This window comes from Perna viridis, chromosome 7 (genome assembly GCF_037379345.1).
Source record: "Perna viridis isolate PV_CMFRI_1.1 ecotype Kerala chromosome 7, ASM3737934v1, whole genome shotgun sequence".
In the NCBI taxonomy this organism is placed as follows: domain Eukaryota; kingdom Metazoa; phylum Mollusca; class Bivalvia; order Mytilida; family Mytilidae; genus Perna; species Perna viridis.
Window position 1 is genome coordinate 5,199,782 of NC_142451.1, and position 53,101 is coordinate 5,252,882.

Below are 53,101 nucleotides of genomic sequence, written 5' to 3' on the forward strand. Positions count from 1 at the left end.
AAACAAAACAAAACCTATCCTTCATTGAAACTGTAAAACCTGCATTAGGGTTAGATACGACGTATCTTTTTCAATTTAATTCACAAAAAAGTACACGTCCCATGCTCGTAAAGGACGACGAAAAATGAGACACCGTTCCGTGAAGGAGATAATAAAAATTGGTATCCAATTTACACATGTTCATGTGCTACCATAAATTTTGACCAGTCCTTTGGACTTCATTAAATATTTGCGTTTCCATTCGACTAATTTATGAAACTAATCATGATACAAATTAAACTAAGATGAAACTTTATTAACAAAACATGTTTATTAAAAAAAAATCAACAGATAAAACAATTTACGATAATGATTTATACATTACTTCTTTCAAACAATTGAGTATTATCACATTTTTGTTACGTACATGATAAAGACAGTTAGAGCAAGATCTCATTTATAGCCCACAGTAATAGGGCAACAGTTCTAGAATTTGAAAACTGTTTTGAATTTGAATCACAAAAATAGTGTGACTGAAATCCTCATCTTGTGGAAGAGTTTACAAAGGAACCAAGGTGGAACCGTATTTCTTTCAAAGTTAGATATACTTCTTGTTTTCACGGATATCATATACATCTGTATGATGTTCTCAACATAGGTTTAGTTACCAACTCATATCGCAATCTGTAAATAGAAGTACACATGAGGCTTCGAAACCACGACACGCTCTTTAGAGCTACTTATGTATATATTATTGTTAGTGAAAACTATGGTTCAAATTTATTTTTGAAGACAAAACGTTTAACATTACGTTGTCTAGAGTTCAAGCAAACGCATTGTGACAAAGATGGATATACCAATACAATGAAGTTCCAAGGATATTGATATGAATTATTTGGCATAGTTTAAATATGAAAAAAACACTAATAGAGTCTCATCTACGTTTTAATATAAATTTATACATACAGTTTAAAATCATTAATAAAACTATAGTAACCACTCCTTAAAGTGTTACGAGAGGCTATTTTGGACAACCATTAATTAAAAAATCTTTTCGTTTCAATACAATGACATTGCAGATTTTAGCAGTATAAAAGGACATACGTAATCAGTTATCACCAAATGGACCAAACGAAATGAATAGCTGTCAGATAACGTCACAAGAAGTTATCAGCCTTTTTTAATCATGTACTTTCTTTTCGAATCCAAAATAGTTAACTGTTTAATGATACATATTACAGTTATATTTCTTGTTTAAGCATTTTAAATTTAAGTATTTAATTTGGTGTTAGTCATAGAATGATTATCTTTCGATCAACCCAAACAAACACGTTTGAGTACCTGTATTTCGGAAGAAGACAAGCCTGTTAAAAAAATAATTAACTGAGACGGTTTATTTATGTAAGTATATATACAGCACCTTGTTTTTACACAAGTTTTCCATCGCCATGTTCCGCATTCTGTAGTATACTCCTCACGTACCAATGTTTTATACGTCTGATTGTAAGGCATGTCATATTTCTCATATTTACACGTCCTGAAAAAAACAGTACTGTCACAGCTAATTTCAGGACATTTTAAAAGATTTCTGTTTTTGTTTTAGTAACTAATTGAGAATCTTTTGACGGTAGATATGATTTTGGAGAAGCTTCTACCTATAGATACGCTAATAGCATTGAATAGGATGTGTTCACCTAATAGTTCATTTAAAGTCAGGAAGGAATTTATATGGTTTAATCCATATGTCAAAATAAATAAGAGCACAATTTTCTTCAAACTTTGGTACAATAAGGGTATTCGATTTATAAATGATATAATAAATAGTGATACTGAAGAATTCCCTTCACATACATCTCTTAATGAAAAATATCAAGAGAAAAAATTATAAATTGCCTTTCGAGTGCACGACCGAAAGTCGTCTTCAACCTTTTCAGTACAAGGTATTGCATAGAATAGCACAGAGTACCCGCACATAAGTATTTATTACTGAAGTGTCGACGATGATAAGTGTGAAAACTGTAACAAAGTAGAAACTATTGAGCACAAATACATTGAATGCGTAAAATTAAAACCTTTTTGGGACACTTTTGAAAAATGGCGGACACAATTTTTTTTTAAACATTGAAGCTATCTTGAGATAAAGTTATATTTGGTAATATTATGCAAAACATTGAGGAAGTTTTTTAAGTTATGTATTCTTCATCAATTGAATAATTCCTATCAGAACATTTGTTTTCCTTCCTTAAAAGTTTTCTAAAGAGAAAATTGATACGTATTGAATATGTATACCTTTCAAAAGATAAATTGAAAACCTTTTAAGAGAGAAATTTGGTCTATTAATGAATTATCTATCTTCAGAGCGATTAAAAGTGGTAATGAATTATTATAATAGCGTTCGTAAAGTTCTAAGACATGTTTTATTTGCATCTATATCAACGAAATGTTATGACATCATATTATTTCTAAACATTTGATAATAGCATGACTATATTTATGTAATCTGAATATTATTTCGTTAATACAATAATGCACTGTAGAAAAACAATAAAAAATGTGATAATAATAAAAAAAAGAGAATCTTGATTTGTTCGTTTTTAACCCGGTACTAAGTGCTTTTTGGCTTAAAAGAAAATTTTCATGTAATTGATATAGATTCAAACGATTTTTTACTTAGCTGTATTCATAACATTGTTATTTTTTTTAATTCGTTTTAAACGGTTAGTCATGTTCTCGGACTTTGAGTAATCAATCTATAAATGGATTAGTTTAAACGTGACTCTTGTGATAATTGGTTTCAGGTTTTATGTAGGCATATTGACCTTAAGACATGTGTTTACCTAATTTCACACATTTTCCCGCGAAATCCTTTCGGACACCGGCATCTATCTTTGCGACACTTTCCACCGTTCAAGCAGGGTTCTTCACATTTACCTGTGAGGAACGAATAATCACATGACCATGAATATGTAAAATGATGACAAATTGTTGATGATTAGGTCTTGATTTAACTTCTTATTACATCAAATTTGGAAATCAATTGGAAAAAACACATTATACACTACTCTAACTCGGGTGTGACGAAAAGGTTACTATCTTATCAAAATATTAAAAATTTATTTTATTTCCGTTTTTAAAATTGAGATTGTATTCCTTGTCCTTACCAATATGACACCACTTTCCGCTGTAACCATCTCTACATTTACATTTGTTAGGACCGATACAGGCTCCACCATTCTTACATGTTCGTTTACATTTAACTACAACAAAAAAACTTATTATGCATCCTTTTGTCGTTCCAATAACTTTTTACTGAGAGGTTAGACGTAGGTTACAAATATTTCGATTTTCAAATACTTCTTATTTTAATTTTGCTGTGATTTGTTTTGCACTGTTTGTATTTTTTTTCTTTGTTTGGTGTTTCAATGTCCTTATATAACAATAACCTTAGACTACCTTGATTTCTTACAATTCCATATATGATAAAATCTATTACAAGGATTAGAGTGCAGTTTTTAGCTCCACCAAACAAATAAATGAAAACTCGATCAAATTTTGAAGTTCAAACTTGAAAAGCGTCATTATGAACCCGTGGATCGTTACGGTATTTCCATCTGCACCATGAAAACTGATTTGTTCAACCAACGTGTCACGTTTCCTTTCCTCTTTTGTCTACTCCGGACTTGACTTTTTTATGAGAAACTCGGCGGATTTTTCCAGAAAAGGAGAGAAAGCTTACCCTAACGGTGCACCTGGTCCATGCTCCCGGTTTTTAGTAGAGTCCGAGTTGCTCATTCACTTCTGTTACTTTGTATGTATTATTTTATTTACTTTATGTTCTTTTTTGAGATCGTCTGTTTTCCATGTCTGGTCTTTGTCTCTCGATTACATTCTTTTGATTTCCGCTAGAATCTTGGTTCCCTTGATTGCTCTTTCAAGCGATCTGATTGGTTGTAATTTGGGTAAAGAAATGATTTATAAATTTATGAATCGGGCCCTGATGCATTCTGCTCTCACGATTGTAAAATAACAGGACCTTGTATATGCTTCAATAAAATATATTCAAATATATTCAAATATAACAATAATATCAAATAGAGTATACACCAACCACATACATTCATATAGTCATGTTCATGTTTTTATGACGCGCTTAAATTTAAGGAACATATCAGTTTACTGAAATTTAATCAATTAGCACCTCGTGTAAAGGTTACAATAATTCTCATCTAGAGGCAAAACCGTGAAACCCCAGGTTTCTGTTATAAAACAATTTATCCTTAATAACTTCATACATGGGTGATAATTAACCTGCCCTTTCAAAAGTACCTACCCATTTTAATATTTAATAAAGTGCATTGTGTATGTAAACCCCTCAAGCATGATCAGCTCTGTTGGACACAGTATTTATATTTCATAAAACATTTTACACGAAAAAGACTATGTTTTACACCTTTGTCAAGATGTCACCTTTAGATGCCTTACATCTTCTAAAACATTTATATTCGCTGACATATTTCTATAATGACATAAAAATGAAAACATGAAAAAAAAAATAAATGTTTCAATATTAGGTGGGATCTGACGTATTGGTTATTCTATCATAGTTGTCTGTATGATTTCTCCTCGGTGCTTAATATTGTTTCTGTCTCCATGTACCTGACATTATGATTGTCTGTTGTGTTTATATTGTGACTTTATGCTTGTTTGTTTTAATTCTTGTCGTTTGACATTGTGCTTGTCACTCAACAACTTATGACTGAGTAATAATCGTTACAGCCTAGTTAAAGATACTTACAGTTTTCACATTTCTGACCATAGTAGCCCTTCTTACATTTGCAGACATTTGGTTGTATACATGAACCATGCTTGCATTTCGGTTTGCATTTAGCTTTGAGGAAAAAAAGAAGATTGATACAGATCTTCCTCATTTACCAGTGAACGAAATGATAAAATGGAATTGATAATTGCCTTTGATCCATAACACATGGAATTTATTTTTTTAAATTGTTTATGTGGCGGTAAGTAACATAAACAAACGGCAGATTAAAATAACATCATATTAACCATGCCCATTTCTTACCTAATATCTTTACTAATAAGTTAGTTCATACAAACAAGACACAATAAAATCAGTTTTTGAATAGAATAGGCTTTTCAACTGTTTCAATGCTAGATAATGGGTGTAAAAGGTACATGAGTACAGGGGTGGCATTGTGAGAAGGATGATAGATACATACAAGATACAGGTTACAAACATTCAATAAACACGTTTCTTTCTGTCCAAGTTTAGTACTTTATCCTATTTTATAGATACCCGCACAGTTGTTTGTTTTTGGCGTTGTCACTTTAGATTTATTGTCTTTTATAAAGAAGTGAGGTTTTCGTATAATATGTAGTATTTTTCTTTGTATATATTGAACATGTGACTTTATGTATTATTCGAACATTTAATTGAAGATATTTTATGGAAGAATTATTCTGTTATAATTTTACTTTTAGAAGAACAACTTAAAGTAGTAATTATAACGCGTATGGAATACCCTTACGGACAAATACATAGAGTAGGATCGAATTCGATTTTCTGGCACTCGTCGTTTTATAAAGCATTGTCGAAAGATTCAAATATTGTCTCTAATCATATTCAATCAACAGTATTTATTATTTTGAAATAACTTTACAGACATTTTTAAGGAATGTTTTGTAGGCACTCAGTATTATTTTGTCTGACATACCTTTCTGACATCGCCGTCCACGAAATCCCTTAGGACACGAACACTTGTTTCGAGATACACATTTCCCGCCGTTTTTACAACTTCTCCGACAAACAGCTGAAATGATAAACATAACACAATGCAATACTTTACTGAAAAAATAATTATTATATTTTTAATCTGAAGAAGATTCATGTTAGTATTTTCATATAACAGTAACAATTTTAAGACAAATACTTCATAACTAGCATAATAAAACGTAAACTAGAAAAACTGTGAACAATGATCACCAATTTTATACACTCCAATTCCCCATTTGCTAACATGCACTTTTTGACCTCCACATTGATTCGGATCAAAATATAAAATAGGTGGTACACAATGGGAACATGTAATAAAGATTCTGTGAAAGTTTCATTCAATTCCATTCAGTGGTAGGAGGAGTAATGCCTATGAGATGTGTCTCTCCTGTGTAACGGAAGCAAGAAATGACGGAATGAAGGACGGACACTCCTATCACTATATACCCCAGTTGCATAAAAAATCTCAACATAGCATTATTCTTTGAAGAACCTACGTTTTGAGCAGTTTTTTCCACTGTAGCCTCGTTTACATTTGCATGTGTTATGTCGAACACATTTTCCACCATTGTGACACGCTATATCACACGATGCTAAAAGTGAAAAGAAAATCACATTTAAATATTAAACAGAAAACAAAAGGACTAAAACTTGAAAGAGAAAGGAGAAAACTGAGATCAAAACAACAAATAACAAACAACAAACAGAAACAATAAAAATACAGAAAACTTAAAAGTAAAGTACCAACCCAGACTCTAGTAAAAACAGGTGAACATGTTGGGTAAACGTCCTCAGCATTTCAACATCAGTCCATTTACTCATAAATAGGTTTTAAAAAAAAAAAAAAAAAAAGCAAGACACTAAAAAATATATATGATGAATTTATGCTCTTAGCAAGACTGACAAAAACTGTGGGTCGTCTGCACTTGAAGCAAATAATATATAAATCTTAACAAAATAAAGTATAATTTGTCAATTTCTGTAATAATTTGAAAATCGATCTTCGTTAAACTTAATTGTTTACTTATTAACTTGCGTTAGTTTTCAATCATTTGGAAAGCAAGTAATGATATCTTACGTGTGCAAAATGGTTCTGTGAATCCAAAAGGGCAACTGCAGACTCCTGGTTTGGTACACTGGCCTTTATTCAGACAAGGGGGGTCACATATAGCTAAACAACAGTGACATAACACAATAAACCATTATTCAGCTAACATTTTATTGTAAAATGTGCTCTATTACTTGAAGCAATCCACGTTATAATTATCAATACCTATAGAAGACATCTCTTGCAGTGATATTTTCTCCGTTGAAATGCTTTTATGTATCTTTTTTTTAAAAAGACTGTTTAAATTACATATGACAATATATGATCAGATAATTTAAATGCATGTCGTATGTTTTCCATAACACTTTAACCCCAATGTAAATTTATGATAGATAGTCGCGAAAAACATCCAGTTCTTGAAATTAAACTTTTAGCTAAGAAAATGTATCGAAATTTACAGGTATTGCACGCGAACAGTCCTGAAAACATGCATATATTAAATAAACTAAATACTTTGTTTCATCTCTGATTTGCAAATAACTAATGTTCAAACTTAATAAGAATCACCCAAGGAACTTGTTCCTGGAATTTGTCACATTATTAACTCTCACCGTATTCTTACCATTTTCGCAAAGGTCTCCAAAGTACCCAGACGGACAGAAACAAGTATTGGGTGATAGACATTTTCCACCATTTTCACACGACTTGTCACAGATTGCTGAGAACAGACAGAATAAATATTATCTATTTATTGTGACAACTTGTTTCTTGATAAAGAAATGAGCAGATGTTTTGTTTAATATTGTTTCAAACAAACATTCAGGGAAAATTATGAACTTGGAGTGTTATAATGACAAAAAATACTGAACAACTAACTTTTTCATTTATCATAACTGGGTAAAATTTTCTTGTAATATTTGTTCTTTTTCGTATTTTCTCCAAAATTATGTCGCCAGCACCAATATCTTTTAAGTACTAAACGTATTACTTTATTTGGTGTAACAATTGGAATTACTTCAATTAGTCAAGTCAAAGATAAGAAGAAAAACAAAAAAAAAAAAAAAAAAAAGATGAGAAACTCATTCCTAGGTTTAACTACTTCGATGCAACAGAATAAACAACACCTCAGTTTTACCTTTATCGCAAAATTCACCATCGTAACCTGGCAAGCAGACACATGACCCGTTTTGATTACAACTACCGCCATTCAAACAAGATGAAGAGCAGCCACCTGCAGATAATAAGGTTTTTTATATGGTCAAATAAACCAGTCAGTACAGTGCTTAACATTGCGAAATCTTTGATTGGTTATCCTGATTTTTGATACCTACAAACCAATTTCATGACATTTAAGATCATTATGCCTGCTTATTTCATGCCAACCCTTCCGACTATTGCTTGCATTTACTATCCGTTCGGTAATTTTGTTATTTCCCTTCAATTTTAACCTTAGGGTTTTGTGCCATGGTATATTGATTTATCGAAGAGTGGAAATAAATTCGTTTCCAAGCCATAAAAATCTTTCAAGAAACAATTCATATGATATCTGTCAAATAGTTTTAATTATTGGTCTCCATTTTTTCTTACTTATCTTATTAATATTACATAGAAGAGCAATATTATAAACAAAACATTAATACCAAACATCGGAGAATACCCTAAAGAGTAACCAAGGGAACCAGGATTCTAGCGGAAATAAAACGTATCCAGGGACAAAGACCAGAATGGAAAACAGACAAACACAACAAAGAACATAAAGTAACCAAAATAATACATACAAAGCAAAAAATGTAAATCAGCAAATCGGACTCCACTAAAATGCAGGAGCATGGACCAAGTGCATCGGTAAGGTAAGCGTCTTCTGCTTTTCTAGAAACACCCGCCGAGTTGCTCATAAAGACTACGATTGAATTTTGTTTGGTTACCAATAATAGAACAACAAATTGAATGAGCAGATATGATTAACAATCGTTGATTCCCATAAACAAGTTTTTATCCTACAAACCTAAACATTTGTCAACATAGCACATTCTATTCTGTATAACTTGTGAATGGTTTGGAACACATTCTTCCACTTCAATTTCATTATTTCTACAGTAACGTGACCTTGACTGAGAGCCTTTACCACATGAAACTGAGCATGCTGACCAGGACGACCATTCTGATGGAATACCTAGATATAAAAATGATTTTTACTCAATTAACAATTTCATATATATATTCTTAAAATGCGTAGATTTTTAATTGAACATGTAACCAATTAAGGAAGTGGTAGCGAACATGCTTTACTCTCCAAAGTACTGCTAACGCTATGAATAGTTAATCGATAAATACAACAACATAACCTAAACACCCCCCACTCCCCCCCCCCCAAAAAAAAAAATATTACCCTATAAAATTGATAACGTTATATTGCTGACATGAGAAATATTTTCTTTTTTTGTGTGTATAAACTGTATAATTTGTGCCCATGAACAAGTGCATCATATGTTTAGTATCTTTGGTTTCAAACATAATGCGTTCTGTGCTTTTCTTGTTCCTAATAATTTATTAGAAATAAAGTATGTAACAATGACTACCATTACCTTTATGCTTGTTCTTCTTTTTATCTTTCTTCTCTTTTTTCTTGTGTTTCCTTTTTGTTCTATTTGATACTGAACCATTCTCATCTGCTTGGTCTTTGATTGCTTTTTCCTGGAGTGAAATAAACGAAATAATGTCCAAAATTTTGCTTTTTTTTAAATCTGTAACGCCCTGTGACATTACAGATAGTTAAAAAACCGTTTCAATGGCAAAAGTTAAAAAAAATGTCACGAAATAACATATATTCTGTAGAAGTAAAACGCTTAAAAATATTTAAAAAGTGATAACTTATCTTGTTCTTTAAAGAAACGACCTTTATTTCTTTGGCTTAAATATTGATAAAGACAACATCACACATCATATGGACTATTAAAGGGAAATACTACCTTTGCATTAAGTTAGACTCATACCCACGTAAACAAAAATAAATAATATTTAATGCAAAATGCGCTTTTATAAAATGCTCAAGGCTATGCAAAGCTCGAAATCCTTGAAATATAAGTGGATAGCCATCTTGCAGAACTCTCCTATCTGAAGGAAGATCATAGTCAGATTTTATTGAGTTTTACCGATAGCTTCCGATTGGCTCGTGACGTCACTGAGTCGGTTTGGTACTGATACAAGTACTGCAGATAATATGTAAACAAAGAATATTCCGTAAATATTTCTACGATCATGTTTATCTAATCATCAAAACACGATGACTTGTCAAGCTTGCGATTGCACGAATGATAAAAAGAGAAATGTTCTAAAAGTTTTTTTTTACCAGCAACACGAACATTCTTCGGAAGTAGCCATAAGATTTTCCTTACAAATACTAGTCATCTGGCTGCAAACCCTGTTGTTCGTCAATGATGCCTGACATTTGCTTACATGTTGTGCCTCAATCTCTTCTATTTATTTTGGGTTGAAATTATAGGGGAAAATTCCCAAATTTGCGATTTCTTCGGACATCAATTACCTATTTACTTTCACTTTACAAAACGACTTCGTGATGTCACAGTTAAACTGATCATGGTGGCGCCCATAGGCGCGGGAAATTCAAATTTCCTAATTATAAATCTCGATTAATTAATTAAGAGTAATCAAGGGAACCAAGGTTATAGCGGTGATCACAAGAATGTAATCCAGGGACAAAGACCCGACATGGAAAACAGACATACACAACAAAGAACATAAAGTAACTAAAATCATACATACAAAGTAACAAAAGCAAATGAGCAACTCCGAATCCCCTAAAAACTGGGAGCATGAACCAGGTGCACCGGTAGGGTAAGCGTCCTCTGCTTTTCTAGAAACACCCGCCGAGTTGCTTATAAAAAGTCAAGTCCGGGGTAGACAAACGAGGAAAGAAAAACTATGACCCGTTGAATACATCAGTTTTCATGGTGCAGATGGATACACCATAACGATCCACGAGTTCATGATGACGACCATAAAACTTCCGTAAAAGAAAAGGAAATTATTTTGTTTCAATTTAATTATCATAAATATTTAACAGATTAGTTTCGATATTTATGACTTATATGACCAATAACATGGTTTTTCCCTTTAAAGATGATAAGTGACAGAACCACCATTCACCGACTACCTGAGATAAACTTTAACAGCATCACCTTTCATCGACCATCTGAGATAACAAAATATCACACTTCATTTACTACTTGAAAAAAAAAACATGTTACATAACCACCGTCATTGATTATTCAAGATAACCTGTTACATAATAATCATTCATTTACAACCCGAGATAACCTGTTACATAAAAATAAATCATTCACAACCTGAGATAACCTGTTACATAATCATCCTTCATTTACAACCCGAGATAAACTGTTACAGTATCATCCTTCATTTACAACCCGAGATAACCTGTTACATAATCATCATTCATTTACAACCAAAGATAACCTGTTACAGTATCATCCTTCATTTACAACCCGAGATAACCTGTTACATAATCATCCTTCATTTACTACCCGAGATAACCTGGTACAGTATCATCCTTCATTTATAACCAAAGATAACCTGTTACAGTATCATCCTTCATTTACAACCCGAGATAACCTGTTACATAATAATCATTCATTTACAACCCGAGATAACCTGTTACATAATCATCCTTCATTTACAACCCGAGATAACCTGTTACATAATCATCCTTCATTTACTACCCGAGATAACCTGTTACATAATCATCCTTCATTTACTACCCGAGATAACCTGTTAAATAATCATTCTTCATTTACAACCCGAGATAAATTGTTACAGTATCATCCTTCATTTATTACCCGAAATAATCTGTTACAGTATCAACATTCATTTACTACCCAAGATAACCTGTTACATAATCATCCTTCATTTACTACCCGAGATTAAGTGTTACATAATCATCCTTCATTTACAACCCGAGATAAATTGTTACAGTATCATCCTTCATTTATTACCCGAAATAATCTGTTACAGTATCATCCTTCATTTACTACCCGAGATAACCTGTTACATCATCATCCTTCATTTACAACCCGAGATAACCTGTTACCTAATCATCCTTCATTTACTATCCGAGATAACCTGTTACATAATCATCCTTCATTTACTATCGGAGATAACCTGTTACATAATCATCATGCATTTACTATCCGAGATAACTTGTTACAGTATCATCCTTCATTTACTACCCGAGATAACCTGTTACATAATCATCTTTCATTTACTACCCGAGATAACCTGTTACATAATCATCCTTCATTTACAACCCGAGATAACCTGTTACCTAATCATCCTTCATTTACTACCCGAGATAACCTGTTACCTAATCATCCTTCATTTACAACCCGAGATAACCTGTTACCTAATCATCCTTCATTTGCTACCCGAGATAACCTGTTACATAATCATCCTTCATTTGCTACCCGAGATAACCTGTTACATAATTATCCTTCATTTACAACCCGAGATAACATGTTACATGATCATTCTGCATTTACAACCCGAGATAACCTGTTACATAATCATCCTTCATTTACTACCCGAGATAACCTGTTACATAATCATCATTCATTTACTATCCGAGATAACCTGTTACATAATCATCCTTCATTTACTATCCGAGATAACCTGTTATATAATAATCCTTCATCTTCAACCCGAGATTAATTGTTACAGTATCATCCTTTATATATTACCCGAGATAACATGTTACAGTATCATCCTTCATTTACAACCCGAGATAACCTGTTACATAATAATAATTCATTTACAACCCGAGATAACCTGTTACCTAATCATCCTTCATTTACTACCCGAGATAACCTGTTACATAATCATCCTTCATTTACTACCCGAGATAACTTGTTACAGTATCATCCTTCATTTAGTATCCGGGATAACCTGTTACAGTATCATCCTTCATTAACTAATCGAGATAACCTGTTAAAGCATCAAACTTTATTGACTACCAGAGATAACCTGTTGCAGTATCATCATACATAAACTATTCGAGATAACCCGAGATAATAAAAAAACACTGAACTATGATTACAAGGCTAAGATGTTACGCTTTCATCCTCCATCAAGTACCTGAGAGAAAGAGTCATCCTGTTGCTGGTGACATTGTAATTTTCCCGCCTCTGGGTCTGGAATGATTATTGCTTGTTCTAAGGAACCCTGTTATAACAAAATGAAATATTTAACTGTCACCATGGCCATAGATCAAATGAATTTCTAAAACATTAATTTTTCATACCGACATTTTTTGTTTGTTCGAATTGTTTGAACTTACTGACTTTTAATTTCTTTTAGACAAACATGTTTTCTTCAAAGCATTAAGCACTAGTACATGAAAGGTAACATTGACTGGATTTCTTGGAATGAATCTATATTATGTCCTATAACAAACCACTATGAAATAAACAAACTGCAAATGTCATGTTCCATTCACAACATGTTTATTATGATAAACTATTGTATTGAATATCTATGGATTAAGAAAGTGATGTCTTTAAAAACGATTGAACCGTTTTGTTCCCAAATTTCCTCAGTAACAATACTTATGACATATATGGTTGCATTATAAGATAAGTTGTTGTATGCACTGACAGACTTCCTGCATAAAAAAAACTCTTAGGAATCACTTCTAATACTTAAAATAATCTTACCTCAAATGGGTTTCCATGTCTAGCAAAGTAGGGTCCAATAGCGAACATGAGGTTACTTCCAAATCTGGAATGTTTAGATCTACTCAGCTGATGTTCCTGAACATTATCACAGTCAAAATACATAGTCAAATGTTTTCTCTTTATACTGAAAGCAATTTGATGCCAATTTCCATCAGCTATTGGAATGTTAAAAGTAGGCGATTTTTCACCTGGAAGATCGTTTTGATCTGAATACTGAAACACAGTTATGTCCCCGTATTTAATGGCAAGTTTCTGATTACCCATGATGTCACTGAGCGTTAGCAAATACCCCGAGAGTCCTTTGTTTATTTTGAGGGTAAAAATGATAGAAAAGTCTCTAGGAAATCCTAGATCTTTTTGAAAGACAGAAGTAAGTGGTGAATATAAATTAGCAATATTGGTAATATTGTATGCGATATGTCGCTCGTTGTCCTTAGTAACACCGAGAGGTAGTTCGTAAATACCAAAAAAATCTAGGAAGTCTTTTATACCTGAAAAAAAAAGATGTTTATCATTAACACGTTAATCAAAGTTGCGGGTAGTGCTTTTTTATGTAGATATAAATCGGTTGTGACTAAGTTTAAGCACCTTTATAGAAATTATTTATGGCTTTAAAAATTAGAATTATTTCGAACAATGCTATTGTTCTAAGCTGTTTGATAAAAGTATTCGGTAGAAATTGATTTCAGATGAGCAAAATTTTAAAAAAATACATAAGAAGAATGATACAACCTCGACCTTCATGCATTCTTATAGAACTGTTTTTACTCTTTAATGATCCTAATTTTGATGCAGACTACATTCAAAAGAAGGACCAACAAAAGCTTAACTTTCTGATGGATGACATGAACATTCCTCAATTCGGTGATTATCTCTGATACATCTTTAGTGCACATAAGACACCACAGTTTGAGCTAAATATTAAAATCTACTTTGGACTACTTTCATGAATTATCAAAAGCGACAAGTCATGAAACCTTTAGGTGTTTTCTATGTTTTTTGTTTCTGTTTAAATTGCCTGTTGTCGCCATTTATTTCGCTTTCATAAAAACGATGACCTAATCATTGTTATTATTTCTCAATTGTTTGTATATTTGCAATATATATTGAACGAACATCCAAGTATTGATTGAACAGTTCTTACACCAAAGCAGATATTAGAAGTTTAAAAAAATTGTTATAATGCCAAAAAAAAAAAAACAAAAAAAAAAAAAAAACAAAACAAAACAAAAACAAAACAAAAAAAAAAACAAAAAAAAAAAAAAAGTAATGGCAGAAAACAAAAAATTTCCTTTTACTGTTATAAAAAAGCAGACTTCTGTCTTATATGAAAATTATACAATAATTCTCACTTGTATGAGCATTATACCAGAATTATATGTTCTTTGAAAATATACCAGAATTTTATCTTGTATGAACATTATACCAGAATTTTATCTTGTATGAACATTATACCAGAATTCTATGTTCCTTGAACATTATACCAGAATTTTATGTCCCTTGAACATTATACCAGAACTCTATCTTGTATGAACATTATACCAGAATTCTATGTTCTTTGACCATTATACCAGAATTCTATGTTCTTTGAACATTATACCAGAATTCTGTCTGGTATGAACATTATACCAGAAGTCTGCCTGGTATGAACACTATACCAGAATTCTATGTTGTATGAACAATAAACCAAAATTCTATGTTCTTTGAACATTATACCAGAATTCTGTCTGGTATGAACATTATACCAGAATTCTGCTTGGTTTGAACATTATACCAGAATTCTATGTTCTTTGAACATTATACCAGAATTCTGCCTGGTATGAACATTATACCAGAATTCTATGTCTTTGAACATTATACCAGAATTCTTCCTGGTATGAGCATTATACCAGAATTCTGTCTGGTATGAACATTATACCAGAATTCTATGTTCTTTGAACATTATACCCGAATTCTGTCTGGTATGAACATTATACCAGAATTCTATGTCTTTGAACATTATACCAGAATTCTGCCTGGTATGAACACTATACCAGAATTCTATGTTGTATGAACATTATACCAGAATTCTTTGTTGTATGAACATTATACCAGAAGTCTGCTTGGTATGAACATTATACCAGAATTCTATGTTCTTTTAACATTATACCAGAATTATATGTTCTTTGAACATTATACCATAATTTTATCTTGTATGAACATTATACCAGAATTCTGCCTGGTATGAACATTATACCAGAATTCTGTCTGGTATGAACAGTATACCTGAATTCTGCCTGGTATGAACATTATACTAGAATTCTATGTTGTATGAACATTATACCAGAATTCTATGTTGTATGAACATTATACCAGAATTATGCCTGGTATGAACACTATACCAGAATTCTATGTTGTATGAACAATATACCAGAATTCTATGTTCTTTGAACATTATACCAGAATTCTGTCTGGTATGAACATTATACCAGAATTCTGCTTGGTATGAACATTATACCAGAATTATATGTTCTTTGAACATTATACCAGAATTCTGTCTGGTATGAATATTATACCAGAATTCTATGTCCTTTGAACATTATACCAGAATTCTTCCTGGTATGAACATTATACCAGAATTCTATGTTCTTTGAACATTATACCAGAATTCTTCCTGGTATGAACATTATACCAGAATTCTGCCTGGTATGAACACTATACCAGAATTCTATGTTGTATGAACATTATACCAGAATTCTATGTTGTATGAACATTATACCAGAATTCTGCCTGGTATGAACATTATACCAGAATTCTTTGTTGTATGAACATTATACCAGAATTCTGCTTGGTATGAACATTATACCAGAATTCTATGTTCTTTTAACATTATACCAGAATTCTGCCTGGTATGAACATTATACCAGAATTCTATGTTCTTTGAACATTATACCAGAATTATATGTTCTTTGAACATTATACCATAATTTTATCTTGTATGAACATTATACCAGAATTCTGCCTGGTATGAACATTATACCAGAATTCTATGTTCTTTGAACATTATACCAGAATTATATGTTCTTTGAACATTATACCATAATTTTATCTTGTATGAACATTATACCAGAATTCTGCCTGGTATGAACATTATACCAGAAGTCTGACTGGTATGAACACTATACCTGAATTCTGCCTGGTATGAACATTATACTAGAATTCTATGTTGTATGAACATTATACCAGAATTCTGTGTTGTATGAACATTATACCAGAATTCTATGTTGTATGAACATTATACCAGAATTCTGTGTTGTATGAACATTATACCAGAATTCTATGTTCTTTGAACATTATACCAGAATTCTGTGTTGTATGAACATTATACCAGAATTCTATGTTGTATGAACATTATACCAGAACAAAATATAGAATCAAATAATATGTAATGGAAGACAATCTGTTATCAACACGTGGTAGATTACAGTCTTTGATGATTGTAGTATGTGCATGACAAATGGGATGAAAGGTTGGATGATGGTAAGGTCAAATATGTTTGCTAGGTATTATCATCTACAGGATAACCAGTACGTGAACAGTCACTGTATTGCCCTTTACTTTAATATTTTTGATGAAAGTTAAATATATTAAAGAACACTAGACAGTACAACACATTAGTAAAGTGTTTTTAGTTTATTAACAGAAAAAAACACATTCTGAGCACTCCATAGTAATAACTGTTTTAACGCTAATTTATTCACTTTCCATTTTAATTAGTAATGAATGTTAATTAGAAAGAGTGAATAACCAAACATTATCTCTATTTTAATCTTCTAGCGTGACAAGTAATCATATTTTGGTTATTTACATTATCCACTTGATTGTCCTATTTATTATTTATAATATTATTTTTTAATGATTTATTGCTATTTTCAATATTAAATTAAAAGTTTTGATATCTGTGTTGTGACATTTTGGCGGGAGGAAGTAAATAATTTATTTTTCATATGAACTATCGATTTTTTTTTTACACAGGGAACATTCGATAAAAAGATCATCACGAAACATGCAAACACAATAAATGCAGATATTCAATAAATATTAGTTTGCAACTTGCGTCATTGTTAATGCATATACTTTGATGAGATACAAACCTGTACAAGAAAATTTATTGCACTGTCTACTTTCTATATTTGTGCCGTCACATGCAGTATCTATTTTCGAACATGCTCTTTGTCTCTGCTGCTGTCCCCCATCACATGACCGACTACAAGACGACCATTCCGTCCAGTCATTCCAACCTGATAAATATATAACAGTATTTTATCAACATGAAAATATGGGTTACTTCTGCGCCAACAAAGAGAATAAATATCCCAGTTCAAATGTTTATTGTAAACCATTTAAGTTTTATTTATCTTCCTTTAGAGATCCCGGCAAAAATAATTTTACTTCATGTAAATCTTGTATGTGGTGTCCAACCTTACTATGAAATTTCATCATTCCGTTCATCAGTTAATGGAAGTTGTACATATAAGGAATGTAAACGGCCGAACGGATGGACCGATGGACAGACAGGTAGGGTGATTTCTATATACCCAAAGTCATTTTTAAGATGGGGTATAAAAACAGCCCCTATAACTGAAGACAGACTGCAGACCTTTATTTCATTTCATGAATATCCTTTTTTTCACTTCAATTTAAGAACCACAGTGATTAGAGAAAACTAATTATTTCATATCTCGTAATATTTCACTGAGATATTTCTGGAATAAGCAAACAATGTGCTCTATTATTAAATTGGATAATCATCTGACACAGTATTTGGACATGCAAAGATGATGAATTTTTGCAAAAAAAAAAAAAACAAAACAAAAAAAAAAAACAAAAACAAAAACAAACAAAAACAAACAAACAAACAAACACACATAAGTTTTTACAAATAAAGTAGCTTGAGATTAAGAAGTAGTACAAAGCCGTATGTAAATGATATGTATATAGTATAACTTCCATGGTTCTCGGGTCTAAACGTCAAGGTAAGAAACATCTTTTTTCTTGTTATACGATTTCTTGTAAACTAAGAATTCGATATTTTTCCGGGAAACGATATCCATCTTGAGAGCTGGGTTGTGAAAACACAATACATATTATTGTAAAATCTATTTACTTCCAGATTTTTTCGGCAGTTCTTTTTTTTTTGTCGTTAGTATAAGGATACAGTTTAGGAACCTTTTATAAGGTTTAAGTTACAGTTTTGCTAATTTACAGTTTTTATCGCGGTTAAAATTCAGCATTGTTCACTCGACATGAAGCGGTATATATAAGCTTTGTACTTTAAAGTTGTATTGACTACTGTGTAGAGGTTATCAGTTGAACTATACAAATCTTACATACAAAACCTCGCCTGCACATTTAATACAAGTGTCAGTCACTGAAAATTAGATACCATTTTGATCAGATAAATAATACTATATTTCATATCACACTGAGTCTAAGATACAGTTAAATATGCTTTATTCTCTTTAAATAATCTGACATCTAAAATGTGATCGCCATGTGAATTCTGATATTATTTTCATACAATCCATCAAATTCATTAAATATCTCTAAAATATATTCGTTGTGTAAACGTTTGGAAAAGTCAGTTTATTAAACAAACATCTATAATGGATTTCTGAACAGTTTCTTGTTGATGAGTGAGAAACCAACACTACAATTTGTTTTAAGATTTCTATGCGACAAAATTTATTTCTAGTATTGCATGTGCAAAAAGATAATAAAGCTATTTATCAATCTTTAAGTATAGTCTTAGTGGTGGCTCAGTCTGCCAGCTGGAACCCTGTACAGCGTCAAACTGATGTGAACGTATCATTCTTTTTCAATGCGGGGAATTCATTTAACTGCGCTGTAATTTTGAGACCACCGAGTTTTTACTGTCGTTCAAAAAAGTTTACTTTAAGATTAGCTTTTGTTTGTTCGTTTGTTTTTACATATTTTGACATTTGTAATCGAAACACAAACTTAGACTGGAACTCTTATGGCCAGTATGGAAACAGGAGGTTCTACTAGTAATTAAACCCAGTTAATCCCAACATATGTCTGCGCCATGTCAGGAACGTAGTGGATAATTTCTTTTGGTTTATCCTTGATTTTGTCTGCATACCCATTACATCCCTTGTTGATATATAAGTTCGGTTATTACCTTTATTTTCATCTCATACTTAAAATACTTGTCATTAGAAATGTCTGTGTAATATCAAATTAATCTTCAAAATATTCTATATTCTTTTTATAACTAGATCATTTTATTCCCGCAGTTACAATTCCTGTTAAGTGTCGAAAACTCTTGTTATCTTCTATAGCTTTCACGTCGACTCACTCTTTTAAGCCTGGTTTATTAAATACTTCACTGGGGCTTGCTGAGGTGAAAATCGGAAACTTCACAGGGAAAGCAAAACTGAATGATGCGTTGTGTCAATTTCTGAAATTTATGTACTATTTTGATCTGATAGAAATAGAGGATTTACATCTCCCCATGCTGTAAACTGGATTAATATCTAGTGTAGTATACATTTCCCCATTATCATACTCTTGTGATAAGTTAATTACATACAAAATCCGCTTTTTTTAGTGAAAGTTGTTTCACGGTGGCGTGTTTTTCTCGAAAATAGAAGATCGTGGGTTCGAACCCCGGCCAAGTCATACCAAAGACTTTAAAATTGGTAGTTACTGTTTCTCTACTAATCACGCGGTATATCGAAGATAGTAAGGGCAAACCATCTCGGTGTCAGAATAATGTGTCCGAGTGGGTTGGCTTGTCTACCTGTGGGCTGTTGCTTTTTTGAGCTGTAAAATAACAAAAAACTTGCTCAGAGCGTCGGACTAGTACAAAGTGGGATATGTTCGAAAAATGAAACGTTCTCGTCTTGAAATGCACAGACGATCTGTCATAGAACGTTAAACCACAACCTACTAATGGACCCTTCAGGGATGGGTAAATAAAAAATAGAATCTTAGTAAAGTAGAGATGATGTTAAATGAATGATTTCGAACTCATGACAATGGAGTAAGCAATTTTACGTATGACGGAATTCATTAATATATCGGAGGGCCAGAGCAAACAAAATTAACGAACGGACAAACAATCTATAAAGAAAGGAAGTAAATGAGCAAAGTTTGCACAAATACCAGGTGCATCGATAGGGTACATGTAATCTCTGCTTTTATAAGACACAAGTAGTTTATCGAGTGTCCATTAAATGAGAAAACAATGGAGAGAATAATAAAACTACTCTTTGTAGTGACAAATTAAAAGATTGTATCAAAATCTAGTATAACACATATTGTGGTCTGAAAATGAGTAAAGATTTAAACTTGATCAAACTTGATCAAACTTGAAAATGTCACACACAAACTTTTACATACAGTACTCGTATGATAGTCCCTCTATGTCATTCTAACATGTACACGTGTAGTGTCGTTTTTATAGCGGGTAAGCCTTTTACGCCAATAATGAGTTGCTTTAAAAGGGTTTGTTTTACATATTTAAATTAGAAATATAAAACCTCCGCACATTACAACGTTTTCCTATGATGTACTTAATTTTCGACCACTTTCAAAATTCAAATGCGTACGATGTTTCACTTTATATTCGAATAGCCTCAATAATAGCGAAATTATGCTTCGTTCCATATAATTTCTATCTCATAAAATTTCCTATCTGTTGAAATTATGTTTAAATAAATTCAATAATAGAACTCCTGAAGAGAAAAATGCACAACAAATTAATACTTTCAAAGAACTTTTCCTTTGAACTATTCATTTTACGATGCATATTACTGCCAGCCCACAAAGTGTGAAGATTTCTTGCAAGATAATACTTTTTGAGATTAGAAATTACAATGCAAAATTGTGGTTATCAAGTATCGAATTTTACATGTACTTTACCAAACATCAACTTTCCCATAATGGAAATGGCAGATTAATGTATGTTTTTCCAGTTCTACATTACAGTTTAATTTTATGTGAAGATACATGTATACGTATTATGAAAACTTACTGTGATGGTACACTTTTTTGATGAGATGGTATTTTATGGGCGAATTTTACTTTTCTGGTTTATCCTTAACTTGGGCAGTTTATGTACTTTTAATATTCCCTTTCGAATTTATTTGGGCAATTTTCTTATCACTTTTTTAATGAAAAAGCAACAGTTATTCATGATGATATTCACTTTTAACGCAAATTCTCTTAAGTATTTTTTTTATTGTAGACGTAGACTAATACAAGAATCCTTAGCGACCATGCGAGAAGCTCAAATAATCTAAACGGCTGTAAATCGCACCGTCGCTTAAAAAGCTCTACAGAGCTTATGTTAATTGGTGACTTGTACATGCACAATACCTATTTTACGATGCGACAATTTTTTGTAACTATCTGTACAAATCTTACGGCAAACGGTGCATTTGTTGCATTCCTCCAGGACGATTTATATAAGCCATTTTCAAGAGTATCATTATTTCACTCTGCAACTTTTTATCAAATCATAAAAAGATACAAGTGTCAAATTGTATCTCTGAACTCCGTTATAGATGATATTTTAAGCCATGTTACATGCTTATCTGTCCTTAGTTTCTATCAAACGATAAGCTTTGAAGAATGATGAATCAAATTTTCCAATAAAAAGAGATCTCAGATTTTATTACCATTGTTTAACTCTGAAACAACAAGATTGATTGAGTCGAAGCCAGATAAATAACAGAATAAAATCTTATTTTCGAACGAAATCACACTTAATACGACTGTCATAGGACACCCGACTGACGCCCCTTTTATTAATACGATAGTTTAATGACACAAAATAAAATTCCTTGTCACCGTACAATAAATAAACTAGTGACTTATAACAAGAGAGATGAACACCTTACCCGCCAGATGGGTAATCGGAGGTCCATTTGCTACCATGGTTAAGTTTCAGAGACCAGAATTGATACCCACACTGCATTGTTATTGTTCATTGACGTCTACCAAAGAAAGCTCATGACATCTTTATCGTGGGAAATCTACTCTATAAAACTAAATGATACCACAATTAGTTACTGTTTGTCATCTTCGTTTAAAAAGTACATTTTGAAACCAATAAATGTGGGTACATATTAATTAATTGTAGAGGCATTAGTACGAGAGTCACGCAATCATTGCACACATATCAATGGACATTATCGTGCATATGTTTTAGTTTTCAATAGCTTCATTCAGTTTGAAATTGAAACAAAGACTTTGGAAAGTTCGGGCACATTACAAAATGTTAGTAGTATGTGTTGTTAACTTGGTGACCACATGTACCCTTTGGAAACGTATATATCTTGACTTCGACTTTTCTTTATGTCCTAATAATAAGGTACAGATATGGTGAAACTTAACAAATGCACCATCGTACAATCTTTGTTTGTTTTTGTATTTTGTTTGTTTGGTTTTAACGTCCGAGCAGCAATATTTCAGCTATATTCAGACGATGAACATGAAATTGATGATAAAATGAACATGAAATGATGATGAAATGAAAAAGGGATGGGACACAAGGATAATGGGGGTCGATAAATTTTTGATTGCCACTTGAAATAGGGAGAGGTGGGTAGGGTCGGGCAATTTGGCCTCCTGTGGCGGAGCCCTATGGTTCCTACTCCGGGAGAATACCACAGTAGGGTTCTTTAACGTGCGAGGAACGTGGCATCTTTCCCAACAGGGTGCACCACTATGGTTTGCGGTCAGGTTTTCCGTATCAAAGCCTGACAACCCCAGCATGTTACACGCCAGGGAACCATTCCACCACCTGGGGCACACATCCCAGTTGCTCTGTGGGCAGTGCGCCCTCGCCCCCGACTAGGGTTCTGAGCACTATTTAGTCGCCTTTTACGACAAGCTTAGCGCTGCTGCAGGCCCATTCTTTTGACACCCGGACCTGCACGGGTCTACAATCTTTGTAAAAATGTAAGCACTATAATAATAGGGCTGTATACATGATTTATGTGTGGTTTTTGTCTTTATCCATGAGTTGAAAAAAATAAGAGAACCCTGAAAAAGTCATAATGTAAATAACAAGATGTGAAGTTTGCTGTTCAGAATTCCCTGATATAGCGGGTGGGTATACGCATGCTATTTAAATTGGACATCTTGGAGGGAAAGATACAGGACATATTTTTCTATAAATCACCGAGAACAAATTAAGGTACTATTGTCACCTAAAACCCTTGAGCAGCAGGTACTCAAGTGTTAAAAAGACATACTTGTTACACCATAATACTAATGTTTTCATAAATGCACATCTAACCAAAAACTCTTATAATCTTCTGAATGCCATTAAAATCTGCTTTCAATACCTGTCCTTATTTAACATTAACATTTGAAAGTTCTGTCGGTGGTTTTATTGAAAAGATAAGAACTGTCTCTTTAAAGTCAACATCGGTTATTGTGAACTTAAACACACTTTTCAATTTAACTTTAAAAAACTAACAAGAACGATCTATTATACTTAAGTATACTCTAGAGTTTATATTCACGCTGCTTGATCACATTCAAAATGAAAATCATATATTCTTATGACTTTTCTCGCCTCCATTCAAAGAAGAATTCGTCAGCGCGTTAATAACGATACGGAGTGACGGGTGGGCCTTAAACTTAATATGCTGCCTTACAGCGCTCTCATTCATTCGATCATAATTTTGTCGCCATTTCACACAGTCACGTTATTAAATGCGTCTGATAGATGATTAAGAGTAATATTACATGAACTAATCTGCCATTAATATTCAGATTTAGAGGGAAGTCTGAGACGGAGATTATCAACATGTATCCTCAGTTGGTCCGGGTCCTACAATAGCCATTGGTTGAAGCACCTTCGGCAATGATTTACCTGAATTAACATGACGTGCAAGTATGTTGCCATGATGAGTAACTTAAATTAGTCTGCGATAAACGGTATCATAATCCATGGTTCAAAACTTAACATATTACAGAGTATTTGACCAACTATTGGACAAAAAGAATAAAATGTTCAGTAAAAGTCCGTATTTAAAAACATGTACAAGAAACGTTTGCAGCTATATTCGGATTCTGAGTCCGAACTCTGTTTAAGGATTTGAGTTTGCATATCTCCCTTTGTGTACATACGGATCTGAAGTGATTCTCTTGTTACTGCAAATAAAACATTTTTAGTCAGACAGTTTCGAAATTCAGCTCAGATTCGCGCGACAATCGAGTTAAAATGTTAAAATATGTGTTTATATCATGAATAAATTCAATATAACGGAAGTTTATGTAGTTAAATAATATCATTGAAGATCTTATAAGTATTTTTACCGTTATAAAAAAAGATGATTGAATTTTGTCAATGAAAGCAGAGGGTAATTCATTGAAATTCGTTTGCTTGAGCGAGTCTATTTATCAAATATCACTTTCGACTCTTACATGCCCAAAATTATGCAAATTTGATCAAAATTGTACGGCATGTGTTTTCTTTATCAAACAGTAGTTGATATCTTTCCTTTGATCGTATTTAATTTTATATAAGATTTTGAATCATATTTGAGTTATTTCGAGATTGTTAAGCTGTATTTATTTTCACGTAAATGAAAGCGTGAAAATATAAGCAGACTGTGTCTGCTGGCGGAAGAATACATCAAAGCGAACGTTTACTTAACAGAAATTCGACACGCGTATGCCTTGAATTTTAATTAATACTTCGTTTTCCATACCTCTATGAATCACTTTTTATCTTAAATACTTTATATAAGCAAATGAAAGTTTAGAATTTTGATTAATATTTACAGAACATCATCACCATTTGATATCGCGTCGTTTAAATTATATAACAGAAAATAAATAAAGCTTGATTTTAAATGAAAAAGTCAATTAAATTTTGTTGAATTACATAGTGAATGTAGTTTAATCGAAATTGACAAATTTGGTTAAATCATGATCGGCCACAAAAATTTAGATACGGAGAAAACCAATTAGACAAATTACTGTAAGATGATAATAAAAAAAAAAACTCCAAAAAACCAAAACAAACAAAAAAAAAACAAAAAAAAAAACATTAACACATCAGATCGTAATTGGGAGACATCAAGTAGTACGACGAATAGAAATAAAAGAGAAAATTAGGCTCTCAATGCAACAAAGCTTGTCCTCTTCTTATTTTATAGACTATAAATCACGATGTATTGGTCTATTCGTAATACCTTAATTTACGTAATTCGCTGAAGTAGTCAGTTTTCATGCTCGGGGTATAATCAAACTGATTTCATTTTCCACAAATTATAATTATGTAAATTATATAATTTTTTCATGTCACTATGTCGTACAATTGTCGTGTTTTTTTTTTGTATTTTTGTGTTTTTGTGTTTTGGTTTATAGTTTATGGTTACTCTGAACCCCCGAACCCCCGCGGAGAAAAAACACATAGGGTCTGCATGCACGAAGTAAGGGTATTACAAAGTATACACATACCAATACATCCTACAGTATAACTATAACATCATCATGTTGGCCGTAAATATAGAACTTTGCGAGTAAAACGCCAAATATTTAAAGTTAAGTTTTTGCACCTTCTGTCTGTTAAAATAAATTCAAAAGATTGGAATGTGATGATAAAATAATCAGTAGGATGGTTCATAAGAACAATCTTTGTACAAATATTTGTTTATAAATTATAACTTGTCTCAAATTATCGTTATGATAATATTTACAAAACCTGGATCAATGCGACAGTATTCCTCGCAGACGACAGTTGGATTTAGCGCGGGAATTCTATGTGGATCAAAGACAAATTTGTTGACATTGCCAGATTTAAATTTAATCTATTGCCATTAAACATGAAAGCTCGAATTTTGACAACTTGATTCTAAATATTCGATCCTATTTATCAAGACATGGAGACGAGATACATGTAAACATTCGAAAGCAGCGTGAATACATGTATTTCGAGTGCCAACGCAAGTACTGACCGTAACTGTCAAAATGGTAAGAAATCGTTTGATTTTCAAGACAGACTTCATTAAGAAAGGCAAGAAATACATATTAAAACAACAATTATAAAACGAACGATAAGAAATATGTCCGTATGGTTTAAGCATCATGTATCACGGTTTATACAAGACTTCATTCAACATAATGACCTAGCCCCTCTCTCTAGAAACTGGTAGAATTTTGAAATGATTAAGCCCGGTCTCATACCACAATGATGCATGATTGCAGAGGGCTGTAACTTAGAGGAGGCATTTATTCCAAATAGATTTGAACGAGATCGCAAGAATGTATTTAATTGGTAATATCAATCGTCCTACTATGATTTACACGATTCATTCGATCACAAAAAAGCCCCTACAAAAAATTCCATACCAAGCTTTTCAAAACTGAATTTTCAAAAGGACCGCAGTTAATAACATATCTCCGCGGCAAATAACAATGGGGTGCAGCTAACAACCATCGTAGAATTACGGGGGTAATTATAGGGCGGTGTTATATAGGCTATACATCTTTTAACTAACAATCTATAGCTGTCTATCGCATCACTATATCATGTGGTTTTTCGTCTTCATTTGACTTTAATGGGATATATGTTCTATTAAAGTTTCCAATTTGTCAAACTCTACGTTCAAGTACCCACAACAATACAAAATAATAGTGTTTAATTTACTCCTTTTCTATCTTAAGTGACAAATGTCAAACGTTGTTTTGGATCTTTCAAATGTTCAATCTCGGACTGTTTTAGTAGTAAATGGACCGTCAAAGCTTCATTTTTGGTTATTAGAGTTTGGTTACAATGCCACAATTTTGAAATTGAAATGTCGATCTTTCTGGGGCGCCCATGGTTTGTACTATCAGCTAATTATATTAAGAAATAACGGGTTCTTTAAACTTAAAGTTTTAGTTTGTTTGTATGTGTGTGTGTGTGTGTTTTACAAGTTATTGTATTGCTTATATAACACATATAAGCATATCATTAAGACTATTGGTCCATCCCTTTAAGTGTTTTCGTTAAAAATTTGTTGATCATGACAATCAAATCATGCATGTATGTGTATATGATTATCTTTGGGTAGTAATAGCAAAGCAAGGAAAAAAATTAAGCGCGCATTACATTTGCGCTACGATTTATCAATTATTAACCTTCTTTTGCGCTTTGGTACTCACGGTCATGTAAAGCTTTGCATCAACCTACGATTTATGATTTCATGAAGCGATCGGAGGGTTACACAACAAATTATGTTAACAGAAAGGTTGTTGCCATTTTTTGTAGGATAATTGTAATGTTTTGTAATTTTATTTGATATTAAAGTTAAAGTGATTTTTTTTAAATACAAATTTTAAGATTGTTTCTTTCCGCATTTGAAATGCATTTCGGCAAATAAAAAGAACTCTTGCTTTTCATATTTCAGCTGCTTTTCATTATACTTTTTCCAGTAGTTATTTTTTCTACAAAAGTACAAAAATGCCAATCAAAATTTATTTGTTTGAATAAAGAAAACTAAATACATAAAAATAAACGTTCTTACATGTATTCTTAATTCGAGAAGTGAACTGACTGGACGGACCGACAGACAGTAGTCTCCACCTATCAAAGAGTAATCAAGGGAGCCAAGATTCTAGCGGTAAGCAAAATAATGTAGTATAGGGACAAAGACCAGACATGGAAAACAGACACACATAACAAAGAACATAAAATTACCAAAATAATACATACAAAGCAATAAAAGATTTTTATAACTATTAAACATACAAAAGCAGTCAGTGTCAAAGTGAACCTACATGTACATCGATAACGTCAAACGTTTTTAACACACATTCATTCAGTATGATATATCGGTTGCCAACTAGTTTGATGAATATTTGAATTCGAATTACTTATGTTTTTCCCAAGAGGTGCTATCTGGTGTGAGTAACAAATTTAACGATCTCTACACGTAAAACGAATAAAATGGATACAGGTGTCATAAATCAATGAAATCTAATTATTATCTCAATCAACTGTGCACCACGTAAGAATGCATCAAACCCTTCTGTTTATATTTGAAGAAAAAAATCAAGTTGATGTAGTTCAAAATACCGTGCTAAATTGCAGTTAATTCAAAGGGATGTAATTTAAAATTAAATCAGTTCGATAGATTTTTGTTAACTTCTGCTTGGTCCTTTTTGTACCATATCATTACAGAATATCTAAACAAATATTTACATGCACCCACAACAATACAGTCATAAGAACATAACAAATAACTGTTTGTTTGCAATAGTTTTGATCACAGAAAAGCTAGAAAGTCTTCATAACTTATTTGAAATAGAATCCGATTACGTTTGCTTTTAAGCGAGAATGCTCAGTTAAACAATGAAGAAGCATTAAGAGGAACGTGTAATTTCTGAGATCAAAATTCTTCTTTAAATTACATTTTGGACCAGGGTTAAAAAATACGTCTCATACGCTGCATAAAAACTTTTACTTCCGATATCCATGTCTTATTGAAAACAAATTCTGTTTCAGACAAACAGATTATAGATGATGGATTTTCATATTACAAATAATGTTTTTGTTGGTTTGACTAATATATTATTATTATTATTATTATTATTATTATTATTATTATCATCTCATCTCGAACTTGATGCACCTTCAACACAAAGTTCAAGACTATAGTAACTCCTGGCTAGCGTTTACATAATTTTAATTGTAGTTTGGTCTTGGTTTATTTTCACTAATTTCTCTTCTGTACTGTTTTGACCACTAGTTTTACCGATTATAACTGGTGTCAATTTTATGCTGCCCATATGTGTTGAAATATACCGGAAGTAATGAACCATATTGGAAGCGGAAGGTTTATAAAGCCTGGTTTAACCAACATGATACCAGTGAAGAATTAATATCGAAATCATCGAAATCAACGTTAATTCACGAAGAAACAAACATAAATACTTGTTAACTGCATTTTAATTCTATGAGAGAGAGAGAGAGAGAGAGAGAATATCATCGTAGTAAAATGTGGAAGTATTTTATTATTTTTTTTGTAACACTTTTTGTACCGCTTATTTACCAATATTTAGTTAGTACAATTAAGACAATGATACTATATTAATGTTTTAAATATATTTAATAAACTGACCACAATAACATTGATTTATGTGAACGAACACAGATCAACGCAGATGTATGTCAATAAACAGACTTGTTTTATAGTTTTAATAAGATTTTTATTCTCATGTACTGAATGTTTAGTTAAACAATAATTTGAATTTTTTGGTGTGTCATCTTTTAAATATATGTAAAGCAGTTATCGGTTTTGTTAATAGCTATGTAAATTTTTCCTAACCAAAGTATATTAATTGTTCTCCAAATGTTTGTCAATATTATAATCATAGGTAGTTTATTTGCTTCTTGTGACTTGTATTGGTATGCTATTGGTGATAACGAGGTCCCGTAACGTGAAATATAAATACAGGTCAGACAAAAGTATGTTTTTATGAACGAATCGATTTTAAAGTTCATTAGCACCTTTAACTGGTCTTTCATAAGTATCTTTTACAGAATCTTGATGTGATTGAGATTGTGGTATGGGTTTTATGACAACCTTTAGCACATGTCGACAGGGCCTGGTTAATATCCAATTGATATGACGGATGTGTTGAAACGTCCATTCATATTTTTGTATTAAGAATTTTTGTTTATATCAGACCAGTAGTCAATGGAACACTTTGGGCTACTTTAACAGATATTTAGTCTTTTTGTGTCCGTAATGATATACATAGGATTCAAAAACAAAGCGTGTACTCTTGGCATCATTTTTAGTCATCCATATTAAAATATAAAATTTCAAATATACGAGCAAAAAGGCGTACCCTCTTTTACGCAACGGCCATAAAATATAAAACTATAGGCAGTAGTCTTGAAGGATAGTTCACATAACATATGGCAATTTCAGCGCAAAAGTTTGAAAACCATCGCAATAGTTCTGACTTAGTACATACAAAATAATTCTTTAATAATTTTATATCAAATCTGGAAAATATTTTTAGTAGTCATTGTCGATTCAAAAATTTGTAAAATATTTCAAAATTTTTAAAATCTACAATTGTTGTATTTTTAATTTACATATCATTTTTGAAACTGGCATCGTCAAATGAAAAGATTTTTTCTAATGAGTATATTTAGTTAATAAGCTGTAAATAGATGTTCATTCATGTTTTGTTTCACCAAATTAAATGTAATCTCCCATTTTCCGATTGCATCTCCTATACATACTGCTTATACGTAATATAGATGCCAAAAACGTTATCATCAGTCATTCAAGGCGTTGTATATTTTCAAAGCTATAATTGTCAAAATCAATATAAAAACCTCTCTGGCATTAAACATCATGATGTACTGCAACGGCTTAATTGGTTCGAATTAGTCAGAAGGAAACTAATGTCTTAAATTTATGCTAAAATATCATTGCACATGTACAAAATTAAATCAACAGCTTGAATAAAATCAAGCAAAAATATCGAACATTTTGTGAATGTTGTTAGAGATAAGTTAATTACATCTGCTTATTTTCAGAACTAACATTATAGCTACTGATTTGACCAGTAAAATCACGTTAGGCTTTAGTTAGTTTCTCATAATAAGTGCTTATCTCTGATGTTTTTTTCTTTTATGTGTTTCAAATTCTAAGCGACGTGTGAGTTTTCTGAAAAAAAATTAAACATTTTAAAAGTTCAAAATCAAAATTAACCATCAGATTCATTTCAAAAACTTGTATCTTACTTTTATCCTCTTTTTTATTTTACTTCAACATTAATCAATTATATATTCAGAAACGCTTAACAGCATCTAGAAATAGCAATAGGGATCCAAAAAGTGTTCATTTTCTATTTTAGTTTTTTCGCTTCAGAAATAAATAATACTGATAAATTCTGATTGTCACAATGTGCATATGTAGTAGAAATATAAACCAAGGTAAAAACAGATTCAAGCACATGGGACGAACAACTAAATATATCCATCACCATCTAATATAGCAATGATACAGCAACCTTTACCACCAAGTGTTCATTCAATGCAGACTATTTAAGTTTGGCGTCGTGTTTATCAACATCGTAACAATAGATATGCAGATCGGAGCAACCATTTCAATGCAACAAAACTTCAGAACTTAGAAGTCTATGTCTTAATTCTTGAAAAATATCTTTCCAATGTTTCAATTATTGCTACCAGAGAAAGTTGACAATACATATTGATCACAATGAGAAGTGTACCTTGGAACATGTTTTAATTAACATGCAAAGTATGAAATGTTGTCTCCAAGAATATGTTAAAAATTTCCTCAAACATGGTTAAACGCTAATAAAACTGGTTAATATAATTTAATTTATCTTATTTAAAGTGTACACTTTTATTTATCAGTTTTGAATAATATCATGGTAGACATGTAAGTGACATAACATGGTTATCACTTTCTGACCTTTTAAGGTAGCCTATTACAAACAGACAGACCGAAAACCGCCGGGAATTTTTCGATTTAGTATCTGATAAGGACCTTAAGTATCAATACTAAATATACTCTATATAAATGCTAACCTATTTGTCTGTAAACTTCATCTTCTGTGTACCATGTATCTTCAACAACAGCACCAAAAAAATCGTTATATTTCGCAGAGAGACGGTTTTTATAGACCGTCAGGAAAAAAATGTAGTCTTGTCCAGTGGAAACGTCGGAGTAACACTTTTTCTTATCTCCAAAGTTACCAATAATGTATGTGTTTGAATTCTCAATGCTGTCAACAGTTTCTAGCATTGTTTTACCTTTAAAGACTTGTTTGATTTTTATTTTTGATTCATAAGTTTCAGAGTTTAATCTTGTTTCCTTGTATGTTTTGACTACAGTTCCTGAGATTACAATATCTGCTAATGCGGTTCTATCAAACACGGAAACTGGCGTCCATCCGTTCAACAGATAGATGCATCCTGATACTATACACGGCAACAGAGATAATACAAAGCATTTTAAGTATGTTTCATTCCCGACCATATCAGAAAAATTGATCAGATCTGACTTAAACTTTAAATAATTCTATTCAAAGCTACACCATTTAAAACTGATATGAGATAAATTACATGGTCATATTTCAAAATATAAATCTCGTATTAAATATATATTCTTGTGGTATCTACCTTCTTCTACATTCCAAGATAACAATCTCACTTTTGTAGCTGTTGTCAGTAAGTGATTACGGGATCGCATCTACCTTTTTGTACATAACGTATATTCCGTTTTCGTTTGTTTATGATCCATTCCTGCTGTATTGTTTCAAGAGGCATTTCGTATCATTATATTCCCTCTGTACGAATTACATAACATTCGTAAAAAAAACTCCAGAGTTACCACTCCAAAGTCATCACCTTTACATCGTTTTAACAAAGCTTGCAATGTACGGAGTTAATATCCAATTTAGTTTTCACTTCTAAAAATTGGATAATGACTTTCTTGATAAAATACTGCTGGTTGCAATCAAATGTTTTCTTTTTCGGAAATAGTTTTAATAACAGCAATATTTCAATTTAGAAATAATTTCACAAATTCACTCAGCTTTTGATAGTTATTTGTCTTTATCCTTTTGCCACTTAATTTTACTGAGTATGATCAAGTGATTTTTAATTCCACTCACAAGTACACTCAATTAACTATTTCTCTTCTATTGAAAAAAGAGGTGGATCTTTTCACAGCCAATAGATAGTTGATGTGTCACAAAATTATTTAAACATCTTACTACAAACACTCAAGCCATTGTCAATAGCAGATAAAGCGCAGATTCATTTAATATCAAACTTATCCAAGCGAGTAAGCTCAAAGTTATATTAGCCTACACCCACATTGGTTTGGAATGCCCCTTTATGTTGGTTGAGTGACAAACAAGTTAACCTCTTATGACTGCCACTGGAGATAGAGTGTATACGGAGCAGAGACCTTCCATAAATAGTTAATTTTATCTGATATCACATTGTAGTAGGTTCTGTTGTTACAAAAGTTTTTCATTAAAAAAACCCAACACTATAACAATTAAAAAAACGAGATATTCATAATTTAACTCCAGTTGGATTATTATAAAAATGCAACAGACGTAAATTAACTGAAACATTCACTGTTCATTGATAAGATAGTGTTAGAAAAGGATGTTGGATGAACGCCAGTTAAGCATCCGTCATACATTTGAGGACTACCAAATAAGATGAAATAAGATGAAAAGTAGATTTCGTCTTTCATCTACACAGTAGTAACACAGTAGAAGTCTATCACTACCCTCAAAATGCATGCGATCATGGATCGATTAGAAATATTCTTTGTAGTATCTTTTTTATTCGTTCTTACAGTTTTCTTGTTAATTTCAGCAATCTTGCAAAATCACACAGGAAATATAATAATAGTATCATGCCATTCAGTTCAAATCATCATTTATTCCATTCTTATTAATATTTTCTATTTTCATAACTAAAACACTGAGATAATTTGAGTTTCACAGAGAAAAGGTTAAAAAATGTGCAATAAAATTCATCTAGGTAATGTGTTCTGTTGAGTATATGTGATTTAAATTGTTGTACGAGGTAGAATTTACGTAACTAGCTGATAAATAACTCGATCGAGAATGAAAGTTTATCTGAGAAATATTAATACTGAATTAAAAAGATTACAAGAACAATGTATGTGTCAAGAGGTATCAGGCGGACACTTTGCAGGCCTTAAGTGTCAACTCCGTGTAGGTGACACGATTAATAATTAAAGTGCATCAAAATTTTTACCAATTAGTACAAAAGTATTAAGGACGTTTGATTAAAAACACACTGCATCACTACATATTTTTTCTATGGAACGTTTACGTGCATTCATACATCATCATAGACCAGACATTACAAATTTTGTGGATTGATACTAAGTCATTCATGACATAGAAAAAAACAATTTGTTTGATACAAAAACAGTTGATTAAAAACAAACGATGAGCAAATAATGAAACAAAAATAGTGGACATTGAACAACAGTATGCACATTTTATGGTTGACAAACTGGAATAGTCTATTTGTTTATGTGTATTCGATCATTGTAATATGTACCCGTAACTTGGATAAAAGACAATAACTGATGATGCTGCATAAAATGCATGCTTCTTTGTGACTGAAAAATTCTACCTATATATATAATGGACATGATATTTACTCGTAAATCATGTCAAATGAGTATAGAGTGAGCCAAGTTAATAAATACCAATACATGTGGTCACCTATCATTATTATGGTGGATTAAGTACCAATTCATTTATGATAAAGTGTTACGTCATACATATGCCGTTATTAAAGAAAGTCGTGGAGAAATCGTTTATAAGTTTAGTGCATAACATATCGTTGGAAACTTTATATGAAAATTAAAGGATTAAGTAAGAAACATATCAATCTCATTCAAACCCAGTATTTACAACGTTTTTAATTTTATATTTTTTTTAATCCCATCTTCCGTTGTAGTATATTTCAAAAAACTTTAAGGCAATAATTTTACTTTTTTTTACAATGTTTGATTGAGAAAATAGTGTAATTTTATTAGAATCTCTTTTGAATAACCTCATTTAACCTGACAACACTGTTGTCTTATAAGGCTGTGGTGTCCCCAGATGGGAATCTTAGCACGGTCACATCTGGTAAGGGTAGTGCCCAGGCAATTTCCACAAAGTGTATCCAATCGCACGTTCAGTTTGCTGGCCGTCTATATCAATACCAAAATTCTGACTATTTCAAACATATCAAACCATGCTCTACCACTTTAAATGATATATTTGACTACAACGATGACGAACCATATTGTACTATATCAAAATGTGGAATTAAAATTACAAAACGTAACATTCTATGATTTTTCAACACTATATACTTCCATTCCTCAGTTAAAATCCCGATTCAAAAACATAATACATCGTTGTTTCTCCAAAAAAGATGGTACACCTAGATATAATTATATTGTTCTTGGTAGAGATTCCTCATACTTTGTGGAAAATAATTCCAAATCATCTTCCAAATATACAAAAGATTTTTTCTTTAAAATTCTGGAATTTTTGATCGACAACATATTTATCCAGTGTGGTTGACGCGTTTTTCAACAAACGGTAGGTATTCCAATGGGAACAAAATTGTACTCTTCTATTTGCTGACCTATTCCTACACTCTTATGAAGCTAACTTTATAGCTGATCTGATCCAAATGAATGTGATGTCTTCGCTCGGGAATTAATACCATCAAATTACCAACAGTTAATAAATATTTAATCAACAGAATCATTCAATCATCTCTATAAAATATCGTATTCATGAAAAAAAAATATATCGTCCAATGAAAGGTCCTTGTCTTAAGTAAAATATATCACAGGGAAGGAGAGGAATACTGGATATGCAGACAAGGTACTACAATGTCTTACGGTTGCAATGACAAAACCGAGAGTATAGAAAACATGTCAAGCCAATATAACAATAACGTAAATATTATTATTTATTTGGAAAAAAATCCAAGATAAGATGTCATGGCCATGGCTACTATACAGTACCTAAGATTCCTTTCATACAAAAACCTCTTTGACTTCATTACAGTCAAACTAAACTCTATTCTATACCTCTCACTTTACCACACTCCCTTTACAAAACAAATTTGGCACTCCTGTGAAAGGAAAACAAAAAACAAAAAAAACAAAATTCCCTCGACAAATCAATATCGATTATTTCATATTCCTACACTTCAAATATTGCATCCAAATTTTCAATTATAAAAGACGATTGCATGATCTCGAGATTGAGGAATCTAAGGTTAAACCACCTGACTGTTCTTGTAAAAACTCTCCATTCAAATATGGTCATTCCGGTCATGTCATTACTGGAGATTTTAACATCATAGAAACGAATCCCTCCGTAACGTCCTTTCTAAATGTTCCAAGCTCCGTGAACCACGCTCCATAACTTGAAATTATAACTTTAAAATGGATGCCGTGGAGGACTATGCAAGAATATGGAGTCACTGTCTGAGTGGGAAAAGACTGTGTGGTCTATAATTTTGAAACATATGGACGTTTAAGTGGGTCAATGAATGCCAATGCTACACCAGTTTTCATGTCTGGTCTTTGTCCCTGGATTGCATTCTTTTGATTACCGCTATAACCTTGGTTCCCTTGATTACTCTTTCAAAGACCCGATGTAACAAAAACATTGTGTATTATCCATGACAATTATGTTGTCGTATCAGCAGACGAAGCATGCATAGCCCAAAACTACATTGTTTTTGTCTGCAAAACGCATTACATCCAATGTTTATTATCGAAAAAAGTTCGACGTGGAAAATGACAGCAGTAATAAGACCTTTACTGCTACCTCATTCTCCAAAGGAGAGATAGTGCAAAACCATATATCTGTGCTATCCGTTTTGGTCTCTACCAAAGACGGTGGTTGTGATCTACCGTCTAAGTACTGGATTCCAAAACGCCACAAGAATCCAAACAACACTACATAGGTGTGTCTGCAAAATGTACCACCAAACCTCTTTCAAAACTTTTAACTTCTATACACGCAGCTGTCAAAGATGGCCTCAAGTCAAACACGACACTTGTTACTACTGTAGTGGTATTAATTTAATGTGGATCCTAAAAATTCTAAAGATCTTTTAGAAACCCTCAATTCAAGAATATTATCAGAATACAATGGCATTAAAACCAATGATTTTTCAACTCTTTATATTTCAATTCCCCATACTCATTTAAAATCCTGACTCAAAAACATTATACATCGTTGTTACTGTGAAAAAGACGGTACACCTAGATAAAGATATGTAGTACTTTGTAACAAAAATGATTAAAAACCAATAACCTTTTTGTGCAGTGTGATGGACGCGTTTTTCAACAAACAGTCGGCATTCCAATGGGAACAAAATGTGCCCCGATGGGTGGCTTTGGACTGACATTTTCATCCCGTTGGGGTTTTTCTCTTTGACATATGCCCCATACCTATTCTCGTTAAATCCTCTACTCGCTGATCTATTCCTTCTCTCTTATTAGACTGACTTTATAGCTGACCTGATTCAAAGAAAGAAACATCATTTAGCCAGACCCATTGATCTCAGTTTTTGCTATATAGATGGCGTATTACCGTTAAACAATCATAGTTTCGGGGATTTTATTTTTTTGCATTTAAAGATACTAAAGTGTGAAGTCAGATTAAGGCTCTAACACTTTTGGAATAATAACGATTTATAGATAATCATTTGTCATCATTACTTTGACTATATTTCTCACTTTTGGCGTGTAAGCTTAAGCTGGAACAATATCACGAAAATAATGATATATATTTATTTTTATTTCGGCATACAGAATGCGCAACTAATACACGAAACAATATTATTGGCACTTGTTTAGCTCTCTCAAACATAAATGACAATACACGTTGAATTGTATATGGACAGACTAATCAAGGGAATAAAGATTCTAGCGGAAATATAAAAAAAGATACAGGCCAGACATGGGAAACAGATCACAATCACAACAAAGAACATAAAGTAAATAAAATAATATATACAAAGTAACAAAAGTAAATGAGCAACTAGGACTCTACTTAAACTGGGAACATGGACCATGTGCGCGGGTAGGGTAAGCATCTTCTGCTTTTCTAGAAACACCCACCGAAAGATTTATTAAAAAGTCACGTCCGGGGTAGACGAAACAGGAAGCTATCACACGTTGAACAAATCAGTTTCCATGGTGAAGATGGATACACCGTAACGATTCACGAGTTCACGATGACGACAATAAAACTTCTGAAGTGATAACTTCAATTTTGTAGCAACATAACCCTGTTCCTGAAGTCTAATTGTAAGAAGTCTAGCGCGATACAAAATGTTTGCGTAGTTACGGCAAGCTCTGCCATAACGTATGAAATGTGATATGAAAACTCCATACGCAGTTGTTGAAGGGAAGTTGCCACAGATGAAAGGAAAGTTGACAATTATGAATGGAAAATCATCACGTTTGTCGTATAGTTTGGTCAATAGTTTAACTTTATCATCGGTCTCAAATTGTAGGACAAGATATGAGGCCGAAGTTCTTTGGGGAAGAAGCAATGTATCAAATCCCCGAAACTAGGATTTTTTTTAAAGATAATATGTCATCTATATAGCTGAATGAAATAAATCCAAAGTAACCATTACACAACCAGTATATTGAAGATACACGAAACAATAATAAAGACATGTGTTCTCTCAACCAACGTGTCCGCTTTATTCAATGATACAATTTCTACTTGTATTAATTAAAATAAAACATGCACTCACTTAAAGTGATAACAATATATTTGAAGCAGTATCTTCGTGTGATATGAAGTCTGTTTGTTGTTTTTGAGTCTTCATTATGTGAGATAAAGACTCATCTATTGCAATGATCCATCAGAATTGATGAATTAATGATGATACGGTGATGACGGGATACAGAATCCAAAATTACATGCTTTAGATAAAATAACAACTTTAAACACACCTCGCGCAAGATAAAACACATTTGCACACATGGCTTCGATCATAATGAATTGTTTTGCAATTTTTGCTACTTATCTGCTTTGCTTTTTATAACGCAATTTAGTAGATGGTTAATATCAGAATTAACTTGAAATTCATACGTATAGAATTTTCGTGAAAAAGTACAAGATGCTAAATTTGTTTTATTTAGGAAAAAAAACCAGAACATTATTGTTTCATAATAAATCACCAATGGATAAAATAACTATGGAATATGCTAAAAAAAATATTTCCTGACTATTGATTTAACACCAATTTATACTTGAATGAATTATTATTATTGAGATATGAATGGTCAATTTTTTAACATGATTTTATATGTAGATACTTAAAAAATCTTTACTTCAAAATTTACGTCTCACAGCTTTTCGGAAATCAGTTCTCTCCAAACTTTTAACATCGCAACTTCTCACACTACGTTGCCACATGAATGATTGAAATCTCGTTTGAAAGGATTTATTCGTATATCTTGTGTTGATTACGTTGTTCCTTGTTACAAATCTACATATTTTCTTAAACATCGCAGAAGGGTAAAGTGTGCTTCACTGAAAAGCAGGTTTCCGTCATGCTTGGTTTCCTCATTGATAACATATGTATCACATTTCGAGGAGCAATGTTTTAAACAAGCTGGCATTCCAATGGGTTTTAAATATGCTCCTCTCCTAGCCGATTTGTTTTCATATTCATACGAGACTGAATTTCTTCAGAATCTCGTAAAGAATAAAAAAAAAAATCGAAATACTTAAACTTTACATACAGATATATTGATGGTATATTGTCCAATAACAACCTTTCGTCTGGTAAATAGTTACCTTCAATTTATACACCAGAGCTCAAGATAAAGGATACTACAGAAACAGCTTGTTTTGCATCTATTTTCTGCGTACATCTCGATTTGACTACAGTGGTCATCTCAGCACTAATATTGATAATAAGAGAAACTACTATAATTTGTTTGTATTATAAATTTACCTTACCTGTGCAGCTATATACTTTCCTCCCCTGCATATGGGGTTTGTTTTTCACAATTGATTCGCTACGCTAGAACAAGTACTAACTACTCTGCGTTCCTTGAATGCCATAATTATCTGCTTAATTGACCCTTGAATAAGGGGTAATAGAAATGCGTCTCAAAAGGTCTCGTACCAAATAATTTTATACATATCAGTCCTTGGTTAAAAAAATACTTAGTTTGTTCTAAAATAATAAGTAATGATTGTTTTTGTAAATTGTTCTCTCTTTGTGCTGTTGTGACCGCTGAACATGCAATTACTATTATGCTATTTAATCACCGGTATATTCATACCGCAATGGACAAGGGAGGTTTAGCGCGCTATAGAAACTAGATTTAATCCATCTTTTCGTCTGAAATGCCTTTATCGTGTATTGCGGTACCAGCTGCTTCGGTGATGTAATATCTGTTTTGCCAGATTTGTTTTGGACTTGACTTGGAAATAGAACGGATAAGTGTTCGGTAATTTTTAGGTTACCCTTACTCACGATAAAAAGTGTTCAATAAACAAAACACAACGAATTTCTTCGAGTATATATTCACATTATAGATGGACCAAATAAACATAATGCAATATATTAATCAAATAAACGAACAAAAAAAACAAACAAAAAACAAAAAAACACCAAAAAAACACCAAAACAAAACAAAACAAAGCCAAACAAAACAAACAAACAAAAACAAAAACATAAACAAAGGCAAAAGCAAACCCATAAAACTCAAAGAAACCAACTAAACAAAATGAATTAAACAAAAAACAGGAAACAACTAAACAACAAAACCCTCGAAAAGACACTATAAGAGTAATTACTTCGGTGGGTTATCGTCTCCTTGGTTCCTTTGAGTAGTTTTCCTTCATTCCACCTTTAAATACTGAATTTGTATAAAATGTAGTTAGGATTAACGTCAAGTGGAAACTTAGTTATTTGTATTTCATAGCTGTTGTTTAAGTACGTCAATGATCATTGGCCTGTGTAACCCTTCAAACTAACTAGGAGGATTAAGGTCATGCGGAAGTAACACGACTCACCTGCCTGTATACGTAAATTAATTCGTGATTGGCAGGTGCGCATTTGTTCATTTATACTCTATTCATCCAGAAAAATGATAGCATATTAAGAAAAAATTATAATTTAATATAATATTTGATACCGCAATTGATCAATTATTATTTGTCTTTATCAGTGTTTGTTTCATTACACACTATTTGATTTGACATCATGAACATTCATAAATAGACTTTCACAACGTGGTGGATAAGAACAAAGAAAAGATGTCACAAAGACCTCTTGTGTGTTTTATTCAATTGTATAAATGGAGTCAAAAGGTCAAATATATGTTTCTTTTAACAGTAGATATGAGTTTCTTAAAAGCTCGATACATAAAAGACGCCTATTTTTCTGCGAATTTGATTCTCACCAACTCGGCTTTTACTGGTGTATGATTTACTTTGCACATATCATCACAAATTGTAAAAAAAAATATCTAAATAGTGTTTTCTTGCAATATATTTTATTTCTCATTTGTGATTTTTTCAATCGTTCCTAACTGTTCCGTTGTTTTATCTTGACTTATCTATTTCTGTCGCCGTTTGTTTTTGTTTGTGTACAAAACATGGATATTCTTAGAAAACACAAAACTGCCTGGATCTCTTCTATTTTCACTGGATTTTGTGTTGAAACATTAAAACTGTAAAAACCTATACAATAACAACTGCTCAACTATTTTAGTTTACAATAAAAGCTTTATTTTGCAGAACTTTTCAGTTGTTAACTTACTATTATCGACATAACTTATAATAGTAACGCCGTTTGCCATTATTTTACAGAATGTTTTGAAATAATATTATTACCATAAAGTTGTCTTCCTTTTCCCGGATTAATCGAATACGCATGATCTCGGTGTAAATTACGTAAAATTAATGGAATTAAAGATGTCCACGACGATAGTAAAGAAGACAGGTACAGAAAAAAAGCAGACAAAAATAGAAAACAGAAACATAATACACACAATTTATGAAAAATTCTGACTTCAAAGATAGAGAATGAACATAATGGGATACGTCAGTAATGAATAGAAAAATCTGTTTCTCTACTATTTTATTTTACAAAAAAAACCCAAATTAATTAATCTTGTGATGTCAGCGAGTTTGTCTTTTACCTGACTGTGTGGTAGAAAACAAAACAAACAAACAAAAAAAAAACCTTTTAAAAATCACTTTTGTGCCATATTACGTATTGATAAAATGCATAGAAAATAATATGAATTCAAAAAAATTTAAATATAACTTTTATGTGAAATTCATATCTTTAAATATTAATTAAAAGTATTAAAATACCATTTTGGTAAATGTATGATAATTTAATGTAACATTGAGACAATAATCAGAGTCATTGACTCCTTCAGGAGATAAACACCTCCTTCAAAATAGACCCTTATTGAACACGTACATCACAGGAAAATGATTTATCACTAGTATAAAATAATCTCACACAATGGATATGTTTGTGTCCTTTGCCAAGTCTTACTTGAATAAATGGGTGATTTCAAACATGCTCCATTAATGTTGAATGACGATTTAAAACGTATTACTGCTACCCTAGTAAGCTTGTGTTCGCTATCACAAAGGCATTAAAGTGAAGGTATTTATATGAACAAATATTGTGCTAGATGAGGTGATTTTTGGCAGATTTCTAAATGCAGTGGTATGATACAAGAGAATATTGAGAAAAGATTCTTATAAGTTTCATTGAACGGTTCACTACGGTCAATTATATTGCTTTACTTGAACATTGAGAAGCCGAACCTGAGTGATTATCATGACCTGAGATTACTATTAAAAAAGTATCAGCGATCACAGCTCCAAATTGATCACACATAGAACTATAAGTGAAAGCCACCCACAACCACAAGTACAAATATTTCGCGTAATATCAGCAAGCTCCATCACAGCTTATGAATTGTGATATGAAAACTCCATACGCAGGTACTAATGGAATGCAGTCACGTATGAAGGAGATGCAACAGGAACCAGATCTCGATCCAGATTGGGTAAAAGCCGTATGTTTTGTACGTCGCATTCACAACCTCAAACACTACATGAATGATCGATCTAAATCAGTATTTAAAGACGTAGAAACTGCAAAATGTTTCTTCTCTCTTTATAAGAAACATGTTGTCGTCCTTGCGGACAAACCTCTTACCATTTTTTGTTATGTAAAGCCCATTATTTTGAACGCTTAATAAAAGAGCTAGGAATAAAAGATAATTAGGATACCCCTACTTACAAACGCAGTGCGTTCAACAAAGTTAAAATCCTAGCTGACCATAGTCATCTAATATTCCTATAAACGGGAATTCTAAGGACTTATCTATTTGGATTCCAAAACTACATAAAATTCCATACAAGCAAAGGTACGTAGCAGAATCATCTACTTGTTCAACAAAAGAACTGTTTGTACGGCTCACAAAAATTTTGTCCGGAGTGAAGGATAGACAAAGAAAATACTGTTGACTCTATTAAAACTAATGAGTTATCTACATTATTTACAACGATGAATTGAAAACCCGACTACAAGAAATAATCTACAAAACATTTTACTGCAAAAATAGTAGTTCTCATAAATTTGTTGTTTTAGGCTTTGATTCTACATATTTTACCACTCCAAAACAAAAAAATAAAATATTGCTACACCTAGCAACGTGTGATCAGTATGCTAGTGTTTTCCCTCGACAAAAAATTGTCAATTTTGGAGGGACAATCATTTTTTCAACAAAAAATCTGACTGTGCCCCTCTCCTACCCAACCTGTTTTTCTATTCATGTGAATCGGAAATCCTTCACAATCTCGTGAAAGAAAAAAAGACAAAAAGGTTAAAGAGGCTAGATCCTTTAATTTCACAAGAACATATCCATACATCCTATTTGTAACAGATAGATCATATATGATGGATTTTCATAATGTCTACAAATTAATTTTCTGTAGTTTTTAAAAATTATATTTTTATCATTTCATCTTTAACTTGACACACTTTGTACACAAAGTTCAAGACTTTTTTGAAACCCTAGGATTAACATAATGTAATAAGATTGTCAATTTGATTCTTTTCATTTGTATTGAAATTTACCGCAAACAATGATCCGTAATGGACACGGGAGGTTTATCGCACAAAAAACCTGATTTAACACACCTTTTCATTTTGAAACGCCTTTGCCAAGTCATGACATTGCGGTGTTTTTTCCAACTTTTTCCGGGTTTTGCCATGATATTGCCATATGTTACATGTATACGGACTTTCCTTTTAGACTATTCCTTTTGCTATTACCTAAATTTATCAGTTCGGTAATTTTGTTACTGTCCTTCATTTTGTACGTAAGGTGTAAAAAAATCTCCATACCTAAAAACATAACTTACTTGTATTTACTTAAATAAATTTGTTGACTAAAGTCTATACATCCATTAAGTTTTGGTATAAACCACATTCACACAAAACAAAATTAAATATAAAAAAATCGAATTATGACCTGAAAAGGACAATAAATGTAATTATTAGGACCAACTGAAAATTTTAAGAGCTCTGTTGTCATCATATTTTGTATCTAACATTGAATGCCTTTAATGAGTGTACACTTTTTGAACAAAATATTCCTGCTATGAGTGTAGAGACCCTCCTTGAGATATCTCATTGCGTTTCTGCAAATAAACTTATAACCATAGGAATAATTAAGTTGCATACATGGAGTTGTCTATCTTCCACCCAAAACTTGAACAAAGCTTAAATACTTGTTAATGGTAGAAACATTAACCGTTTATTTTTTAGTCCTTCTAAGTTTTGGCGAAAGTGAGCGTTTTCTTTGAGTTATTTTTTGTGTACGGTTTAATTGCTTATCTCCTTTACTGGGTATGATTTCCCACTCTTTCCAATTGTATTTTGGATGCCCCTTGTGCGAATTATGTATAGTTCTACGTAGTCTCTCAACCATTTTTAATGCGTTGATTTCAGTTAATAAAGGAGAAAAATGTTGAAATATCTTACATAAAAGGAAGGGAAGAGCTAATGCATAAGGTTCTCGCAGAGATAGGAATCTCTAATATAATATTTAGGAAGATGATTGCATCATAATAAACGGTATCACGCTCTCCCTGCAACATTATACAATTACTTTTTTTCACTAAATTCGCCAATGGTTTACGTATCAGGAAAACTTGTGAAAACATAACTGTAGAAATATATAAAAACATATAAAAATTATACATAAAAAATTACTAACACCGAAGAAAGGTAGTGAAACTCACATATGACGCCAGTTATTAGCTGTTATCATGTGTATAGATGGTGTAAAATATTATACACATAACTTCTGTTCATTTGAACTATTACACTTGTCTGATTCTTATTATCTTGTTCATATTTAATTCCGCATAGCGGGTAATGTTCGCGGGTTCTAATTTTCACAATTTGCTCTATTTGAATAATTTGAATAGGGATATCAGGTTCACTTTTCACGTCCTCGGAATTAATGAAATGAAAATTATATACGTAAAATGTAAAACGCTTTGACATAATTTTACTAAAAATTCCCGCCATACGGTTCTTTGAAACATCTGCTTAACAATAATAGCAACTTCTGTCTGTTGTCCTTTAAATGTAAAAGCGAAGACGCATTGAAACATAAGAAGCATCGTTTTTATTCCTTATTGCAAGTTAATTATAGTATTAGTACATTTACTTCTGGTCTTCATTGACCTGTTCATATATGTCCGCAAACATCATTGTCAACATATATGCAGATTAAAATACCAAAATGTATAGTTTAGTACCTTCTACCTGCGCCCGGAGCATCCGAGTTCATCTCACTTTCTAGTTGGATGTTTTTATTCGTTTAGTGTTTAGTTATTTCATTTTGTAAGAAATATTCCTTGTGTGTTGATCTTTGGGTGATATCGGTTTATACGAGATCGGAAAAATCAATTGAAGGAAAGAAAGGAATAAAACAAATTGTGGTTGAATAAGTCAGCGATGTATAAATTTTAACACAGATATAGAAATGCTTATTTTGAACTCATACTTTGGAAATCAAATTTGATGGAGTCAATATAATAAAGGAACAAAATTCTGATATTCAAAACAATTTTACTCCAAGCGTAAAACTCCGAAGGACATATATTTATTGTATTTTTCAAAACATGTAATCCAATAATCACAAAACGTCTGCAGAAAAAAGTGTCAGTTAATAATGGTTCACTTCCAAAAAATCTAAGTAAATCGACGATTGCAATGGCGTTGTATATCAGTTGTATATTTGTGGGCGGATTAATTTTGTTGGTATTTTGTCATGATTGAAATACACTGGCAATATCATTTCACGTTTATACATGTACTCTATAATCAATGTAGATTTCCCATAATTCGCACATGGTATATTATTTTTTTTTACAGAAGAAATGATTTATAGACTTCACAATCGTAAACATTTATACCATAGACATAATAGAAATGAAATAACATAATGAAACTGGTCGATTTAACTCGTCAATTAAACCCGTAGATTAAAACCGTCGTTTTAACCTGTCAACTAAAAAATATGTTATAAAACTGCAACCATCAAACACTCAATTAATTAGCAAGTAGTTTATGATTCTGCAGGTCATAACACAGGAAAAATTTACATATGTAAATTATAGGCGTCCAACCTAATTCATATGTTAACCGCATGTCTGACGTATATTTACCTTATGTTTTATGACATATGTCTGACATGCGCGGTTAGATACTGTAGTCAGACGTATGGACTTTGGTAAACGTCTGATGTATGGTTGACATAAATTTGACATGCGTCTAAATTTTGCCTGTGTAGGCAATATATGGGCCGGTTGGTAGTCCAAACAAATTATGTGACCCGAAGTAGCATGAACGATTTGCAATATTGAACTTTTTATATATAGTTTACCGGTACATATGTCTGTAATATCACACAATCTAATAAATACAAAAAATACCATTGGTATATATTGTAAATTTCGATATACTATACACGTGTTTCAAGGAGAAACCTTTCATCAGTAGCATTAGAATTAAAAATGAAGACAAATTATAAATCCAGAACTTAGTTGGATATAAGAAGTTCTCAAAACCAAAACTATCGAAATAGGAAGCCAAATCCATTCCCGAGAGGTTTTCCATGTGCGATATTGATATCAAATTTTTAGATTTATCCACCCAATAAAAAAGTATGAACCGAAGTGTACCCTGGAAACCTAGTTCGTAGTGACGCCTCTTGGACAGTTTAAGTATCCATATCGATTCTTTGTCAGACCTTTCACAGTTTATAAGAACCATAATGTTTACCTATGCCAGACAATTCGACCCAAAGACATTTCGGACCATGACGACCCATAATGCCATACGAACGCCGGACATTTCGGCTCATAGACATTTCAGACCTTGACAATTAGGATAATGCTTTAGGACAATTAAAACCGCATTTCATTACAAAATTTACCATATTGGAAGGTTATAAATATATTATATCAAAGGTTTTTGTATGTAATGTTTCTACGGGAGCGTGAAAAGGTTTCACCTTCCTCATATTACAAAACAGTTTTATTGCAATTATTTAATCAAGAAGATAATTCGTTCTCAATAATTACCAAAATTAAAACTGCTGACATCACTTGATAGTTGATGTAAACATAAATGAAACAAATACATTCTTCTGCACGAAATAAGATCTATAAAATCCGATAAAAACATGTACAAAGAATCGGTTGAATCCTAGTACAGTCAACCAGGGAAAATATTTCAGAATTTAGATCCAACATATGTGTGGAAAGTTCAAAAATAAATACTGACCCTTTTTATGTCCACAGTTTTCTAAGTTTATGACAACTTTTAGAGTTTGTTTTTGTTTTACAAATCCCACAGTTTCCGTTGCTTTTAAATCTTTATATCGCACGAATAACCTTTTCAGCACCTGTTAGGTTTGATCTGAATATCATGAAAATAAGTAAAGATCGATAAACCAATACAGAACAATAGAAGTTGTTTTAGAAGTACAAAAATTTCATTATGTGTGATAAAGTCTAAGTTGTATATAATATTGGGTTTCCTGACTTACTCAGAATAAAAAATAAACAAACAAATATCAAAATAAACACAAAAAAAAAACCAAAAAAAACAACAAAAAACAAAAAACAAAAAAAAAACCAAAACCAAAAAAAACCAAAACAAAACAAAATCCATAAATAACGGCTAGACAAAGGATATATACACACACAACAAATGAGGTAATCCATGGATAACAACTAGGATTGAAAATAGACACACACAACAAAGAATATACTCCAAGGATAACAACCAGGATTGATAATAGACACACACAACAAAAAAAATAATCCATGGATCATGGATAACAACTAGGCTTGAAAGTAGGCACACACAACAAAGAACGTAATCAAAGGATAACAATTAGGATCGAAAATAGACACACACAACAAAGAAGATAAACCAAAGGTAACGACTATACAAAGAAATTAAAATAGGCACATAGAACATAGAATATCATCCATGAATAACGATTGGACAAAGGAAATATACTCACAACAAAGAACATAATCAATGATACCGACTAGACAAAGGAAATAGACACACACAACAAATTAGCTGGCTATGTATATCAATTCTACTAAATGTGTTAAACTAAATTATCTATGTTTTCCCTCAAACGACACAAACAACTTAATAAAATCTTTATTATGCAGTAAACTTTTATAAAACAATAAACGTTGCTGGAATCAGTGTTGTAAATGTACTCCATTCTTTGTATAGATAATTCATTGTGCTTGTCACATGTATTGACCGTCAAATGATTATGGTTAAACTTATCGATTTATTGCTTTAAAAATGAATGATAAAGCAAAATCATAAATATTAGGTTAGATATTGAAGTATTCCTTGTGTTCAATGATATATCGCAAGCTAAGTAAATTTACATAAATAATTTTTACACCTATCAACATATTAATTCTCTAATAAAATGATGACATAAAAAATATTATACTTATAACGCAATGTACGATAACCCCGGAAAAAAAACCCGGATATATTGGCAACTTGCATATTTCTGATCAATTTCCATTCTTGATTAAAGATAAAAGATAAATTAAGAAATGAAATTAGAACGACTTTATGGAATTCATAATTAAATTTTCAATAAGGAAATATTTTCAGAAACTCGGCGATAAACATCAGAATTTAAATGAATTCAAACAAGCCTTGAATTAATAATAAGTGTTTATCATGGTATTGTAACTTGTCTTAGTTTATACATCACATTATAATACATTACCATGATAGTGAAATATGTCTAAATGTACTCAAAACTTTTTACAGGATTTATTTTTAATTTGGTGCTTTGGTAAGTTTTTTTTTACAATAGTTACCGTAGGAAAAATTTCACTTTTAGTTATAATTATGGGTTGCAGTATGATTACTGGAAACATGTACATTGCTGAAACTTCGCTTCGAAAATGTTACTTTTTATTATATACATTTGATGAACAACAAAGATATAACAACAAAGGTCAAGATCAGAACTAGAGGCTTGCCAAGACAATGCTCCAAAGTTTCCAGTTTCGTTTCGAATTGACCCATCTGCATGCAGAGAAAATGAATTTAAGAAGCAGCCGAAAGTCTTGCAGTCTTTGTACTGATACCAGTCTTAATACAATTTTATCGTCGTATAAAGTTTCTATGATACCAATTGAAGGGTTTCTAAACAAAAGAATTTTAAGGGAAAGATATGATGATAAGCTTCTGGCTGGGTTTAAGACATAGCTATACTTTATACAACTTACTGTTATTCTTCTTTGATTTTGTTGGCTTTATATTTCCTTTCTTCTTAAGTGTGAAAATGTTTGTCAAACCACTAGAACTATGAATTGTATTAAGACCCAGCCAGAAGCTTATCATCATATCTTTCCCTTAAAATTCTTTTGTTTAGAAACCCTTCAATTGGTCTCATAGAAACTTTATACGACGATAAAAAAGTTGCTTACTGGATACAACTATAACATTTAAAGTTTGTTTACTTTCTACTATAGAAAAGTAAAGGGAAATTTTCCGACAGAATTTTCACACAATAACCAGTTAAATTTTATCTCAAGATATTTAGCAGACCCAAGGAAATAATGAAGGAAGAGTTGTTTTAAGACGTATCAAATGTATTTGAACGGTTTTATTGATTATTGCCATCCGCCTCGGCGAGATGACATACATAATGACGCATTCTACTTTCGTTTTACTGTGAAGCCGTTATGTAAGGCGTTCATTTTTAAAGTGTAGAGTTCAAAAGTTATTTTTGTTGATATATTACATTGTAGAGTAAGCTAATTAAGGAGTTATTATACCTATTATACCAACATTTATTCATAGAAATCAAAGCGAATAGTTTACACACTTGATTTTTGATGCATATCGGAGAAGACGTAGATACGGTGTATCATCTTATACCCCCCTTTCATTCTGAAAATGAAATGAGTCACTGAGAAAATGATTTAAAAGGTATTAGATAGTAATTGCTTGAGAATATATATACATGTATGTATTGACCGTGGAATAAGGCCCATTGCCAAATATACTGTATCCGAAAAGATGAAAAGGTTTTGCAGTACCTGGAGGTACATGTATGCATAATGTATAAAATATATAAATTGATTCAGAATGTAATTTGTACACTTTATTCCAGAAGTTAAACTGTAATTATACTGTCATCCCGATTTCTGGAACTTTCATAGTCTAAATTTCCGTAGCTCAGTTTTACCGTTTAGTTGAATAAACATTTTCTTTTGTTAAGGATGTATAACCATACACCTGTAATTGTATAGGTGTTTGATACTACGGAAACATGCAATACAGTAAGAGATAGTTGGTAAATACCGCCAAATAAACAATATCATTAAAAACTACTAACAGCTATTACATGTGCAAATCTCTTGAATGTATAAGATGAATATATATTTGCAAATCTTGTATAACTAAATAAGACAAAGATTTTTTTGGAAATCGGTCAAGCGGATGGCCTCAGCTTTTTTCAAAAGCTAATCTTTTTCTAAAGATATGCCAAATCTCCACCTGCATAATTTTAGACAACCCAATATCTAAAACCTAAATGTTGTGATAAATTGGGTATTATGACTTTATGCAATCCATTTACGTGACCTTTTAAAGGTTATAATGCTATTCATTCGGGAACAATTTGACTTCATAGTTTCTTTAGATTGTCGGAAGTCGAAAGAATGTAATCCAGGACAAAGACCAGACATGGAACGGACAATCACAACGAAGAACAAAAAGTAACTAAAATAATACATACAAAGTAACAGAAATAAATGAGTAACTCGGACTCCACAAAAAACCGAGTTGCTCATGAAAAGTCAAGGCTGGCGTAGACGAAAGAGGAAAGGAAAACTATGACATGTTGTACAAATCAGTTTTCATGGCGCAGATGGATACACATTAAGGATTTCATGATGACAAACAAGTACAAACTTTCTATTCTATGGGATATGAGGGATGGGGAATGTTGATGACGTATGGGGATGGAGATTTTGAATGGGGAGAATGGTTTAAGAATATATATATGTATGAGATAAAATGTATTGTATTAAATTCAATTAAAAATAATAGCTAAAATGTTGTAGATTTTAAAAATATAATCTGATAATGTAAAATATTTGATAAGTAACATGTAATGGGAATTTTTCTATTAGGGAATTGGGATGGGTTACAATAGGAAATAGTGATGAGGTGGTATATGGTGTAATTGGGGAGTGTATATCATTTAAGAGTTTTAGCAATGATTTGTTATAATAAGACACATTCGGTCTTATTTATTCAATTATGGTTGAAAAATAACCACATTTGGACAGGTATTTAGAATTAAATTCTATTTTTACCGACAGCACTTGATTGCTAAAGAGAAAGAAAATGATCTATTTGACAATCAAAGAAAATATTTTATTCTTAAGTAATGATTCTGACAAACAAGTGTCGAAAATGGTTTCTTAGACCTCCATGATGAGGCATCATAAGTTTTTATTTAGACATTTTTGGCAGATATTTGGATACAATGTGTTTTTTGTTGTTTTTGTTGTTTTTTTTTGTTTTGTTTTTGTTATTGTTTTTTGTTTTATAAAGAAAATCATCTTTTAGTGATTGAATATTGTATTTGTGAATACACGCTTACGAGAATAATTAAAGCACATAATAATATGACGCTTTTATGTTAAAGTCTTGAATGTAATGATTTGTATCCTGTTTTTTTCAGCTACTTGTTCTTGTCCGTGTTTCAACAGAAATAAAACTGCATATTTATCAAAAGAAGAAATGCTAGAATCAATCAAAAAAAGAATAGCAGTGGATACGAAAAAATGTCATCATATATAATGACAAAGGTGTGCGCTACAGACAACAGAGATTCGGCCACGAACATCGGACGATTCGGTCGTATAGTTATAACTCTATTCATCATTTCAGTAATCTCACTAGACTCTGTTCCATGTTATAATAATAAGTAAACACTAAACTGTTGGCAATCTGATTTATTATTTACACATTTTCAAATACAATAAGTTATACTAAAACATAAATGTGCATGGTCTGGTGTAATTATGTAAGAATCATCCAAATAACTAGGATCAACGTAATTATATTTTCGACCTTGTGTTATTATAAATAAATTCTGCTAATTTCAGGGACGTATGTTTTAAAAGTGGATTATACAGGACTCGTCAAACACAATTATGCCATTATTAATCATGCTCTTATAAAAAATGTCCATAAATGTTAGTCTATAATTTAGGAACGATTTATTTAAAATGCCAATATATATGATAATTTTAAGTGTTCCTTAGCCG

At 31.9% G+C, this 53,101-nt stretch overlaps 1 protein-coding gene across 3 annotated transcripts; it reads right to left on the reverse strand.

Moving 5' to 3' along the window:
• Positions 1–274: 274 nt before the first annotated feature.
• On the reverse strand, positions 275–33,514 carry LOC148611062 (uncharacterized). 3 transcript variants are annotated; one of them, XM_088591163.1, is made up of 16 exons: positions 32,169–33,509; positions 17,716–17,862; positions 13,562–14,073; positions 12,984–13,070; positions 9,404–9,512; positions 8,824–8,991; positions 7,954–8,049; positions 7,441–7,536; positions 6,849–6,941; positions 6,268–6,363; positions 5,712–5,807; positions 4,775–4,867; positions 3,141–3,236; positions 2,817–2,910; positions 1,400–1,516; positions 275–663 (listed from the first exon to the last, which is right to left on the reverse strand). In XM_088591163.1, exons 1-16 carry the CDS (start codon positions 32,617–32,619, stop codon positions 606–608), a joined length of 2,409 nt encoding a protein of 802 aa, XP_088447289.1. In that variant the 5' UTR covers positions 32,620–33,509; the 3' UTR covers positions 275–605. The 3 variants fall into 3 exon arrangements, with proteins under 3 accessions (XP_088447289.1, XP_088447291.1, XP_088447290.1); XM_088591165.1 differs by having other exon boundaries at positions 32,763–33,506; XM_088591164.1 differs by lacking the exon at positions 7,954–8,049 and having other exon boundaries at positions 32,169–33,514.
• Between the last annotated feature and the right edge of the window lie 19,587 nt (positions 33,515–53,101).

What these genes read in the sequence shown, in the direction of transcription:
- LOC148611062 (XM_088591163.1), bottom strand. Translation starts at nt 32,619, where the DNA reads ATGGTCGGGAATGAAACATACTTAAAATGCTTTGTATTATCTCTGTTG. An exon ending in TGAAGTTTACAGACAAATAG is followed by an intron (nt 17,863 to 32,168) that starts GTTAGCATTTAT and finishes TATATTTATCAG; the next exon opens with GTTGGAATGACTGGACGGAA. An exon ending in CACAGAACCATTTTGCACAC is followed by an intron (nt 6,364 to 6,848) that starts GTAAGATATCAT and finishes TTTCACTTTTAG; the next exon opens with CATCGTGTGATATAGCGTGT.